We start from the raw sequence: 72,089 nt of genomic DNA on the forward strand, positions 1-72,089 counted from the left end.
ATTTAAAGCCAGAGTTTCCAGTCAGGTTTCCCTGAGTGGTATTACTTGAGCAATAAACCCCAATCACTCGTTGAAATCAAACCTCCTGGGCCAATCTGGTTGGAGTTCCTTAACTCACTAGACCACCAGGCATCTACTTGGTTATATGGTTACCACCTCATGTAGGAGACAGTTTCATAGGCTGCAAGAAGACATTTGACTCTCCCTTAGTGGAGAGCTATCTGAAGGTAGCATTGCATCAAGTGAATGGATGGTGGACATCACCACCTAACACCTGCTGTATTATATATGCAGATATATATATATATATATATATATATATATATATATATATATGAAATCTTGCCCCAGTATTTCAGGTGGAGGTAGCAGACATGCAACAAGGTCTGTGGGATAATATGCAGCAATAAGCACACACTTCCAATCATATTTTGGCCTGTATGTTATTACAATAGAATGTGTGCTTCTTTTTTTTTCTCATACGGTCAGTCCTTAAGCCTAGGTTATGTACTGATGTAATTGTATCTTAAGTGGTGCAGTGTTAAGCAAGACATGCTTTTGATTCATGATGGAGGGGTTAATATCACAAAGAAACATTCATTTCAGACCTTAAAGCAACATAAGAACAAGAGCAGCTTGAAATGACGAACAGATATTACCATAATTCATTAGAAGCCTATTAATGAAACAGTTTGTTGTGAAGCAGCTTTAGAATCACAAGCAAATTTAAATAAAGAATAAATGTTAATTCATCAACGTCTTCATAGTGAATCGATATTAAGGGGAAACAGCTTTAAATGAGGAGTAACTATATGGTAGTTCTTTTTATCCATTGTGCAGGACTGCCGAACCAGGGTGTACACCAGAGTCACAGCAAAACTGGAGGGAGTACAAAGAGTCCTGCCACACCCCCTCCCTCCCCTACTCCCCAGGACGACCCTCACCACCACTCCAACACTCTCGTCACCATCACCATCTCAAACATTGACAGGCACTGCCCAGAGTTCTACAGTAAATATGATGGGGTGAGGCTTAAATACACCTCTTGTTTTGTTGCCTTAGACACGTTTTCAATGGTATAAGTGTGATGTTACTACATAGAATCATCTTAAGGTATGCTTTAGCAAATAACAATAAAAACAGAACATGATTAAGCCATTGTTTAACTTATGGTGGTGTAAATAGGATGATCTTGCTGTAACCCATTGTTCATCTGGGGTCCCTTCATCTGAATAACTCAGACTAGCAGCAGTGAGAATGAACATGCCTAAGTAACAGGGGATAAATACAAAGTGGTAACATTTTTTCACATAATACTCCCTTCAAGATATAGGAGCCCAAGACTAGGCCACGGTAGTTGAGTATATTTAAAGGTAGATGACCAGACTATTTCTGCTGCTGACATTTCCAGTTCCACTGCTGGTATTTCTACTCCCACTGCTAATATTTCCACTCCTACTCCTGGTATTTCTACTCCCACTGCTAACATTTCCACTCCTACTCCTGGTATTTCTACTCCCACTGCTGGCATTTCTGCTCCCACTGCTGGTATTTCTACTCCAGCTGCATTCATTTCTACTCCCACTGCTGTATTTCTACTCCTGCTGTTGGTATTTCTGCTCCCACTGCTGGTATTTCTACTCCCAGTGCTGGCATTTCATAATCAAGCAACCTTTAGTTGAACTTGTGCAAGGCTGTCACTCTGATTATTAGAAAAAAGAACAAAACAAGGAGATGGACCCTTTTCAGCTTGGCAGTTGACAGAATGGCTATATTCCACTGGTGTTTTTCAAGTGTATTCAAAAAGAAAAATAATTAAATGTGGATGCAGTATTTTGCCGATGAGATGAAGCTGAGAAATTTGAAAATCTTACAAAACATCAACTGTACCATAGCCAACACAAGTACAGGGATTGTGGAAGAGGGAACAGCATCATTTTTATATATGTTTAAGTGATGGGTCAACAAGGCTGACACATTCAAAATATGAAACAGTGCCTTTCAGCAAACACCTCATTGCTTCCTTTGTGATGAATACGTTAATGGATGAAAAATTTAGCTTTGATTTTTTTTTTTTTTTTTAAATATCTCTGAAGGCTGCTGAAATTAATGGGTAATTAAATTGAGCTCCAGTATGTTGTTTTGGCTGAGAGAGAGAGTAATCAGACTGAGCTTTATAACACTTTTGGTTGAGGTAGAGAAGGAGAGAGAGAGGGAGAGAGTAATCAGATTGAGCTTTATAGCATTGTTTTGGTTGAGAGAGAGAGATAGAAAGAGAGAGAGAGACTGCAATGATTTATAGTAATGGTAAAATGTAGTGACAATCAGAGTGATCATAGCTTACTCAGTGCTTTGCTTTTGTGTTCAGACCCACCGCTTCATTGACGTGGACTTCAACAGCTTGAACACCGTTGTTAACGTTCCTTGGTGGGTGATGGTATTGGATTTCTTTAGCACTGAAGACCATGATGACCTCGACACCTCACCATCACCACAACACTCAGCCAGCACCACACTCAGCCCTCCCAGTCACTGTAGTAAAGGTTTGTGTCTGCTCTTATACATATTTCACATTAACTTGGTATAAAATTGCCATCTTCCAGTCTCTCTTGTAAAGGTCTGTGTCTGCTTTCATACTTTCTTCATATTAACTTGCCATCTCCCAGTCTGTCATAAATTGCCATCTCCCAGTCTGTCATAAATTGCCATCTCCCAGTCTGTCATAAATTGCCATCTCCCAGTCTGTCATAAATTGCCATCTCCCAGTCTGTCATAAATTGCCATCTCCCAGTCTGTCATAAATTGCCATCTCCCAGTCTGTCATAAATTGCCATCTCCCAGTGTCCTTAGTATAGGAGGTTTGTGTTGGCTCTTATACTTTTTTCACATTAACTTGGCCTAACATTGCCATCTCCCCATCTTGAATGTAGATTTGTAGCAATAGATTAATACTAGTATATGTTGCTAAACCCTTTGTACTCTAACTTGCCCTAAATTTGCCATCTCTCCTTTGTGAGTTCTGAGCTTTAGTAATAGAAAAACACTAGAATATGATGCTTGTCACAAAGCAGTGCTATGAAAGGATATGGAGTTGGAGTTGTGGTATTATCATTTTCTGACCCTGAGCCATGTGAAATAAGCTGTAAATTGACAAATATCTGGGCCAGGTTAAGGTAAAAAGAGTATAGTCACAAAGAGGTGCTGTTGAAAGGATATAGTCATAGTACTGTAATCCCTCGATTATCTGACGTAGTAGAGCCAAAGGCATGTCCGAATTTGGACGAAATCTGGATTCATTCATCATCTAATCCAGTGTTGCCCGAGGAGGAGCATGGGATCCTGGGGCTAGGCAATTCGGTCCTGACATTTGAGATGAAAGTGACCAGCCTCACTAATCCCTAAGTTGCATTACGTGAGCAATAACTCCCAATGACCCCTTGGATGACTCAGGGACTTGATTGGTGAGTGAGTGAGTGTATGACTCATTTCACTGTGCACACTGTTGACTTGTTCTTCTGTCATGTTTTTTCTTGCTCTGGGGATGATGATGATGATTGTTATGATTATTTTACTGGGGTTAAAGGTTATTGTTGTTGTTGTTTATTGTTATTGTTGTTGTCGTCATCATCCCAGGCTCACCTGGATGCGAACCTGTTGAGCTGTGGTCCACCATTCTCAGGTCTTCAGAGGATAGCAAAGATATTGAATAATGTTTGTATAATTAAACAGTAAGGCTGCCTAGTTAAATCATTGTCACCTTAGTAAGGTGTCCTTTCCAGCACAGGTGTCAAAGGATTAGTAATATAGTAATCATCTCTTGTGAAGTTAGAGTTAGGATTCCATGGGTTTGAATGGTGAGTGAAAAAGTGATTGACCGATTTAACTGGACTTCCTGTTGATCAATTCTCCTGCTATCATATTTAATCTTTCCATAATTTTTGGACATCGAGGGTAGGGTTGTGAGAGTCAGACTAAAGAAGATCTGAGATGAAGTCATAGAGTGTGGCTTCAGGGATAAGGGACTGAGTAGGGAGGCTGTCAAAGATTGAGCATCATGGAAAACTACCGTCAGGTGACCAATGTCATCTCATGCAAGAAGGTTCGAGTCTTTATAAACGATATGAGCCACACATTACAAACCCCTCCCTATCCTTAGATGTGAAAAGGCCAAGGTAATGCTGATACTGAATCTCTTATTACAGGTGTAGAAGAAGTAAACACAATAGTGGAGGTGCAGGTGCGATCACTGAGCCTGACTCTGAATCACACGTGGCAGGAGTTGGCATGTGCAAGGGTGTCCCAGGTGTTGGTACGCTCGGTGGGGTCGGGGGGCAACCTGACCCTCACTGGACGCCTGGGATCACTGACGCTCACCGACACCACGCCACATGGCCACCTCTACTCAGAGAAGTTTTTGACGGCTGGATCAGAGGCTATGACATTCCAAGTTTTCAAGTGAGTAGTGGACTGTTAAGATATATGATTTGCATTGTTTTCATTTTGAAGTTTCTGATCTGTTAACATCAGTTTTACACTTAAGGTTGTTCCTAATTCACAGCACAGTAGACCCTGGCTATAATGGACCTTGGTGTAGAGGATATCAGATTTAACGGACACTACGAAGATTGCCAAACTTCCATCAGCCATAATGAACTCTGCCCACTAACCCACGGATTGCGCAGTTACCTTTTTTTATCCCACCTCATGGTGTGCAAAAAAATTAAGGATTTTTTTTTTTTTTTTTTTTTTTTTTAAAATATAAATATCCAGGGCATCATCTGGTGTAAAAAAAAAAACATTATCTTTCTCTCTCCATCTTTGCGTAGAGCCATGCGTAAGTTTACGTATGGGAGTAGTGAAAAAATAAAAAAATAAAAATGTTTTTGTTTATCATAAACTTGAAGATAAACATCCAAGGCATCATCTGGCCTAAAGAAAAATATCTCTCTCTCTCCGTCTTTGCGTAGCACCATGCATAAGTTTGCGTGGGGGTCGAGTTGTTTACAGTGATGCATGGCCAGCACAGCCTGAGATGTGGCTCGCAACGCAGCACTATCCAGCCCGAGCTGTGGCTTGCAATCCACGGGTTGAATATAATGCAGTGGGTCACTATACATATGTTTCCAACCCTTTGTACTCAAACCTGGCCTGAAATTGCCCTCTCCCCATCATTTTTACAGAGTTCTAATAACAAGCTGCATATAATAATATTGTACTAGTTATAAGGAAGTGCTGACAGAGATGTGAAATAAGCTGCAAAAGGACAAAATTATGGACCAAGTTAGTGTAAAGTGAGTATAGTTTTCATTTTTAGTACTGTAGCTACTAGAATATGCTCTTGTGCTCATTTATTTTCAAACATGTGCTTGAAATCCCACCTCAGGGGGGCGGGGACTCAGATATAATGAGCTATCAGCTTTATTGGATCAGGCTTCCCCCCAGTTAGCCCCGTTATAGCGAGAGTCTACGGTACAATATAATTTTGAAACTAAGATTTTGCTTTTATCCTTTTTGGGGGACCAGAAATATTTGTCATTGGGATCGTAATGGTTTGACTACATATATCCTAGACATACACTGAGGACTGTTTATAGGTAAGTGAATCAGTGCGATGTATATAAAAAAAAAAAAGAGAGAGAGAGGGAAAGAAGGTGATAAGGGTGGGATTACAAGCTTGGTAACCACAAGATCATAATTCATAGCCAGGGAACTCACCCATAAGCACAGTATACACAGTCCAAGTCCAGGGTGAGATTCTCATGTTGTTACAGATTTGATTATTGTAAGTGTTTTTAAGAGGATAGTGGTAGGTGGGGACGCTTACCATCCACTCACTAGATGTAGTGCTGCTCTCGGGTGCCTGCCCTTTCCTCTCTTCTTTCCTTCCTTCCTCTTCTTTCTTTCTTTCCTTCATTCTTTCTTGTTCCTTCTGTCTGCGGGTGACTCTACATTGAGTGACAAGCCAAATGATTTCCTGTACACCAGGAAACCATTTTCTATGCGGGGTGGTAACTATATAACCAAATTATGGCATGTGATGGTTTAGTAGGTAATGGGCCAGTGCACTGAATGGTCCTGCCATCTGGTGGGAGTCTGTGAACTTCTCCCAGAAATATGTTTTGTGGGTGTCAAAGATAAATTTTCCAATGCACTTTCATGTAGTTTCCTCAAATCACAAAATTTTTCAAATGCCTTGGACATTCATGCTATTGGTGTGTAAGTGGCATTAGAAGAAAAAAAAATCTTAAAACAGGAATCATCATGTCCATGGAATTAACTTGGTTCATTTAACATCCCATATAATTGGTATAAGACTATAACATGGCAAATATATGGGGAAATGCTTTCATGCACAATTTTGCCGTATTTTGAAATTCGCTGCTGGAGCAATGTATGACATGTTTTCCTGGTTGCTCTTCAGTCAACACCCACATGGCGTCTCCCACAGCCTACAACTTTTGGCATTCATCTTTGGTGGAAACCTGGCCCATCCTTTCACTTGTTTCATGAATGGGTGCTGGTCTGCCTTGAAAGTTGAATTTGATTTGCAGTCAGCCACGGTGCAAAGTTCATCATTTTGCTAACTCTTCTTGTTGTCAGTGCCACACAACCAAGTCATCCCATTACTGACGCACCTCACCAGTCTCTTGTTTGTGTACAATCTTACATGTGCCAGAGCCAAGTACCGAATGGAAATGTCGTGTGGCGAATTTATCCATATCTTTCATCATTGTTTTTTAAGAAATGGAATTCTTAATACCCATATTCAAATTATTTACTCTCTTTATACATGCATGAAGGCAATATTTCCACATAAACCCTCTTTAATACATCCCTAGAAATCACCTGATAGACAGGAGTAGAACATACGTTTGAATACTATTTTTTCCCAACCCATCTTCTTTATAAGGCCATGAATATTGTAGAACCTTTAGTTTTGTTGGTGTAAACCTGATGTTCAATGTAATAACACTCAATTTTAGATGGCTTTGGGTAGAATAACATCAAATATTGGTAGCAGTAACCCACACACCTGCAACAGGTGCATCTGGGAGAAGTTCACAGACTCCCACCAGATGTCAGGACCACTCAGTGCACTGGCCCATTAAAGCGCTCCAGTCGGCTTGAGCCAGTGCAGGTTTATATCCAAGGGGTGGTTGGGGTTTATTGCTTTTGTAATGCCACTCAGGGATGAATGAGACTGGTCATTCTCATCTTTAATGTCAGGAACAACTTGCCTAGCTGTGGACTTTTATGCCCCTCATGGGGCCACACTGGATTAGATGATGAATGAATGGATGAATGTTTTTAACCCTTTAACCGCGGGTATTGTTTTGGTCTGACTGTCCTCTCCCGCGGGGGTTTCAGCCAAATGTAAACAAACCTTTAAACCTTAATAACTCTGCACAGAATAAAGCTAGAGAAAAAAATAAGGTACCATTAGAAAGTACAAACCTTCAGCTTTCCATTGATGTAGCTTTCATGACTTCGTTGACTTTCACAGGACGGGGAGAGCCGTTAGAAGTGAGTGGTGTGAAATAACTATTTTACGCCCCACACACCAGTACCAAATGCCAACCACTCTCTCATAATAGTAATATAAACATATATGAACACTGTACATACGATAAACACCCACTCTGTGTTCACTGAGGTAGGTAAAAGGCACTTCCCTGCGGCTGCACCCGTTCTTCACTGCGGCTGCGTCTCACTTCACTGCGGCGGCACCCGCTCACTGACGTTTCAGGCGATCTTTTCATTCTTTCTAACTTCTAATATTATTTTACATATAATATGGGCAATGTACATTATATTTACAATGCACTTATTACTATATTGCGTCACTGGCGCATCACAGAATTACATAAGTGCCGCAGAATTCCACAAGTGCCGCAGATTCTCTTATCACAATATCACTTATTATACTGGCCAATATTTCCTTTATTTTCTAGGCAAAATATCCCTTATTACTACATTATCCATTATACAATTATTGGCAAAGCACGTCACTGTCTCATCACTATATATCACTGTCACTTTCAGTATTTACTCAGAGAGTGGTACTCGGCAAAGCACGGAGTTACACATAGAGCGACTTGGCATTCAAGGCACTGGTGTGTGCTCATTTTTCTCGTCGTAGGCGTTCGTGTGGTGGTTGAACATACTCTGCAGCGGCCCTGTGACAACCTGCCGCCTGCTTTAGGAGGCAATTTCACAAGCTGGTGCCGGCTCATGTAATTGCGGCACTCAAGACGGTCAGGTTGTGTGTCAGAGTGTCGCCTCGGGATCAATGCCGTCACCTGACCAAATCGTGCAAGTAGCTGCTGCACGACAGTCTTGGAAAACTGTCTCAGTGATGGTTGCCTTATGCCCCCGACTTGTGTCTTGTAAAGAATGAAGGCATTGAGCATGCACATATCGAGCATGTGCAGGCAAGCCTTCCTGTACCATCGGGTGTTTCTCCTGAGACAGTCGATTTCGCCAATCATCATATCAGACTTATCAACGAGTCTCATATTTACATTATAATCAATGACGGCATCAGGCTTCATGATTGGCTCTCCCGTCCTGTAGCTGACCTTCCCAGTTCTCTTCAATTCCCCCTTGTGGATGGTGCTGATCATATTGACGACCTTCTTGTCATGCCACCTGATCGCAAGAAGCTTGTCTGACTTCTTCAGGTGAACATCTCCCCTGGATGATGATGATGCTTCGGGGAAACTAGGCCACTCTTTCCTATAGCTCCGTACAGTGCCAACAGTGCCAATGCCGTGTTCAGCAAGGTATTTGGAGAGTTTCGGTGCTGTGTAATAATTGTCTGTGTACAGCACATGATTACCACCAAAATACCTCTCCATCAGCACTTTTACAACGGAGCCAGAGAAGCCAAGGGGGTCTTTCCTGTTCACATCCATTGTGCTAGCTGAGTAAATGACAAAATCCAGTATATACCCCATCTCACAGTCACACAGCACAAAGAACTTTATCCCAAAGCGGTGGCGTTTGCTGGGGATGTACTGCATGTATTTGAGACGTCCTCTGAACAATACCAGGGACTCGTCTATGACTACTTTCTGCATAGGCCTGAAAAATCGCATAAATCGATCCCTAATCCTGTTGAGAAAATCCCTCACTTTCCACAAAGGGTCAGTTTGGGACGGGTTGTCATTGTCAGCGAAGTGCAGGTATCCAAGCAGCTGTCGGAACCGATCCCGTGACATATACTTCCCGAATATGGGGATAGTAGTTATGTCATCCACGAGCCAGTACTCCTCCAACTCATGTCTCTTTATATGGGGCATCAAAAACATGAGTGCAAAAAAAACATACAGCTCTCTGATCTCGACAGGTAACCACGACACTTGCTTTGGTGAGCCAATAGGTCCCAGCCCTTGTGCTGCACACTGAGTTGCATACCTATTGGTCTCATCGCTGACATACTGCACAATTTCATCATCAAGGAAGGCCAGGAAGTAATCAACAAACTCATCACCTGCGTTGCATGGGAAGGCAGGCTGTATTCCAGCATTTGTCATATCAAACGGTGGATTGTGTGGCTGGAAATCTCCACCGTCAGACCAAACAAATGCATCCACTTGCCCTGTGCGTGGTTCAGTGGCAGGGGCAGGTTGCATTCCACTCGTTTCCCCGTGAGAAGGAGCTGATGTAGAGGCAATGGGTGAGGCAGGAGGTGAGGCAGGAGGCAAGCGGGAGGTGGGTGAGGCAGGAGGCAACGGGGAGGGGGGTGAGTGCGGGGGCAGTGAGTGGGGGGGTGGCGCGGGGGGCAGGCGGGGGGGTTTCTGACCTGGTGCGTGGTGAAACTTGACCCTTTCTACCCCACTTATCACCTCGCTTATCGCCTCGCTTATCGCCCAGCTTTGCTCTCCAACTGCCACGCATCCCCTTTGTTCTAGGCCTGCCTGCACGGCCTGCACGGCCTGCCTTCCCTCGCTTTGCAGGCTTTGGTAATTCGTACTCCTCAGATGATGTAGACTGAGGAGAGGGCACGACAGATGATGATGATGATGATGTGAGGGCAATTGGGCTAGGGGAACGGGAAATTGATGGGAAATGCGTACTAGGGCCTGGTGTGGGAGACGTGAGCCTGCGCTTCACTCCCTTCCCACGTGCAATACCAGATTTGCCCATAGGAGCCTTTCCTTTCCCAGAGTAAGTTGGGGGTGGTGGGGGGTAATCAACACGATCACTTTCATCACTGTCACTATCAATGGAAAATGGTTCACCACCAATCACTGCCAAATCATCACTGCTTGCTGTGAGTGTGTCACTTTCACTGCCACAATCAAGAGTAGTACTTACAGTTTTGTCCAGCTCAGTTCTAATTTCAGGAGTGCTCAACCCCTTCTGCCTCGCCGTCGGCAGTTCCTTTACCGGTGTAGAGGTAGAGGGAACACTAGCACTACTCATTGTAGAGGAGGAAGCGAGCGACGATGAGTCGGGACGGAGCGCCATTATCACGCACAGAGCTGGACAGATACTGACTGACGCGGGTCAGGGCAGGGGTGGGGGGGGGCCCCTCGGGGTTGGAGAAGGGAGGTGTGGGATGGCTGGCGTGAAAGAACTCGACAGCTACTCTTGCGTGAGAATATTTGCGCGCCGGGAAAACACGCGGTGTTCAAAATATTCACGATCATTCCAGAATGCCACCCGCGGTTTGGTCCAGTTTTGTCGCCGTCATTCTGGAATGACACCCGCGGTTAAAGGGTTAATGTCAGGAACAACTTGCCTAGCTGTGGACTTTTATGCCCCTCATGGGGCCACACTGGATTAGATGATGAATGAATGGATGAATGTTTTTAAGAGGAATGAAGTCATGAAGTGTTTGGTGAGGCTGAATGGTCAGAGAATGGAGAATGTGAGCAGTCTAAGTAGTGTGATGAGCAGTGATGGGGGTTTAAGTTGAAGTTTAAGAAGAGTACAACTGGAAAGGAAGGTTGAAGGTAAGTAGAGGATAGTGAAAAGGAATTGAGAGATAAGTATGGAAATAAGAAAGTTGTTGCGCAGTTGTGAAGTGAAGTTTGGACTTAGCAGGAAGGACACAAGTCAAGAGTGAGGGGAGTAGAAACTATCTATCTGAGAGGAGTGTGTGGAGTTTCGTGGAGAAACAGGCAAACATTTGAGGAAGTTGGGGTGTGTTGTGGTGTTCAGACGGGTGTGCTGGAAAGTTATGAAAAATACCCTGAGATGGTTTTATCATTTTGTAGAAACTGAGAGTAAAAGATTGACTAGGAGAGTGTATGTGCATGAAATGAAGGGGAATGGAGAGGGGGGGAGGATAGACCAAAGATGAGGTTGTTGGATGGGATAGAGGTATATGAATGAAGGCGGAGAGAAGGCAGCCTGATAGTAGAGGACAAGGTGAGGTGGAGGCTAGTTTTTTGTGGACACCTTCCATGGGATTGAGACATCTGGCCACAGATAGAGAGAAGTATTAATTACACATCTGACAATTGCATTTACCAACAGTTTCCAACAACTTTTTAAAGAAGAAGTTGGGTGGTGAAGTTATGTGGTTCTGCTGTCTGTCCATCCATTATCCAGTCCAGCATTGCCCCGTCAAGAGCATTAGGACCTGGTGCTAGGCAGTGTAGTCTAGACATTTAAGATGACAAGGATCAGTTGCTTGTCCCTTAGCATCATTACATGACCCACAAACCCCAACCACCCCTCAGAAATACTCTTTTGGACCACATGTGGTTGGTGCATCATAACTTGCTACACCATCTGTGATGTAAAAATTATATGTGGCCACCAGTACTAGTATATTATACCAGTACACATCTCCAAGGCTTACCCTTAATATCCCTGTGTCCATAAGAGAACTGTTCCATAAAGGAGTTCTGTGGCATGTCAGTAGACAGACATCATTTGCACTTTGGTTAATTCCATTATAGGGATTGCATAATAGCATTAATGGTTTGAGGCATTAAAAGAAGGAACTTCAGTCTGTGGTAGACAGTTGAAGCCATGAGTTGCGTTGTAAACCCACCATCAAGAGAAGTCTTCATAAATTCCATAAATCTGATGACATATTATTTAGTTTATTCATGCTGTCTTTAGATGATTTATTCAGCTTAGGAGAGCACTCTTGTATTGAAAGGGATTACTAATGCCATTAGGTGACCAAGGCCAATGCATGCAAGCATGTTGGAGCCTTTAAAAACAAAAGGAATAGCTAACCTCTGAAATGTGAAAAGTCTCCCAAAAAATGAATACAGTTGTCTGACAGAAGCAAGGAAAAAAAGACAAAATCATCATGATATTCAAGGGGTTAAGCTGAGTAAATGTTAAGAAATGTTACCCAACAAAAGATAATGATTTTGTCTGTATTGTTGTGTACTAATATGAGGTGGTTTTGTCAGGTATGGGCACGATGACCCTGGAATGCTGCGAGAGTGTGACATGCGTGTGAAGCTGAAGATGTCGTCAGTGATGTACGTCCACACCCAGCGCTTCTCCTTGGCTCTAACACAGCTGGTGCAACAGTTCACGCAGCTCAGAGACATTGTGTCATGCTGGAGGGCAACAACGGCTGGAATTAAGGTCAGTTGTGATATGCAGACAAAGTTGTTTTTATTGTATACTGTTGTTCAGTAATGTAGCCCATGAATCTGTGTAATAGTTATGCTGTACTTTTTTAGGTATTTTAGGTATTTGCTGTATTGAGACGGTGAGTGTGGCAGTGATTGTAGCATATGCACTGTGTGAGGACTGGAGTGAGAGAGAGAAAGACAGGTTTTGGGATGAGCTGGATGAAGTAGTGGGAGAAATGTCCAGGAGCTATAAAATGATCTTAATGGGGGATATGAATGGAAGAGTAGGCACTGGTCTTGAGGATGACATAATGGGTTATTATGGAGTACCAGAAAATAATAATAGGAAGCAACTAAAGGATATGTGTCAGGCGAGGAGGTTGTTCACTTGTAACTCGTACTTAAAACACAAAGATGCACATAAATATACATGGTATAGGGGGAACGGGGATCGTGTTGAAAGAAGCCTGATTGATTACGTGCTCGTAGAGAGGTCAGTGATGGGAATGGTTGCTAATACAAGGGCCATGAGAGGACAATGTGGAGGTCTGTCATATGATGTGATTGTGATATGCAAGATCAAGCTGAGAGGAGTGAGGTGGATCGGGAGAGAGAGGAGCAGTCAGGGAGAAAGACTGAAAATTGAGAAGCTGAGGATCAAAGAAATGGCAGATGATTACAGGACCAAAGTAGAGGACGAGTTAGAATCAGTGAATTGGAATGAATAGATTTGGACAGCCTGTGGAATGCACATAGGGATTGCTTAGTTAGGAATCCTAAAGCAGTGTGTGGTGTGGCAAGAGTAACAACAAAGAAGAAAGGTACTGCTTGGTGTGATGAGGAGGTTAAGAGAGCAGTGGAGGAAAAGAAGTGGTTAAAGTGGTTACAGGATAGGGGTTCAGTTGAAATAAGAACTGAATATATTGAGAGCAAGAAGCACGTAAAGAGACTAGTGAAGAGGAAAAAGAAGGAGGTAAATGATTATATAGGAAGAAAAATGAATGCGAACTACTCTGAAAATAGGACGTCATTCTAGAAAGAGGTGCGAAAATGTAGAAGTAAAAGCGGAAAGAAATGTGATGGTGTGAAGGATGTACAGTAGGTGGTAAATTATTAACCCATGGGGATGAAGTAAGGACCAGATGGAAGAAATATTTTGAAGCCTGATGAATGGTAGTAAAGAGAACAGAGCGTCTGTAAACATGATTGGTTTTGTGGGTGTGCAGAGGAGGAATGCAGTGCCAGGAGACGTGACACTCACACAGGGGAAGAGCACTGTGAAGCGGCTGAAAAATGGGAAAGCAGCTGGGGTTGATGAGGTGTGTGCAGAGATGTGTAAGTGTAGTGGAGAGAGTGGATTGAAATGCTAGTTGGAGATATGTAAGAAGTTATGGATGAGTGAAACTGTGCCTGCAGAGTGGAGAAAGACTGTGATTGTACCCCTGTACAGACATAAAAGTGAGTGAAGTGAGTGCAAGAATTATCATGGCTACGGCCACCCTTTGCGGGATTAGGGCGTCGGTCTATAGATAGATAGATAGATAGATAATTGTATTGAGTGTGGTAGGGAAGGTATATGGGAGAATTGTTATAGAGAAAGTAAGAGATATCATAAGTCCTAGTGAGTGATGAACAGGGTGTCTTTAAGAGTGGCAGAGGATGTGTGGATCAAATATTTGAAGTGAGACAGATAGCAGAGATGATTTGTGAGAAGGACCATAAGGTGTTTATGGCATTCATGGATCTGGAAAAAGCATATGACAGAGTGGACAGAGAAGGATTGTGGAAAGTTTGCGCATGTATGGGGTAGATGGTAAGCTGCTAGGTGCCGTCAAGAGTTTTAATGATGGTAGTGAAGCATGTGTAAAGGGTAATGGGCATCTACGTGAATGGTTCACGATCAGTGTGGGCGTGCGACAAGGTTGTGTGATATCCCCATGGTTATCCAATATATATATATGGATGGGGTGATGAGAGAAGTAAAAACATGAGTAATGGCAAGAGGGATGGCGTTGGTAATGAATGGTGATGGATGGAATATCTCAAATTTGTTGTATGCTGATGATGCAGTACTGCTTGCAAGTACTGGACAAGAACTTGGTAGGCTAGTGAAGTGTTTTGCTGATGTGTGTGAGCATCATGCCTTGGGAGTAAATGTAGAAAAGAGTAAAGTGATGGTTATTGAGAGAGAAGATGACTCCCAGTGTGATGTTACAGTGAATGGAGAGAGACTGGAATTGGTGAGAGAGTTCAAATACCTTGGTACGTTGATAGAGAAGAGAGAAAAATATGCAAAAGAAGTTGAAAATAGAGTGACACAAGGAAGAAAAGTAGCTGGTGCTATGAAGGCCTTGATAAGAAACAGAGGCTTGAATGTTGCAGCTGCACGAGGCTTACATGAGAGAGTGTAAGTCCAACTTTAACATATGGATGTGAGACTATGGTGTGGCATGAAAATGAAAAGTCAGGAGTAAGAGCAGTGGAGATGGGACTGTTGAGGAATGTATGTAGAGTACAGAGGGTGGATAGGATATGAAATACTGTAATGTGATTTGTGAAAGATGTGGAGTGAGGAAGTCAGTGGACACCAGAATCAAAGCGAGTGTACTGAGATGGTATGGTTGTGTGGAGAGAATGGATAACAATAGAGTGGTGAAAAAGGTATATCTGAGTGAATTTGAAGGAGGGAGGAGGCAAGGTAGGCCAAGGAGAAGATGGAGAGATATTGTGGATGAGTGTGTGAGGAAGAGAGGTTTGGAAGTCAGTGAGGCTACGGAACTGACAAGAGATCGAGCTGGCTGGTTGAATGTTGTGAGAAGTGCATGATCAGGGATTTTGGCACCCCTTTTTAACATGGCAGCATCCGGATTGACTCAATCGGATACGTTTATGTGAAGCTACAGATCGTGGTGAATATTTTTGGCGTATCCGATAGAGCCAGGATTCCAGGGGCTTGAATGATGAGTGAATGGAAGAGTGGCCCATTGGATTGGGCAAATTTAGGCTGTCTGGACAATGCTACTCCTCACCCTGCGCAAGGATGGGAAAGGGGGCCTGGATGATGATGATGATACTGTATTATAGAGTAGTGTGAAGTTGTTTTTATTGTATGCTGTTGTTCAATAATGTAGCCCATGATTCTGTATAATAGTTATGCTGTACTTATTTAAGAACAGTATTTGCTATATTATAGTGTAGTGCAGACAAAGTTGTTTTTATTGTATGCTGTTGTTCAATAATATAGCCCATGAATCCTGTCGTGGGCATTAACATGTTAATCGTTAATTCGTCATGAACGAAGCAAATGTTTTTGTTAACGAGTTAAATCGTTAATTTGTTTTTTAACTTAACGGATTAGCGGTAACTTCTGCTAACATTTCCGTTGATCCGTTAATCCGTTAATTATGTCCTAAAACAGGTCACTTTAGGTCAGAAACGCTTTGAATTGGCATTTAAATTGTCAAATTCATAGTGCCAAAGTTAGTGGTGAGTGATACTGTGATTCAGAAATCGATACGAATTTTGTGTGAGTGTGTGTGTGTGTGTGAGATCTAAGTTCATATAAGTTATGTGAACTTAGATCTGAAGTTGTGAACCATCTGTTATATGATATAACAGATGGTTCACAACTTCACACAGGTTTCATAACGGCATACTTCGACCATGTTGCTGGAGAAAAAAAAAATAGCAGGTCATAAAATGGTGAAAAATTCCCATAATGAATATTTCAACTAGTCATATCACTCACTATCTGAAAATTATATGCATACCATGGATGTACTGACACTGTACTCATTTATACTCGATACTTGAACATGGTATTGATACTGCTGGGTTTAAGCATGATGTTGATAGTATCGACTCTAAGCCAACAGAATTTTGGAGTTTGAACTGTGGAGGGATCATACTCATAGATTCAGTTTCATAGTGGTGGCGTCTCAGTCCAGTACATCTCAGTAGTCTGTAGTCGGCCAGGACAGAATGGATAGGCAGGAAAGTGAGGAAACTATTGTGGCTGGTGATGGTTTCATATGTAAAACTAGTGGATTAACAGATTAACAGTTAACTTCCATTAATTTTTGGTAGAATTAATCCAAATTAACTGATTAACTGTAACGAAGCTAATTATCTGATAAACGGATTAACGATTAACGAAGCTAACGTTTTTCATTAACTTGCCCACCACTGCTTGAATCTGTATAGTAGTTATGCTGTACTTTTATAGGTATTTCCTGTATTATAGAGTAGCAATGCCTGACACTGAAGTCTGAAAGCAACATTACCATCCCAACCAGTCTTCCTGCTTAAAGGACAGAATCAGGTAAAGAACCATAAACAAAGTGCACTTAATTAAAGCTGTTGTACAGATTGTCAAGTGAGACTGGCTACACATGCATACACAAATATGTGGTGGAGCTGAAAATTGTCACTACCTGACTGATGGGTACATTGGTGTGTGACCCATTGCATTGAGCAGTGTGTTGTCATCTTTCTGTGCTTTCCCACTGCTATTTCTAGATCCTGAACACTGCATATGTACCTAGGAAGTAGGATTTGGATGAAGGTGATGCTTATGAAACTTTGATCCTCTGTCACTGTTATTTACCATTAGAAAATTCTCAAAAGAAAGCACAGCATTGATGATAGCGATGAGTAAATTGCAGTCATACTGATCCTGATTTGTAGTACTGTATATATATGGTAGGTGGTGGCGACCATCATCCACTCACTTGATGTAGTGCTGCCTACTTCTTCCTTAGCCTTTATCATTCTATTTTTGTGCCTCTCCTCCTCTCTTCCTATTTCTCACCATCATCCACTCACTGGATGTAGTGCTGCCTACTTCTTCCTTAGCCTTTATCATTCTTTTTCTGTTCCTGTCCTCCTCTCTTCCTATTTCTCGCATCTTTCCTGTCACTTCTTATTGCTTTTCTTTCCTTTACAGGTGGCTTTACATTGAGTGACAAGCCAAATGGTTTCCTGTAAGCCAAGAAACCATTTACAACGCTGGGTGGTAACCATATAACCAAACCATACGTGCTCCTTACGTGTCAACAAATAGGTTGGTGGAGGGTTAGTGCCCCTCCCCATAAAACAAATAACTCAAAGTCAAATGGCCACCCCTTAAGGGATTATGGTGTCTGGCAATAGATAGATAGAACAGAGCCAGTCCTTATTATATACCTGCTTTGGTTCATCATGCAGCTTTAGACTTGGCTAATGTAATCAAAAACCATTATGGGCAGAAAGCTAGCATACATCCTGGTAGGGTTCACAGGTAATTCTCCTTACATGTACTGTAGTGCTATTGAACTGGCAGTATTTCATTGGTAAGTTGGTGATGGTGATGGGTATGCTGATGCAGTTTATTTACATTTTGTGTGTGTATTTTTTAGGTGTCAGACTTCAGCCGTGGATTACGTGTATCGTTGGACATTAGTGCTGGATCTCCAGTCATTTTCCTTCCCATGTCCTCCTGCTCATGCGACCTGCTGGTGGCTGAGCTGGGCAGCCTCACAATCACAAACAAATTCCTCTTGGCTGGTTCACAGGGTACCATTAGCCAGGTGAGTTGCTGCTTCACGGTTGATGATGAGAATGAGTAAAAAAGGACCTTATTGAATCATATAATCTTTACCTTAACCATGAACAGAAAAGTCATGTTCATTTTTTAAAATTGTTATTCAAGAGCAACTTCCTGACACAGAAAACACCTTGCCTGGCCAAGCAGATGGCAAGTTATCACTCATGTTTTTTTTTTTGTTTTTTTTAAGCCACAGCTGATGCCACTCATCAGTTTTTTTTTTAAAGCCACAGCTGATGCCACTTGAGGTTTAAAAAATTGTGTGAAGTCATCCCAGTTGATGTAGAATGCAGTCAGCTGAAGTCTGTAACCCATTGACAGTATGAAGCATAATGTTGGATCATTTGGTTTGATAGGTGGAGCCAAGAGCAAGAGATTTTATTGTTGAATGAATGGATGTGTGGCTTGTTTCAGTTTGCAGTCTCTTTACCATATAGTGTTCTACTTCTGTGCTGTTATTTTCCTATCCATTTATCCAACCAGTTTTGTAAGTGGGAAGTATGGTTAAGATGATGATGATAAATATTGCAGACTGGTTTTGAAAGATGATGATGATGATAATGAGTGTTTTTGTTGTTGTTGTCAGGTTCAGAGACAAAACACGGAGGATAGACTGATGCTGCCTCGATCACATCCCAGGTAATGTCTGTCTTAATTTAGTCCTTTAGCCAGAAAAAAATAAAGTATTTTAGGTTGGATTGTAACAGTAAATGAGTAAAGAGCATGCTGTCCTCAGCCTCATTATAACTCAAGGTTTTTTTCTGTATCTCGTGTGTTTACAAGCTGAAGTGTACAGAGATGACGGTGATTAGATGGACGTGTAGTGAGCTGAATGCGAGGCATGGGAGGAGGCTAGGTTTACGATTGAAGAATTGAGAGGAAGTTTGGGACTGGAGTGTATTGATGCTGTGATGAGGAGGGGTAGAGTGAGATGGTTTGGGCATGTTGAGAGGCTGGAGGATGACAGTTGGGTGCGAAAGGCGAGAAGTGTGAATGTCGTTGGAAGGGTTGTGAGAGGCAAACTGAAAATGACCTGGGACGAGGTCATAGAGGGTAACCCCAGGGATAAGGGACTGAACAGGGAAGCTGCTATAGATTGAGCAGCATGGAGAGCCACCACAAGTTTAACAACCGTGCAGCATGTTGTAGCCTTTATAAACAATACGACATGACAGTATGATCAGCTGTGTTGGTACACATAAAACACACTTGAAATCTGCCATTTTATGATGGAGGGGAGCAGGGTGATATGGAGGCAGTTTGTTTGTAGCCACGCCCTCCTTGATTAATACATCCTGTTATAAATAGATGAGATGGTTCTTACTCATTGTGTGCATTAACACCCGATAATGCAGTACACTAACAGTTGTGGAGGGTTGATGGGTTGGAGCATGGAAAGAGGATGCAGGGATGTGGGAGGGAACCAAGTGTATTTTGGGGGAAGCAAACAAAACCAAAGTGCCTTGAGCTTTGTCCAGTCCCTTCATTGACAGGTTTATATAATTAGTCTCAAATTCCATGACATCTTTAAATTTTATTCCTACTCTCCCCAGATCAATTCATTGAGCTTTGGAAAGACTTTTCTAACTAGATGGTTTAGTGGGTGATGTGATGTCTGCCCAGGTTTAAGTAAAAAACACTCTGGTTAAAATGATGTCATGATGTCATCATATTGAAGGATTAAGGGCATTCTTTGCTGTTGTTTTTTAGTGTTTTCTTGTTTGTAAGAAAAAATTATGATAATACAGATCTTGAATTTGGGTCTCTTTTATCTTTTGTTTTTTTGGGTTACATTTTTTTCTTTTCCCAGTCTGTGCAATGTCTATCCCACAGGCATTTTTGAAATGCATCTAAAAAAGAGACTACAGTATGTACGTGCCTGGATGGTTTGCCTGTGAGATGGAGTTGAGAGCTTTGAAGGCTTGAATGATAATCAAAGTGGTTGTATGGAGGGACATATGGTAAAGCTTTGACACTTCTTTTTAAAACTGATAACTGACTGATAGACTCTATCTGAAGAGTGTATGTGAAGCACATCTTTTAAGAAAAAAAAACTTTCCCCAGTAGCTCAATGCAGATGGTAAGACATGTGAAGCAGAGACATGATCCTGGGATTTGTATGGTATTTCTGGCTCCTTTCACAAGGCATGTAGGTGATACATCTCCCTCTTATGTGCTTTCTTTTGTCTTGTTTTCTGGACCCTTCTTCACTCCATCTTTTGGTGGGAGAAGGTCAGGATAATGACAGTGATGATGATGACTGTTGAATGAATGAATGTGTAGTCTGTTTCATTGGTTGGTAACTCTCCAAGTGCTATTTCCAGTTCCTTGCCACTCTACTTATATTTAAGTTGGGAGGTAAAGTTTAGACAGTGATGCTGATATCTTTTTCCAGAACTTAAAATAACAAAACAGTACAACTCTAGTTAAATTACATGAAACAAGCACATGCTAAACACCAGGTGGTGTACAGGTGTCCAGTACCAGTCAAGGTGCAGATTTTGTTAATTTAAACCTCCAACAGGTGCCAGGAGGCTTTTTTTTTTTTTTTTTTTTTTTTTTACAGTAATACAATTCCACCAGAAGTTGAGGGTGTTTGCCTTGGCTTATGTTACACTATATTTTGAGAACTATGGTGTCTAACATCAAGCTTCTACATCTCACGGATGTTAGTGTGAGACAGGATTATTTCCTTTCTCTGTAACTTTAATATCAGTAACAGTATAGATAATTCCCTGCAATACTGCATTGTAATATTTTGTACCTTCATAGGTCTCAGGATGCCAGGTCACGATCACACAGCCAAAACCGTGATGTTGGATCCAGTCCATACCTGAGTGACTCTGATGCTGAATCTGACCCAAGGAAAGTGTCAGATGAAGCTAAACCTCACAAGTGTTTGTTGGATGTGATGAATATAAACTTAGTCAATATGGATATTTACACAAGTGCCAGAGAAACAGGATAAGGTAGACTGGAGAGAGAAAGGACACAGGGGAGGAAGAGGGAGGGAAGGAAAGAGTGATGTTGAAAGGAAAGGCCAGAAGGACTCAGGAAGTGTGGGAAAGAAATACGATGAAAGAAGTAAAAGAAAACAGAGTTGGATGAGCTCAGAAGGTGAGAAGAATGGTGGTGTGGAGTGGCTGTTTGGCGCATTCCGGGTGGTGCAACAAGGCCCATCGCTCCTGCAGGATAAGTGTGCTCTCAGGCTGCAGGTGGAGAGGAACCTTGACGTAGCAATGAGTCATGCAGGTCAGTTTACCTTCTGTATTGGGTTTCAGTGGAGAGCATTTATACCCCTTTTACTTTGACTTGGCCTAAAATTTCCATCCCCATCTTGAATGCTGAATTGTAGGAATAGATTAACACAAAAAAATTATTCCAGTCACAAAGAACTGCTGTGGAAAGAATGCAGAGCTGTAGCATTATCTTTCTATCATTTAGCTAAATGAAATAGCCTAGAAAAAGACAAAAATTTGGGCCAAGTTTGGGTGAAAAGGGCATAATCTCTTGCCTTAAATGTCTGGACTATGCAGGCTAGCCTCGGACCTCTATACATGCCTTCCATGTGGGACAATAAAAGATTGGGTAAGAGTTAGATCAGGTATGTTATGGTGTGAAATTTTGAAAAGATAAGAGAGTTGGTAGACAGATTATTTGTGTTTTATAGTGTGGAATTTTTAAAAGAAAAGAGTTGAAAGATAGGTTATTTGTGTTTAACAGTATGGAATTTTAAAAAAGCAAAGAGGATTGACATGGTATAAAAAGGCATAGTTGAATGATGCATGAGGTTGCACATAGCAGCCAGTGAAATGGCTTTACCCTACTAGCATTTGTCAGCTGCTTCCAAGAGTAGAGACGATGTTACTGTGTTGCATACTCATACATGCAATGTGGTCATGTAACTTGTTAATGCCTGGTACCAGTAAAGTCTGAATGCATAACGTTGTAGGTTAAATGACATTGGAGCTCCTCACCCCTTATGAATATGGGGAACAGGATTTGGATGATGATGATCATGATCATGATCTTGAGCAGGAGGAGGAGGAGGAATGAGGAATGGTGATGCTATTTATGTCAGTAATGTTGTTGATGATGCTAATGCTAAAATTTGGTTCATATTTTTGTTTTAGTCCCGGATCTGAGTGTGCATGGAACCGTCACCAAGGTACATGCCAGCATCACCACAGCAGATTACCGGCTGATCCGCGGTTTACTGGCCTTTAACCTTGGGGAGCCACTACCACCAGCTTACCTCTACCAGCCTCATTCTCAGCACACACAACAGGTCAGTGCCTCACTTCATACTGTATTTTTTTAAGTGATCATTGGACATTGTCTCCTCTGTGTATAAGGGTGGACATAAAGGAAGGGCTACATGTGCTAAAATAGACTTTGCAGATGTATAAGTGGCTACATATCACCCTGGGACGGCATCAGTGTGTAACAGAGGTTTAGCATTTGATACATTTGACAATGCTGACACAATCATATGTTTGTTGGTGGCACTGACGTGAATCAGTACCTGCTGAGATGACTAAATAATTGATGCATGAATGTCTGAAATTGTAACTAGACCTCTGACTCTCACAGACACTGTACCAAGTTCATGTGTGGCCACCTGCACATTTGAAGTAAGTAAAAGAAATTTTGTTTTCTGGATGATATGATTCATGTTTGAGGGACTGAAACTAACTTCATTGCTAAGGTTAGGAGTGGACTGTAAGTAATTTAGGGAACTAGTACTTCTTTTGACATTACAGGGAATTTTCCGAGAATGTTGTTATGCTGTGTATGTGTGAAGTGTAATGTTCGGTGTTAGTGAAACTCAGGTAGTAAAGGAGATGATTTATGCAAGTTTGAGTGTACAGGCATCATGATTTGTGTGTGTGTGTGTGTGTGTGTGTGTGTGTGTAGGCCCTAATTATGCTTTTTTTTTTTTCAGCTCAGACTTTGGTTAGTTTCTCATTTTGTCATGATTATTGGACCCTACCTAAGGTGGAAAAAGAGGTCTGGTTGATGATGTTTTTTCTTTCCCACAGTCTTCACCGTTGGGCATCTCTGTGTGGACGAGCTTCACTCTCATCCTCAATCTGGACAACGTGACTCTTGAACTGAATAGCTTACAAAGGGATGGTGGTGAGGGTGAGGATACAGGCTCAGTGGACACAGCTGCCTCAAACCCACTGGCTTGTGTCAACTTCATCAGCTCTAGACTGACCTTTGAAAGCTTCTCTGATGAGTCCAAAGATGTGGATTTGGTCTCACAGGAAATACTTATCAGTGACACCAGGTTCAAAGGTAAATTATCTTCTGCTTTAAGCAGTCTCTCAGCATTGAGTACAGTACATTAGTTTAGAATTAGTTATATTTAATATCAGAAATGGTTGATAGATAGGTATTGCAGAATATATCAGATGAACACCCAACATTTCTTCACCTTAGACACTTACATCTCTCTAGTAAACTGAAGTTTTTATTTATTTATTCTTATTATATTTTTTAGCATTATATATATACAGTAATCCCTCCACTATCCGATGTAATAGAGCCAAAGGCATGGCCGGGAGGTGGGTTTGTCCGGAAAGTGGGCCCCTGCCTGCTGGACTGGTATTTATGGACCCTAACCCAGCCTAACTTTGAAAGCCACCTAAATAACTCCCTACCGGACAAGCATAACACCTACTTAAACCTATTTAAGACCCTATTCACGCCAATAATGGATATAAAGCATGAAATAAATGAAAAGGAACCAGAGAATGAGGAATTATAAGTGAGTATGGAAAATATTTAGCAGTGAACAGGGTACTTACAGAACGTCGGTGGCCGCCTCCTCTAAGGCTGTGGCAGTGGTGAAATTGCTCTTGAAGCACATACAGTAATCCAGTGTTGTTTTACACTTAATTCTTCGCACTGTGAGTTATAATTGTTTAACACTGTACATTCTGTTCTTAATTGCGCCACGCCAGTTTCAACCACCAGTTTGCACTCCACACTTAATCCTTTGCACTCTAAATTCTAATTTCTTAACACTGCACACCACTGTAAATTCCCATGTGGTCTAGGGGTCTGGGGGTAGGGGGGTTTCAAGAATACTCCCCCAGTATCCCTGCTTGTCGTACGAGGCGACTAAAAGGGTTGGTGGTGGGTTAGTGCCCCACCCCGTAAAAAGAACTAACTAAAAAAGCAAATAAAGCGCCTCGGACCCGGACGGACCATACGTTGACGACTAAGGAACGGACAAAGGACATTCTGAGGGTAGGAACGTGGAATGTGAGAGGAGTGAATGATGAAGTGAAAGAGAGAGAGATTGTCCAGGTGCTTGAGGATGCAAAAGTGGATATATGTGGATTGACTGAAACTAAATGGAAAGGTGAAAGGATGAGAGAATGGGAATACGGTGTAGGTATATGTGCGGGAGTCAGTGAGAATGAGAGGGCAAGAGAGGGAGTATGTCTGATGATAAGCAAGAAGTGGAAGGAGAATATAAGAGAGTATGGAACAGTGGGTGCAAGGATTGTATGGGTGAGGATGAAAGTAGGTATACAAGCATGGGCAATTGTATGTGTGTATGCTCCAATAGAGGATCGAGTGGCAAGAGTGAAAGATGAGTTTTGGGCGAGAGTAGAAGCATGTATGGACAAGTTTGAGAGGAGCGAGAGAGTGCTGTTGATTGGAGACATGAATGGCAAAGTTGGGAATGTACGAGTGGATGGAGTGGTTGGTCAGTGGGGTGTGCCAGCTGAAGTAGATGGGAATGGTAGTGCTTTGGTGGACATCTGTGCTGGTAAGGGGTTGGCAATAGCCAACACCTACTTTAAATCATAAGATGATCCACCGGTATACATGGAGAGTAATGAGGAGGATGGATGGTGAACTTGTTGAACGAAAGGCAATGATAGACTATGTGTGTGTGGATGAGCGAATGAGAAGACAAGTGTTGGATGCAAGGGTGTGGAGAGGCTGGTGGAATGGAGTCTCGGACCATCACTTAGTGATGGCCAAGGTAGAGCTGCAAAGAAAGTGGTTGAGGAGACGAAGGGGAAGACAGGAGGAAGCAGCTCCTGTGAGAAGAGTGGAGAAATTGCAAGATAGTGAGAAAAGGACAGAGTATAAGAGCATAGTGGAAGAAAGATTGGGAAGGTATGAGCTAGAGCAGATGGAAAGGGTGGAAGACGTATGTAAGATACAGTATTCAAGGAAGAGATAAGCGCAGCGTGTGAGGCGGTTTGTGGAGTGAGGAGGAGATGCAAGGGTGTGCAAGGGACAGCATGGTGGAATGATGAGGTGAAACGAGCTGTGGAACAAAAGAAGAAGGCATATGTTGAATGGTTGGCGAGTAGAGGTAGGGGAGAAGATGAGAGAGAGAAGAGAGAGGTATATGTGAGCAGGAGAAGGGAGGTTAAGAGACTGGTGAAGGAGAGTAAGAAGAAAGTGGATGAAGAGTTTGGGAGGAATCTGAGTGTGAAATGGAGGGAGAGTAAGAAATTGTTTTGGAAGGAGGTAAAGAAAGTAAGGCAGTGTGAAAGGGGAAATAGTAGGGGAGTGAAAGATAGAAATAATAGATTGTTGGTGGAGAAGAGAGAGAAATTGAGGAGATGGAAGGAGCACTTTGAGGATTTGTTGAATGTAGAGAGTGAGAGCAGTGTGAGTATAAGTGGTTGGGGAATGGCTGGGAGAAGAAGAGATGAGAGGAGGGAGGAAGAGATCAGGAGGGCGGAAGTAGTGGAAGCGATGAAGAAGATTAAGCTGGGAAAAGCCCCAGGAATTGATGGAGTGTGTGGTGAAATGCTTAGGTATGGGGGTGAGATTGTTGTGGAGTGGATATGGAAGTTGTGTAGATTGGCTTGGGAAGAGGGAAGGGTTCCAGAAGACTGGAAATCAGGTATAATTGTTCCTCTGTACAAAGGAAAAAGGGAGAGAGAAGTATGTGGTAACCATAGGGGTATTTGCCTTCTTAATGTGACTGGTAAAATATATGGTAGAATACTCATTGATAGGGTTAGGCATATGACAGAGGAGCTAGTTGGAGAAGAACAAGGGGGATTTAGGAAGGGAAAAGGGTGTGTAGATCAGATATTTGTTCTAAGATGTTTAGTGGAGAAGTATCTAGAGAAGGGAAGGAAAGTGTATGCTGCCTTCATGGACTTGGAGAAAGCTTATGACAGAATAGATAGGCAAGGTATGTGGAAGGTATTAAGAGTATATGGAGTGGAGGGGAAATTGTTGAGTGCTGTGAAGAGTATGTACGAGGGAGCTAGGGCTACGGTGTAAGTGGATGGTGAGCTGAGTGAGTTCTTTGATCTCAGTGTGGGACTGAAACAGGGGTGTGTGATGTCTCCATGGCTGTTTAATATATATATGGACGGGGTTGTAAAGGAGGTGCAAGGTAGGGCAGTGGATGTGGGGGTGGCCCTAATGAATGAGGGTGAGATTTGGAATTTGGGACAGTGTGTAGGAGGAGGAAGCTGAAAGTTAATGTAAACAAAAGTAAAGTTATGGTGTTTGAGAGGAATGAAGTCACAGAGTGTGCAGTGAGGTTGGATGGTGAGGATATGGAGAATGTGAGTGCATTCAAGTACTTGGGTAGTGTGATGAGTAAGGATGGAACTTTGGGGGATGAAGTACGTGAAAGGGTACAGCAGGGAAGGAAGGTTGTTGGCACATTGAAAGCAGTGATGAGAAATAGGGAGGTGAGTATGGAAGTTAAGAAGTACTGCATGATGGTATTGTGATCCCTACCCTGACGTATGGAAGCGAGGCGTGGACCTTGCAAGAGGGGAACAAGTCAAGAGTGAGAGCAGTGGAAATGAGTTACTTGAGAGGAGTATGTGGAGTGACGTGGAGGGACAGGTTGACGAATGAAGAAGTGAAGGAACGTTGTGGGGTAGATGTGGATGTTGTTGAAAAGATTAGGAGAAATACACTGAGGTGGTTTGGACATGTGGAGAGGATGGAGAATGAAAGACTGACTAAGAGGGTGTATGTAGGTGAGGTGGAGGGAGGGGTAGACCGAGGATGAGGTGGAGGGATGGAGTTGAGAGGTATATGAGGGAGGGGTGGGTGAGTTGGGGGGAGGGGAGTCAAATGGTGGGTGACAGAGTGACTTGGAGGCGTTTTGTCTGCGGCCACCCTTTGCGGGATTAGGGCGTCGGGCTATAGATAGATAGATAGATTATTCACAAAAACAAGCATGTGTGGCATCCATTACGATGAAATAAAACTGATCGATACAGAGAACTGTAGGTACCTGACTTAATACCTTAGGGATGCACCTTACAAATGGGGTAAATACCGTGGTTTAACGTATGCATAAGTGTCGTAGTATTTACCCCTTTTGTCAGGTGCATCACTAAGGTATAAAGTCAGGTACCTATTGTTCTTTGTATCAATCAGTAGAGGAGTTTGGAAGGGTGTGTGAAAGGAGGAAATTGAAAGTAAATGAGAACAAGAGTAAAGTGATGAAGTGTATGAGGTTGGTAGATGGTAGGGGGATGAATATAGTTTTGAATGGCGAGTTGCTTGAGGAGGTAGAGTGTTTTAAATATCTAGGGTCACATGTTGCTGTGGATGGAAGAATAGATGCAGAAGTGAAGTTTAGAATAAATGAAGTAGGAAAGGTGCTGGGAGGAATGAAAAAAGTGTTTAGATGTCGTTCACTTAGAATGGATGTAAAAAGAAGGCTGTATGAGGGTGTTGTGGTACTGACTGCGTTATATGGGGCTGAAACATGGAATATGGGTATAGCAGAGAGGAAAAGTTTGAATGTAATGGAGATGAGGTGTCTGAGGAGTATGTGTGGAGTGATGCGTATGGATCGAGTGCGAAATGATGAAGTGCGAAGGAGAACTGGAGTTGTTCGGGAGATGGCTGGTAGAGTTGAGCAGAGGGTGTTGCGATGGTTTGGGCATATGGAGAGAATGGATAATAAGCGATTGGTGAAAAAGATAACTGGATCTGATGTGAGAGGTGTAAGGCTGAGAGGAAGACCACGAATAGGATGGATGGACAGTGTGAAGAGAGTGCTGGATGTGAGAGGGATGTCTCTTGAGCAAGGAAGAGTGGCTGTGTGTGACAGAAATAAATGGAGAGAAATTGTGAATGAATAAGTGATGATGCAGCCCTGAGGGGATATTCTCCCGCATTTGGACTGATCAGCTTTCAGGTCAGGTGTGGGTAAGGGGATGGGTCTGTGATGATGTGGCTGGGGTAAACCAGCTCTGCTGTTGGGCCCTGCTGCGGATGTCACTGATTGCATTGCGCAATTGACCCTTGTGCGGTGTGGTGCGGTGAGGATCTGTCCGTTCTCCCCTTTGGGGCTAATATGCGAATGAGTGTGTTTGAATGGATGAGTAAATGGGGAGTGTGTCGTCCTGTCTCGGCTACCTCCCTTTCCTTGGGGGAAGCAGCCTAGGTATATAGATAGATAGATCAATCAGTTTTAATTCAGGTCATCCTTTGTTCTATGTGCCACACCCTGCTGTGAGTGTGCACGAAAGACCTCTGCCCTTTACGTTTCTGTATCACTCTGTCTGATGATGTAATATATGAAAGTACTCACCGTCTCTCCTTTCATTTCTCCTGTGTTTATTTTGCATACATGTCTTCACGGTGAAGTGAAGTTTCTGCATATGTTTATATATATATGTATGTATATATGAACTTGTATATTTATACTGTATATAATTTTAGCAATTCTTAAGCTAATGTGTGTATCATAACTAAAATGGTGCCAGAAATAATGCTTACTACATCAATTATAATGCTGTCTGTACCAGCATTTTTCTGTTTTAATAATGTAATGTTTGTTTGTGTTTGGTAGACTTTGCCGCCAACAAGCGGTCCAACGTATTCACAGACATCCTGCAGCCAACCCCTATAAAGAGTGCTAAGAACAAGAGCCACTTACAGGCAGAAGTTCATTACAGGTACGTCACTGTCAGTTCATGTGTTATGGTGAGTATTTGACAGTGTATTTTTATCCTAACCCAGTATCACATCTTTACAGAGGGATGGGAGGAATGACAGTTTATATTAATCCTAACCCAGTATCACATCATGACAAAGAATGGAAAGAATCCAGACATTTTTGTCATCGTTGTTGTCGTCCAGCATCATCAATCATCATCATCATCATCATCATCATCATCATCATCATCCATCATCATCATCATCATCATAATCCATCATTCATCATCACTGGGAGGAGCTTAACCCTTCCATGGCCATGCCTTTGGAAATTGATGCACCCCCCTGGTCAGCACCAGGACCATTTTTTCAAGTTTCATAAATCAAATTTTTTCCTTTACCAACATGAAGGGAATCATATGGTGCACCTGCCAGTGTAATTTTTAGCTTCCTAAACCCCTCCTGTGATTCATAATGAATCGTGGAAAAAATCACAAAATGACTGTGGACATGCTGGTGAAAACTTAATAGTTGCACTGAATGAAGAAATATCTATCTATCTATCTATAGCCCGACGCCCTAATCCCGCAAAGGGTGGCCACAGACAAAACGCCTCCAAGTCACTCTGTCACCCACCATTTGACTCCCCTCCCCCAACTCACCCCCCCTCCCTCATATACCTCTCAACTCCATCCCTCCACCTCATCCTCGGTCTACCCCTCCCTCTCCCTCCCTCCACCTCACCTACATACACCCTCTTAGTCAGTCTTTCATTCTCCATTCTCTCCACATGTCCAAACCACCTCACTGCATGAAGAAATATACATATTTAAAAAAAAAAAGTTCACTGTTGCTGAAATTGTTGGGAATCACAAAAAATATGTCATGTGAACAAAATCAGTACATAATATAGAAGTTTTATTTTTAAAAAAAAATACAGTACTGTATGAATTTTTAAAATATTTTCGGTGTATATTGTGTTTATGCAAGTATGGCATTGGATTTGTATGGTCCCCAGTCTGACAGACCTGTCATACAGAGAGAGACTGGAAAAACTGGATTTGCCTTCGTTAGAGGAAAGGAGAAAGAGGGGAGACATGATTGCGGTGTTCAGGACCATGGTGGGAGTAGATAAAATTGACAAAGAAGATCTGTTTGTATGGGATAAGAGAGCAACAAGAGGACATGGAATGAAATTGAAAAAGTCAAGCTGCTTGAAGGATATCAAGAAATATAGCTTTCCTTACAGAAGTACAGACTTATGGAATAGCCTGGACAAAGAGATCGTCCAGTCTAAAAACTTAAACGAGTTTAAAGTTAAATTCGACTTATTGAGAAACAGCGATGGAAACCCACGAGCATAGTACATTCCATGTATATCACAATTAGGTATATTCTTAAATATTTGGAACGACTTAGACAAAGAGGTGGTGCATGAGAAAAACATTCATGTGTGTAAAGGTAGACTTGATAAATGTGGATATGGAGACAGGACAACACGAGCATTGCTCAATTCCTGTATACTACAAATAGGTAAATACACACACACACACACTCTCTCTCTCTCTCTCTCTCTCTCTCAGGAGAGGAAGGAGATGGGAGGGGCTGGAGGAAAGAGGGGGATAATCCTTCTAAGGTCACCTGCATTCTACGTTTGACCCAGACTTGGGAAGGAAAATACAGGTTTCTCTCCGCCAGTTTATATGGAACAGACTATAGTACTGTAGTAGTAGTAGTAATAGTAGTAGTAGTGGCTTCTGTAGCCCCAGGGTAATCTGGAAAGTGAACTCAGAGGTCAGCAGGCAGAAGTTACTCTTCTTCTGCAGTCAACTAACCTCACGTAGAGGAACAAGGAAGGACGTAAGGGACATTGGTATAATCAAGCAGTGGAGCTGCATGGTTTTATCAGTGCCATCACATGAAGGCACTACCAGCACCATCAAAGGGATGATGGAGAATGATGCCTTTATGTGGTGGGTGACACTGATAGGATTGGGTATTGGAACTACCTGGTTATACAGATGTCCCTCACCTCCCTTTCTTTCCCCTGAAGAAAGGATGGTGGGCTGCAGGATAGGGGCAACTCCAGCCTGCTGTTCACTGGGTTCACATTCACATGAACCTAGGGCTGCAAAGCTACTACTGTACTACCATTAAAGGAGTTCATGTGCTGGAATATGTATTTACCTGCAATAAAAAATTAATACCACTATGCCACACTTATTTTTTCTCTCAATTTCAGGTGAGACGAGGGAAAATTAGAGCCAACAAGAAGAAAAATTTATCAAAACTGAAGAAAGCAGCTAAAAGACTGCAGGATGATAGAATAGCAGCATTTAAAATTATATTTAATGGTAGGTAAATTTACATGGTGTGTTATTACATTCTGTGTTTTGATTGATTGCATTAATAATAATAATAATAATAATAATAATGATAATAATTAGTGGTAGGTGGTGGCGACCATCATCCACTCACTTGGTGTAGTGCTGCCTACTTCTTCCTTAGCCTTTATCATTCTTTTTCTGTGCCTGCCCTCTTCTCTTCCTATTTCTCCCATCTTTCCTGTCACTTCTTATTGCTTTTCTTTCCTTTACAGTTGGCTTTACATTGAGTGACAAGCCAAATGGTTTCCTGTAAGCCAAGAACCATTTACTACGCTGGGTGGTAACCATATAACCAAACCATATGCGCTCCCAATGTGTCAGCAAGTGGGTTGGTAAAGGGTTAGTGCCCCTCCCTGTAAAACAAATAAGTCAAATGGGCACCTCTTACGGGATTATGGCGTCTGGCAATAGATTGATGAATAGATAGATAATAATCATCATCATCATCATCCGGGCCAGCAAGTTCAGTCCTTTCACGCCTGACAATCTCCATCTGCTCTCCCTGACACGCCGTACACATAAAATCAGCATTATCTTGCAGTCTACCTCTGATACCACTACATCTCTTGTGCACCCATTTATCACAAACACCGCACAAGATGGAATTACTTCCCACGCCCTTGTGGCAAACTGTAAATGGCCACTCTCCCTCGTCTTTGACAGTACCGCCACCAACCCTAGATATCATCACTTTTGTTTTATCTGCATTTACCCTTAAACCCTTGTGCCCCATACCATCTCTCCACTTCCTAAACCATTCCTCCGCCTCCCTTTCGTTCTCTGCAATCAACACCAAATCATCAGCATACAACATCTCCCATGGGAGTCCGTTTCTAAAGTCACATGAGAGGGCTTCAAGTACCATGATAAACAACATGGGACTCAAAACTGACCCCTGATGCACACCAACATTCACGGAAAACTCATCACTGAAATCTCCATTCACTCTTACCTGGGTGCGAGCACCCACATACATAGCCATAACCAGCCTAACCAGCCACTCCTCCAAGCCAAGCTTTCTCAATGCCCACTTCACCACCTCTCTAGGGACTCTGTCAAAGACCTTTTCCAAATCAACAAAAACAAAAATAAAGATCCCTTATCCTACCAATATATTTTTCCTGAAGCTGTCGAACAATGAATATGGCATCAGTGGTCTCCCTACCTGGCATAAACCCAAACTGCATCTCATCAATATTCATTCTTTCTCTAATCATACCTTCTAAAACTCTCTCCATTAGCTTCATTATCTGATCTAAAAGCATTATACTGTACCTCTTTAATTTCCTCTTTCCAGGGCATCACCCTTCCCTTTATACACATTTACAATTATACTCCAGCCAATCATATGGGACAACACACTCACAAATAATCATATTTATCAGGTCAGTGACTAACCTCACCCCTATATCTCCTAAGGGCTTCAACATTTCGGCAGTCAACCCAGACACACTTGCTGCCTTCCCCACCATCATCCTGCTATTTCCTCACTCACAGTAGCAACATTATTCATAGGCCAAGGGTCAAACACTGGATCTGCTGGCTCAAACCTTCCCTGTCCCAGTCAAACTCCCCATTCAACAACCGGCTATAATGCTCTCTCCATGCATCTTTACTATCCTCACTGTTCACCACTACCCTTCCTTCATCATTCTTCACACACTGCTCACCTATAATATCCCGATTATCCCTCTCCATCTGATTTGCCACCTTAAATGTCATATTTTTCCTTTCCCCATGATTTAGGTTATCAAGTAAAGTCTCTGTGACTGACTTCGCCCTGTATACCTCTCTTCTAGCCCTATGCTTGGCAGTCAAGTATTCCTCCTTGCTACCACCCTTCTTCCATTCCAGGAAAAACCTTCTTTTCTCCTTAACTGCAGCTTCTACACCCTCATCCCACCACCAGGTTACTTTATATTTTGATGGTCCTCTTGTCCATCTGCATGTTACCTTAGTAACTGTCAAGAGATTGTTCTTGATATAAACCTACATTGGCTTAATCTGGCAGGAGTGCCTTAGTTACCCACTAAACCACCAGGTACCATAGTTTGGTTATGTGGTTATCACCCAGCATAATAAATGGTTTCCTGATGTACAGGAGACCATTTGCCATGTCAGTCAGTGGAGAGTCACCTGTAGACAGAAGGAAGAAGAAAGAAGGAAAGAAAGAAAGAAAGAAGAGGAAGGAAGAGAGGAGAGGACAGTCACCTGAGAGCAGCACTACGTCGAGTGAGTGGATGGTGAGCGCCCCCACCTACCACTAATAGATGTTAATTCATCAGCAGCAGAATAATGAAACAGCTTTTAAAGTGAAACAGCTCTAACCTATTAAAGTAGAGTGATATTTTCTATTTTATTCTCTCATGATACAGTTTTATTCAGCATAAGAGAGACTTTGAAGTAGAGAGGTTAGAAATACCCTCCATCAACCCCATCACCATAGAAAGTCTTCCAAAGGAAAATGAAATAATCTGGTAGTTATGAAAATACAGTTGATTAATACATCGTTGGATTCATGCTATTAATTTAGGCCAAATTGTAACTCCCATTTTTTTGACAGGCAGAGGTTTGTGTGTGGGCTGAAGCAGACAACCAAGTTAATGGGCAAGATGTCATGCATCATTATGGCACCAAATATACAGAAGTGCTATGAACCAGGTAACAACATATTTGCATGTTTGTTTTAACCCGGCTCAGATCCTAACCTCTTTCAGCTCAGTTGATGGCCAAATGTAGTTGGATGAGAGTCAGTTTGACAAGCAACCAAGGAGATTCCTACCTCATAATGAAGGCTTACAGAATTTCATATGCCCTTGACTTGGTATTCAAGGTGTGGAAGTGGCCCAGCTTTGTCAGCTGAAAATTAACCAACAATAGTGTGTCAGCTGTTATTATATTACTGTATCCCTTTTCTATGTGCTTAATTGAGTGAAGTAAGCGGTGATTGATTATTTGTTATTTCATGTCATTGTTTGGTCCAATAAATTTTGGGTTAAGAATGAATGTGTGAGAATGTTGTACAGTATGGTACAGTACAGTACAGGTACTGTAAGTAGTGTTATAAACAGTAATGTAGTAGTAACCACAACCCTAGGCGTATCTGAATGTGAACCCAGTGGATTACAGGCCAGAGATGCCATCTTCTTGTAGCTCACCATTCTCCTTTTAGAGGAGAGGGAGGGAGTTGAGGGAAGTATGTATAACTGGGCAGGGGAGCAGCTCGGTTATATCAGTGCATCCAAATGTAGGTGTCCTTTTCTGGCTCCATCGTTTTGGTTAATTTTTGAAGGCTCTATGCATCGGTCTTGGTCACCTAATGGCGGCTCTCCATGCTGCTCCATCTGTGGCAGCTTCCCTATTCAGTCCCTCATCCCTGAGGTCACACTGAATGACATCGTCCCAGGTGTTTTTCGGTCTACCTCTCGCAACCCTACCCCTAACATTAACACTTCTCACTTTCAGCACCCATTTATCATCATTCATCCCCTCCACATGCCCAAACTATCTCAGTCTGCCTCTCCTCATCACAGCACCAATACAGTCCAGTCCCAACCTACTCCTCAACTCTTCCATCATAAACCTAGCTCCCCCAGGCCTCACACTCGGGGATGCACTGCACATCCACCTAATCATTGTCATTTCTGTACATTTGAGCTTGCGAATATCCTCTTCCTTTACTGCCAGGTCTCACTACCATACAGCATTACACTCCTAACAAAAGCTGTATACAGAGATCCTTTACCACAGAGGGAGAACCCTCTCAATGTCAGGAGAGGCAACAGCTCCCTGAACTTCTTCCAACCACTCCTTGCTCTAGCCACAGAGCTAGCTCCAGCCCTGCCACAAGCACATAACATGTCTCCCAAATAACAAAACTCTTCCACACACTCAAGAGATCCACCAGCAAGTTCAGTCCTTTCACGCCTGTCAATCTCCACCTGCTCTCTCTGACACACCGCACACATGAAATCAGCGTTATCTCGCAGTCTACCTCTAATACCACTACATCTCTTATGCACCCAATTATTACAGACACTGCACAAGATGGAATTACTTCCTATGCCCTTGTGGCAAATCGCACATAGGCATTCTCCTTCTTCTTTGACAGTACTGCCCCTAGCCCTGGATACCTTTTCTTCATTTACTCCTAAGCCCTTGTGCCCCATGCCATCTCTCCACTTCCTAAATAATGTAAAATGTACTCAATACAGTACTGGTATTTGTCCCTCAGCATTGTTTTAAGTGTGTTTAATGATGGAAAGGGTCGATTATGCGAGTTTAGGCAGGTCTGGGAACGTATCCCCATTGACTACATGTTAAAACAGGTTCACCATACAATGGATTGCTATACGATGGGGTTTTCAGGAACGGAACCCCATCGTATAATGAGGGTTTACTGCATGAAAAAATATAATGGAAATTGGCTGTTTGGGTTTGGTAAAGTGTACTGTATTGTAAATGAGTTTTTATTCCTGTAGAACAGTAATGCCACTCAGGGATGTGTGAGGCTGGTCACTCTCATCTTAAATGTCAGGACCAACTTGCCTAGCCCCAGGGTCCTATGCTTCTCATAGGGCAAAGTAGGACTGGATGATGAATGAATGAATGAGAACAGTAATGATTGGATGAGAATGAATGAATGAATGAAAGAACAGTAATGAGAAGCTACACAGTCTGTTGCATAACACAAGCACAGTGGCTGCCCTGGATGCTGGTACCTTCAGCTGGATGTGGGTCTTCCAGTCTGCCTGCACGTTTTTCGTTAAAGTGTGTGTATGTGTGTGTGTGTTCTTACCTGATTGTATATTTACAGGAATGAGTCAGGCTCATACTATTCTGTGTATTAAACCATTTTTATCATACATATCCATAAATTTGTGAATAGTTTTGGCACACGCAATTTCATTCAGTAGTGCATTCCACTGATCAATTGCCCTATTTGGGAAACTAAATTTCCTTGCATCTTTATCACCTCTGTTTTTACATACATGTAGTTTTTTGCAGTGTCCTCTTGCTGATGCTTCCCCATAGGTTATATATTCATTTATGTCTATTTTCTCTTTCCCTGAGATGCATTTATATAGCATGATCATGTCTCGTCTTTACCTTCTCTCCTGTAGTGTTGGTAGATTCAGTTTTTCTAGTCTTTCTTCATAGCTTAGATCCCTTAAGCTTGGTACCCATCTTGTGGTTGCCCTTTTTACTTTTCCAGTCTTATCTATGTGTTTTTTGAGATGAGGACTCCAGACTACCGATGCATATTTCAGGGTTGGTCTGATGAATGATGTTATTATCTTTCTCAGTGTGTCTTCATTTATATATGTGAATGCTGTTCTCATATTAGTAACCAGTGTATACATGTTATGTAGCTTCTCACTGATGTTATCATCTGGAGATAGTTTGTTACTGATAATCACTCCTAGGTCCTTCTCCCTTTCTGATATGTGTAGGGTTGACCTTCCTAACTTATAATCCCAATCTAATCTTTTCTCACTTTTGCCACACTTAATTACATGACACTTGTCCACATTAAATTCCATATGCCATTTATTGCTCCACTGTGTGTGTGGGGGGGGGGGGAGAAGAAACCAGAGGCCAGCGACTCTCTATGTTGTAGGAATGGCTCTGTTCCATTGGCTGAAATCTATGTAGTATTAACTCAGCATTTTCCACCTACAGAAGTTCAGGCCCCTGGATCTGCAGCCCAAGAAGACCCATGCCATCTGATGCAGCCTGACGGTGGCAGATGAAGCGCCTCACACCTAAGATATCAAGAGGCAAATTTCCCACCCTGCAGAGATGCCGTCAAGGCATAAATAAACGGCATGAATGTTTATTTTTTATCCCCCAATGAACTGTATTTTATTCCCCCTGAAGAGTTAGATGATTGCAATTGTGTATGTATGTTAGATAACTGCAACTGTGTGAGAATGTTAGATGTCTGAGCAATTGTGTGAAAATGTCAGTTGACTGCAGTTGTGTAAGAATGGTGAGGAATGTTTAATTATGTGTGTCTCTTGTAATTTTTTATCCCACAGTGAAAAATAAATTGTCCAACGTAAAACATGTTTTAGTACCCACAGTCATACCGCAAGCGGCTTTTGCAGACTTAACACATCTCTGTGATTCATTCTCATTGCATCTCGGCATCCTTTTGTATGCACCTAATAATGAATACAGTGATGTAGGAGAATACTGAGTAGCAAAAAGGAAGCTAAATCACTAACAAAAAGGAGCTTCAGTGTCTACCATACAACTTATAATGTGGCCTAATGTAGGTTGTGCCATCCACTCGTGCAATAGTTTTCTTTGCTATTTACATCATACGCTTATTGATTAGTCACTTACAGGAGCAGCCTAGCATGGACTAACCTACCTTAAGTTTTCCCTTCATATGCTTTTTGTTTTCCAATTTCTTGCAGTTATCCTTTCATGTTTTTTGTTTATGTTTTGTTCAGCCAGTCTTCTGCAGTTAAACTTGCATGTTCATAGTTACGTTCTTTGTTCTTCCAGGTTTTTGTCGCTACACTTTCATGTTCTTTATGTGCTGTGTTCTGTCAGTGTCATATTGTGTGTTTATGTGCATTTTTCTGCCTATCTTATACTGTTGTGTTCTTTATGTGTCTGTGTTTTTGTCTGCCAGCCTTCTTCAGTTATCCTCAGCTATGTTCTTCTCTTGACTCAGTGCTTAGCCAGAGTTTTAAATCATGGCATACACTCTAGTCAGTTAAGGCAGCTCCCTAACACCTCTTCCCAAGCATTTCAATTTTTCTCTTCCTCCTCTTTCTCTTCCAAGTCCTCCTCTTCCTGTTCTTCTTCTTTTTCTTCCAGTTCCTCTTCTCTTTCGTCTTCCTCATTTCCTTCTTCTTTTCTTTCATATCTCCTTTTTCCTCTTCCTCTTTCTGTACCTCCCTTTCCTCTTCTCTCTTGTCATCATGTTCTTCCTCTTGTCCTTTCTTTTCTTCTCCCTCTTCTTGTTCCTCTTTCCCTTTCCCCTCTTCTTTCTCCTCCTCTTCCTCCTTTTTCAGTTCATCCTTTTCTTTTTCCTTTTCCACTTTTCCTCCTCCTCTTCTCTTGTTCTTCCTGTTCCTTCTCATCCTTTTTTCCCTCTTCCTCTTCCCTTCTTCCTATACCTCTTCCTCTTCTTCCTCATTCTTTCTCCTCTTCCTCTTTCTCTTGTCCTTACCCATCCTTCCTCCTCTGCCTCTTCATCTTTCTCCTCTTCCTCCTCTTCTTCTTTCTCCTCTTCCTCTTCTTCCTCCTTCCTCTTCTTTCTTTTTTCATTTTCTATTTTCGTCTTTCTACTTTCTTCTGTTTTATTCTTTCTCCTTTCTTTCTTCCATTTCCTCTTTCTCCTTTCTTCTATTTTCTCATTTTTCTTCTTTCCCCCTTCGTCTTTCTTTTCTCTTCTTTGTCTCATTTCTTCGTTCTTTCTCCTTTCTTCCAATTCTTTCTTCCATTTCCTTTTTCTCCTTTCTTCCATGACTTTTTCTCCTACTTTCTCATTATTTTCTTCATTTCTTCCATTTCTTTCTTTCTCCTTTCATCTTTATTTCATTTCTTCTTTCTTTTATTTTCTTGTTTCTTCTTTCTTTGTCATTTCTTCTTCCTCCTCTCTTCTTTCATTCCCTTTTCTTCTTTCTCTTGCATTTCTTCTTTCATGATTAAAGTACAAAGTTTAGTATGAATGAATTTAACTCCGAGGGGTAGGATTATGCACCGACGTTCGTGGCTATTGTGGCATAGCCTCCTGCTAAGTAGTAGAGGCATTGCAACACCTCTTCCATGACAATTTAGTTCCTACATTAATCCTGCAGAACATCTTGCATATTACTGATCAACAACCACCACATCCAAACCACTTCTACCTTCTTCATTCCCTACCACTGCCATCTACAACTACACACACACACACACACACACATACACAAAACATTCCTTTTACACAACCACCACATCCCAAACCACTTCTACCTTCTTCATTCCCTACCACTGTCATCTACAGTACAGGGATGTGTGCTTAGTACTACTCTTTTTATCCCTGCAGTAAATGATATCGTTTCATCTCTCCCGGATGGTGTTCGTGCTTCATTATACGTTGATGATTTTGCTATAAATTATATGCAGCTGGAGCGGATGTCCAGGCCTTACAAGCCCTACTTCAATCAGCTATAGATGCCGCTGCAGGGTGGGCCACGGATCATGGCTTTAAATTCTCTCCCCCACGAAATCCTGTGCTATAACTTTTACTAGCCGTTATTCAATCCCTCAACCCCCTCTTACACTATATGGTACTCCCCTGCCATATCGATTATCAGCCCCTTTCCTTTGCCATATCTTTGATTCTCGACTGACTTGGTCCCCGCATCTCAGTTCCTTTAAGACCTCTGCTTCCCTCAGACTTCGATTATTACAAACTCTCAGCCATATGTCCTGGGGTGCAGACCGTACATCTCTGCTCCGGCTCCATACAGTCTTAGTTTTGTCGAAGATTGATTATGGCTGTCAAGTTTATGCATCTGCCTCATCTGCCTCCCTTCGGCGCCTAGATTCTGTTTACCATCATGGGTTACGTCTGGCGTTGGGTGCTTTTCGCTCCACTCCGGTTACAAGCCTACTGTATATGTCGAGTCGGGTATGTCCACTCTATCCTCCAGACGTGACAAGTTGACTCTCCGTTACCACATTCACCTTCTTCTGCAGGTTTCCCTTCCTCTGTTACGCACTTCACCCCTCCTTTTCCGCCCTCGTTAGCTTCATCTTTTCCTTGTAGGGTCTCCCATTTATTTGCCTCCCTTTTTTTGCCTGCTATTTCAGTTCTTCCTCTGGGAGATTCTATGTTCTCGCCTTGGCTTCTTCCTCGACCTGCTGTCTGTGATGTCCTGCTCTCTTGTCCAAAGTCCTGTTCCACCCCACAGGAACTCTATCATCTTTTTATGGACCATATGCATTGTCACTCCTCAGCGACCCCAGTGTACACAGACGGCTCTAAGTCTTGTGTGGGCTCGGGTTTTTTTGCTCTTTTCCCAGACCATACCTATCAGATCCGCCTTCCACCAGTCGCCAGTATTTTCACTGCTGAACTGCTGGCCATTTTACTGGCCCTTCATGTTATATACTGATCAAGGTTACACACTTTTGTTATTTTCACAGATTCACTTAGTGCACTACAGTCTACATAGTATTCAGTCTCTCCCGGCCAGCAACCCGCTAGTGCTGAAGATACAGGAATGGTTGTTCCACATTAACACCAGACTGAAGTCTGTCTCCTTCTGTTGGGTCCCAAGCCATTCTGTGATACCGGATACTGAGAGAGTTGACTGCCTGGCACGTACAGCTGTCACCTCTCGCTCTGTCACACCTCATCCTATCCCAGCAACTGATTATTTCCCGATTGTTACCCGTCTCCTTGGCCAGCGGTGACAAGCAGAATGGACGTCTACAACTGATAACAAATTCCGCGCCATCAAACGTACTGTCACTCCCTGGCAGTCGTCCTCCCATCGCAACAGGCGTTGGGAAACAGCCCTAGCCCGTCTGCGCCTTGGCCACACGCGGATCACACATGGCTTTCTAATGTCAGGAGGCACTCCTCCGATCTGTCAATGTTTTCAGGCGCTACTCACGGTCCACCATCTTTTGCTTGACTGCCCTTCGTTCCACGTCGTGCGCAGACGGACTCTCCCGTTCCTTTACTCCCTTGGACGTCCCCCTACCTTAGCCGATCTTCTTGGTGAATCCCCTGTGTTTTCCATCACACACCTCATGCGCTTCCTATCCCAAACCCGTATCTTGCCTCACATTTAGTGTCTACCCCGCCTTCCCCTCTACCTTTATTCCACCATAGCATACCCGTCATTTTTATGCAGCGGTTTTAGTGCCATATACTCCTCTTGGGCTTGGTGCCAGTCCTTATTACTTACTTACTGTCATCTACAACTACACACACACACACACACACACACACACACACACACACACACACACACAAGATTCCTTTTACACAACCACCACATCCAACGCCACTTCTACCTTCTTCATTCCCTACCACTGTCATCTACAACTACACACACACACACACACACACACACACACACACACACACACACACACGCACAAAATTCCTTTTACACAACCACCACATCCAACGTCACTTCTACCTTCTTCATTCCCTACCACTGTCATCTACAACTACACACACACACACACACACACACACACACACATACACACACACACACACACACGCACAAAATTCCTTTTACACAACCACCACATCCAACGTCACTTCTACCTTCTTCATTCCCTACCACTGTCATCTACAACTACACACACACACACACACACACACACACACACACACACACACACACACATCATTTCCTGTGATGTAGTTTAGTGCTGCTGCCCTAGGTCACGCTGGTGCTCCACCTTCCGTTGGTCGTTCCGAGGTGTGATAATAGGACAGCGGCGGCTGGTCCACCACTGTGTGCAGGAACTCGCTCACGTGTTTCTTGAATGTTTCCAGGCTGCCCGAATATTCTCCCAATCCTCGTGGTATACAGTTGAACAGTCGGGGGCCCTGTACTGCTATAGCTGGGAGTATGGAGGGTGAGAGACTAACTAGGAGAGTGTATGTGAATGAGGTGGAGGGTGGAGAGGGAGGCGGAGACCGAGGAGGAGATGGTGGAATGGAGGAGAGCGGTAGGATAGGCCTATAAGAGAGAGCGGGGGATGTAACTTGGAAGTATGGAGGGTGAGAGACTAACTAGGAGTGTATGTGAGTGAGATGGAGGGGGGAGAGGGAGGGGGAGACCAAAGAAGAGATGGAGGGATGGAGTAGAGAGGTACATAAACGGGGGGGGTGTAAGATGGGGGAGGGTAGCGACATGGCAGGGGACAGGGTGACATGGAGACGATTTGTATGTGGCCACTCCTTACGCAAATGAAGGCGTCTGACTATAGATGGATATATAGATAGGAATAATACTAAAGGTAAACATTAATCAGCATAATAAAAACAAGTATTTTATCTCGACCTAGAGAAGCTTCGAATCCCGTCAGTCACCCTCTAACCGTGAGAGGGGAAGGACGCTCGAGCCGTGTGTCTATTCTCAGTGTTGATAGTGTTTCAACAGCTTGCCCATCTTGCCGAGATGAACAAAGGTGAGGCAGGATATTGTTCATCAGTTCTTTGATACTGCCTCTTCTTTCAGTTGAACCATCTATCAATCTACGGTATTGCCACACGCCTTAATTACGTAAGGGGTGGCCACAACCTAATCGCCTCCTTGTCGATCTGTCCCCCACCAGTTCACTGCCCTGCTCCGAGCTCACACCGCCCTCTCTCATATACCTCTCCACTCTATCGGAGAGCGACGAACCATGGAAGTGTGTGGACGTCCAGATCCCGTTCCTGCTGCAACCTCTCCTGCTGTTGCTCACGACCCGTTGAGGGGGGCAGACAGCAGGCCTCGGCCTTCTACGACCCAGATGAAGATCAGAGGTGCTGTGGTTTGGTTTAACGTTCGGGCGGGGTACGGTTTTATCAAACGCCACGATGCTGGTGTTGATATTTTCGTGCACCGTCAGGCGATTGCTAAACCAAATCCACGGCATCTCCAGCGCTCTCTAGGCGACGGCGAGACGGTGGAGTTTGTCCTCTTTGGAACGCCCAAGGGTCCTGAGGCTAGGGACGTCACCGGACCGGCAGGGGCTGCCGTGCAGGGCTCTGCCTACGCACGGCGGCGTCCCACGGTTTGACGGCACCAGCCCAGGGATCAGGGGAGGTAAGCACCGTCGTCGAGATGTGCATCGCGACGGTGAAGGCTTTTTGTGGGGGTGATAAGGGGGCTTTGCGTGTTCTCCTTCCAAAGATCTTCAAGGAGAATGGGCTGCCCAACCTTATCATCCCCGAGTGCTTCGTCCGTGATGTACATACAGTCCCTCGCCGACGGGAGAGCCAGGCTCGTAAGCCTCGTTCAGCTATTCCTCGCCAGACTCCGAGGAAGAGGCTTAGGCTAGAGGCCCCCCTCAACCGAAGGACGACCTCTCAAGTTGACGACCCGGCCCCGGCCCCGGCTAACGATACGGCTACGACCACGGCGGAAGTACACCAGCAGCCAGCAATGTCTGAGGAGGAGCGAGACTCGTCTGCCACCGCCTCCATGGCCGAGGAAGCGTCGACCGGCTCCTCGGCCGAGGAGGAAGTCGGGGAGTCCACTACTCCTCAGACAGAGGAGGGCACCCCATCTCGCCCTCCTATTATTGACCTTAAGGATCGGCTAGACGTAGCCTCCTATAGACACCTTCTGCCTCTCAGCGCTCACACCCGATCGTACCAGCTCGGAGCAACAACATATACCACCCTCTACGATCTGCTCCGGGCTGACGATCGGGGGAGAACATAAGACCTGTGCTGATTGTCAGGGGGGAGGAGGTGCGTCTAGCCGATCTTAGACCATTTCATCACATGCTCCCACCTCGGCCGGCCCCCTAGATCGGCGGTGTGCGCGGTGAGAGAGTGACCAGTACTTTCATCATAAAACTCGGCTGGCCTAATACCCCGAGTAGAGGGTGATGGCCATTAAGCCAAAAACAAACAAAACAAACAAAAACCACTCTATCCTTCCATCTCAATCCTTGGCCTCGCCCTCCGTCTCCGCCCCTCCACCTCACATACACTCTTCTCGTCAGTCTCACTCTCTCCATCCTCTCCACATGGCCAAACCACCTTAATGTGTTTCTCCTAACCAATCTTTATTCGTGTGAAAAGTGATGTGGAAATAAGTTATCTGAGAGGAATGTGGAGCTACGTGGAGAGACAGACGGGCTGACAGGGTTGCCGCTCCGTGCAAATCGTCTGCTGATGTGGAAAAACAAATAAGCGACGAACCTGCACGTGGGAAATATTACACGCTACTCATTTACAGAGCCGAGGAGAGGAGGGGGGTGGGTGTCAGCTGGGGATAATGCCATAGCCCGCACCCTCCAAGATAGTGTTAAGGTGGGAAGGAGAGGCAGAGAGGGAGGGAAGGAGAGGCAGAGAGGGTGGAAAGGAGAGGCAGAGAGGGTGGAAAGGAGAGGCAGAGAGGGAGAGAAGGAGAGGCAGAGAGGGTGGGAAGGAGAGGGAGAGAGGGAGGGAGAGGGGGGGAGAGATTGAGAAGGAGGGATGAGGGAGGGAGGGAGGGATGTGAGGCAGGAGGGAGGAGAGAGAAGAGGGAGGGAGTACAAAGAAATACAAAGAACAGCAAACGGCAACAGACCCTATGATCCTTTCGAGGCTTTTTGTTACAGAGTAGACTATGACTACGAGATCTAATTCTACATGCTGATGGATAAGAATAGTAAAGCAAGAAGGAGGAAACTACAACATAGCGTAGTTCACTGTGTAATGACAATGGATTCTAAAGTAAATATATAGAAACAAGTAGGAATAGTTCTATGTAAACAGTAAAACAAAGCTGTGCATAACATTTACCGTACGGAGTTGTGTATTACTGTATCTTTAAGCCATATTGGACATGTGGAGAGAATGGAGAATGAAAGACTGACTAAGAGGGTGTATGTAGGTGAAGTGGAGGGAGGGAGAGGGAGGGGGGAGACCGAGGATGAGGTGGAGGGATGGAGTTGAGAGGTAAATGAAGGAGGGGGGAGTGAGATGAGAGGAGGGAAGTCAAATGGTGGGTGACAGAGCGACTTGGAGGCGTTTGGTCTGCGGCCACTCTTTGCTGGATTAAGGCGTCTGGCAATAGATAGATAGATAGATAGGGATGTGAAGAACCGCTCACCCTCCATCTTCTCATGTAACAACTTCCTATAGACTAATCAATCCATCAGAAATGCATCTACATAAACAAACACATACTAAATAGTTTTCCTCGCTGTCTTTACATATACTATAATTTCCTTGTATTTATTATCGTTGTTTTATAGAGGGAGGGGAAGGTGGTATATCTCACTAGGATCCTTTGGGCAGTCCTTCATTTATGCAACAGGTCAACTCTGGAACTGTCTCCCTCTGCCTGTATTTCCTACTTCCTATGATCTCCAGTCTTTCACACGCAGTGTGTCCAGGCATCTCGAAATGAACGGATCTTGAATTTGGCTCTCCTTTGTATTGTTTTTTTTTTTTTCTTTGAAGGAACGGTTTTCCGGCTCCTGGCCTTTGGTTCATTCTTCCTTGCATAAAAAAAGAAATGAGAGGAGCATGTGGAGTTACATGGAGAGACAGACTGACAAATGAGGAAGTGTAGGAGCGTTGTGGTGTGGATGTGGATGTGATAGGAAGCGTTAGGAGAAACACACTGAGGTGGTTTGGCCATGTGGAGAGGATGGAGAGTGAGAGACTGACGAGGAGAGTGTATGTGAGTGAGGTGGAGAGGGTGAGAGGGAGGGGGAGGCCAAGGATGAGATGAGGGGATGGAGTGGAGAGGTATATGGGAGAGGGGGATGTGAGCTGGGAGCAGGGCAGTGAAATGGCGGGGGACAGGGCGACATGGAGGCGATTTGTTTATGGCCATTCCTTGCAGGATTGAGGCGTCAGGTAATAGATAGATAGATAGACAGTTATTCGTCCTATCTATCGATCGCCAGTCTCCAGAATCCCGTATCTATCCATCTATCTGTCTATCTATCGCCAGACGCCATAATCCTGTACCTATCCATCTACCGCCAGACGCCATAATCTCATATCTATCCATCTTTCTATCTATCTATCGCCAGACGCCATAATTCATTACCTATCAGTCTATCGCCAGACGCCATAATCCCGTATCTATCCATCTATCTATCTATGTATTTATCACCAGACGCCAAAATCCCCTATCTATCCATCTGTCTATCTATCGCCAGACGCCATAATCCCATATCTATCTATATATCTATCTATCGCCAGACGGTATAATCCCTCATCTATCTATATATTTATCTATCTATATATCGCCAGACGCCATAATTCCGTATTTATCTATCTATCTATCGCCAGACGCCATAATCCGGCAAGGGGTGGCCGTTTGTCTTTGAGTTAGTTGTTTTACGGGGAGGGGCACTAACCCTACGCCATCCCACTTGTTGGCACTTAAGGAACACGTATGGGTTGGTTATATGGTTACCACCCAGCGTTGTGAATGGTTTCCTGGCTTACAGGAAACCATTAGGCTTGTCACTCAATGTAAAGCCACCTGAAAAGGAAAGAGGAGTAACAAAAAGTGACAGGAAAGATGGGAGAAATAGGAAGAGAGGAGGACAGACACAGAAAAAGAATGATAAAGGTGAAGGAAGAAGTAGGCAGCACTACATCAAGTGAGTGGATGCTGGTGAGAAATAGAAAGAGAGGAGAGCAGACACAGAAAAAGAATGATAGAGGTAAAGGAAGAAGTAGGCAGTACTACATCAAGTGAGTGGATGATGGTCGCCACCTTGGAATCATATCCATTAATCCTTGAAGTAGTCGGCCACCTCCGATATTTTGCTCAGTTGCCGCTGTGTTGGTCTCTTCATTACCGTATGTGTTGTGTCTTTGGCCTTCTCATGTTTACATTGAGTGCGGTAGGTTCCTCGTGCTCCATCACCTGTATGGCTTTGCTGAGTGATATGTCTTGGTGGTGTGGGGTAGCCAGATAATGCCACTCATCATATCATCAGTCAGACCTTGCCCCGGTGTTCTTTTGGCCCCTTGCACTGGTACCCTAAGTGCACCAGTGAAGGGTGTTGCCAGGACTGACGTGTGCACGGGTGCTTAGCGTCACCCGCGTTGGATGGCTGCCACAGACGCTGCCCCTCACTGACACTATGTTTATTATCATATCCTCTCAGTGGCAACACTTCCACAACGGCTGGAGTGTCGTACCATGAGCTCTGACCCCCTGTTGTGGTGGTAGGTGAACCTCTAGGTCACCCCAGTCCTCTGTGATCAACCCAGTCACCTCCAGCCCCGTGTGTGCATTGCCTTACATGGCCGTGCACAGTAAACACCTCGAGTTTTGGAGTGATCTCCTGACTGAATAGCTACATCAGACTGGTAGTGTTTGGTGAGAACTAAATAACTTTTACTGTTGTGTGGCATCTACAGTACAAGTGCCATGTCCAGGCCAGTTGTACGGTACTATCATCGCTTCGTTTTTCGTCTCGTTTCGTTTATAAACGCTCCAACCTGTTTGCATGCATTGCCTTAGTCACCTACTGGCGGCTCTCCATGATGCTCGATCTCTGGCAGCCTCCCTATTCAGTCCCTTATCCATGAGGTCGCACCCAATGACTTCGCCCCGTTTTTTTTTTTTTTCGGTCTGCTTCTCGCATCCCTAACTCTAATGTTCACATTTCTCACTTTCTGCACCCAACTGTCATCCCCCATCCTCTCCACATGCCCAAACCATCTCAATCTACCCTTCTTCATCACATCAGTACACTCCAGTCCCATCCATTCTCCCAAACCATCTCAATCTATCCCTCCTCATCACCACACCAATACACTCCACTCCCATCCTTCCTACCAAACCATCTCAATCTACCCCTCCTCATCACACCACCAGTACACTCCAGTCCAATCCTACCTCTCAACTCTTCCGTCACAAACTTAGCCCCCCCTCCTCCCCCAGGCCTCACACTCAGGGATTCACTGCACATCCACCTAATCATTGTCATTTCTGTACGTTTGAGTCTGTGAATATCCTCTCTCTTTACTGCCCAGGTCTCACTACCATACAGCATTACACTCCTAACACATGCCACATACAAAGACCCCTTGGCACGTAGGGAGAGACCTCTCAGTGTCAGGAGAGGCAACAGCTTCCTGAACTTCTTCCAACCACTGCTCACTCTAGCCACAGAGCTGCTCCAGCCCCACCTCCAGCACATAACATGTGTCCCAGATAACAAAACTCTTCCACACACTCAAAAGACTTACCAGAAAGTTCAGTCCTTTCACGCCTCACAATCTCCACATAATAATAATGATAATAATAATCATAATCATCATTATCATCATCATTATCATCATCATCATCATCATCATCATCCAGACCTCCTTTACCACCCTACGGCAGGGTGAGAAGTAGCAACGTTCAGACAACCTAAGTTTGCCCATTTCAATGGACCACGCTTCCATTCACTCATTAGTCAAGCCCCCGGAATCCTGGCTCCATCAGATAAACCAAAAAAACTTTCACCACGTTCTGTAGCTTCTCATATACCTATCTGATACAGTCAATTAGAACGCTGTCACGTTAAAATGGGGTGCCAAATTCCTGGTTATGCACTTCTCACAACATTCATCCAGCCAGGCTCACCGGCTTCCATACCTCTCATCCCAGCACACTCATCCACCATATCTCTCCACCTTCTCCTTGGCCTACCTCTCCTCCTCCCTCCTTCAAATTAGCTCAGATATACCTTTTCCACCACTCTATTGTTATCCATTCTCTCCACATGACCATACCATCTCAGTACACTCTCTTCGATTCTGGTGTCCACCGACTTCCTCACTCCACATCTTCCGCGAATCGTTATTTCGTATCCTATCCACTCTCTGTACTCCACATACATTCCTCAGCAGTCCCATCTCCACTGCTCTCATTCTTGACTTTTCATTTTCATGCCACACCATGCATCATCAGCATACAACAAATTTGAGATATTCCATCCATCACCATTCATTACCAACGCCATCCTTGTCCCCATTACTCGTGTTTTCACTTCTCTCATCACCCCATCCATTTATATGTTGAACAACCATGGGGACATCACACACACACACACACACACACACACACACACACACACACACACACACACACACACACACAGGTGAATGGACTCAGTGATGCTCGGAAAAAGATTAATGCACGCAAGCATTTACGTATGTGGACATGTAATTTCTCTCTCTCTCTCTCTCTCTATGACGCACCCCCCCCCCCACACACACAGAGACCTGCACATAGCTGCACTTCCACACAGCCACACCTTACAATGTATCCAAAGTCACATGCAGTACAATTTGGCATAGAAGACCCCGGTTGTGATATGATTACCCCAATGAATCCTACAACATACTTTTTTATTTTATTCTTACTGTCTCAAGACGATTTTATATAATACTAAAGATCTGTGGCAGTGAAGGTTAACTAAGATATTATTCCTTTCGCAGGGGTGACGAACGGCCAGTAACAGGAGCAGCCAACAGAGAGCTATGTGGCATTTCTTTACTGCAGTGTGTCACCATATCCCGCCCCACACCACCACACATCCCCGCCAGTCCCTCTCTACTCACCGTCTTCGAAACGACCTAACATTGTCTTTCCAAAGCCACGAAGTGTAGATGTTGATACAAATAAACGTAAAATACAATTATGTCTGAGTTTCTCTCCTCATCAGAGCATGTCATCAAATAAATAACTGGTATCTTGTGTAATTACCTTTTTTTAATATTAACTAACAGGAAACTCCCAGCCCAAAAGCAGTCAAGATAGAGGGTTCTCAGCCTCTACATCACTTCAAAATCTCTCTACCTATAATCTCGTGGCCAGTGACATGCAAGATTTTTGCATAATACTCTGTACGTAGAGCGAATAACTTGCTAGTTTATGGAATACAGGAGTCTGCCACAACTCTCCATCTGGGGAAAAGAATGGTTAAAGGAAAAAACGTAGACAGAGGCGAATGGGAGAAGGCTGTGGTATTAGACTAATGGGGGTACTGTTGATATTTTCTCTGCCTTTTTTTCTCATATACAGAGTGAAACTAAAGCTTTATTAAGCCTCAGATACGCACATCATTGTTAACTGACGTGATCTGGTACGAGTATGGCTGAAAACAAAATATGTAATCAGAAAAGCGGCCAGAAAAAAAAAAAAAAATCGTTGCTTCTGCTACTAGTGGATGTTATTACAGTCAACCGAGAAAGCCCGATGAAGCTATGTGTTTGGCCAGGTTTATATATCTATCTATCAGTCTGTCTGCCTGCCTGACCGCCTGCCTGTCTGCCTTTTCTGCCTCCCTGCCTGCCTGCCTGTCTGTTAGCAAGATTATAAGGAAAAGTCAGCAGATTATCTTATTTCTTTATTTAGCTTTTGAATTTACCATTCTGTACAAACTCATACGAACTTGGGAACGTTGTCGCTGGAATCCAAGCAGGAAGAGTCAGCGGACAGTGACTAATTTTTCGCAGTTGCCCATCCATTTTACTGCTTTCTCTGAATACGGCCACCCCGACTCAATCTGTTGCGTTACAAAAGGTGCGCGAGGAAGTCAAGCGAGCAGATCATCTCTGTCATTAGACTTTGAGTTAGGTTAGGATGTAGTTTTTTTTTTTTTCATAGCATTCAGTAAAAGCTCAGGGGTACAAGACAAGGATAAAGGTTCAGTCAGTCGTCATGTCCGAGTGAGAGGCTCATCAATTTCGAAGCATTGTGATGAACAAGCAATAAACAGAACGTCAGAAGCAGACTCCGTGGAGAGAGTGCATGACTCCGTGGAGAGAGTGCATCAGTAGGCTACATAACGTCTACGCGATTATTTTATTTTCTGTTATCATACTTCAGAACCACAGGTGTTTAGTGATAAACTGAACGGGTGTTTCAACCGACTGTGTGGCGCGAGTGTTGTTGGCGTCACTTCATAAGCTGGTGATTAGATTTTGCTGGATTATCCCGCCATTGTCCTGCCTGTGAACTGTCGCCTTGTTCCCACTGCACCCACCAAAGGTATGCTGTTTGACTTTATTAATTCTGTACCCATTTTACTCAAACTTGGCCTAAAATTTTCCTCTCTCCAACTTGAATACTGAGTTGTAGCAATAGATTAATACTAGAATATGTAAGTCACAAAAAAGTGCCATTGAAGAGGAGCCGTAGCGCTGCCCTTTTCTGTCAATGGCCCATGTGAAGTAAGCGGCAAAAGGACGAAAATCTGGGTCAAGTTACCCTGAAAAAAAGTAGTATAATGCAGGATACTATGATATTCTAGGAAGTTGTCGACAGTTGAGAGTTGTTTGTGGTTTGCAATAGCGAGACAGGCAGAAAGACACACAGACAGAAGACAGACAGACGCATGGCAAGGAGACAGGAAAGGGGAGAAGAAGCGTGGCGTTATTTTGAGAGAAGTTGACATCATAGCACATTAAAATATATTTGTGCCGCAACTTTAATAGCATGTCTTCTTATGTATTACCAAGGTTCTTTGACGAGTAGTGAGCTTACACACACACACACACACACACACACTGTAAAAACATCAAACTATACAACCCCCACCCCGCCTCCACTCACAACACATTCACCTACACACACACACACACACACACACACACACACACACACACACACACACACACACACACACACACACACACACACACACACACACACACACACACACATAAATACACGCACACACAGGCACACGTTCACAAACACAGAACCACATCAGCATCCCATCACATCCCCAGATACACAGCCATAGCTCTGCACAGCCTCGCCTCCAAGGACACACGCCATCCCTCCACACAAACACCCACTCCTCTATGTATCCAAACCTCCACACGTAGCCCTACCTTCACCTACGTAACCCCAACCTCACCTTCACACACGTAGTTCCACCTGAACACACGTAGTCCCACCTCCACTCATTCGTACACTATGACATCTTGACAAATGTCGATTCATCTACATATACATATCCATAACCCGACACACAAAGTTTTTTTTTTTCAATATACATAGCCATACCTTCTTATATATAGAGCTATCCCTGGACACATAAGGCCACACCGTCCCACACAGTACTGCTCTTACACACATGCATATCCACCTTAGACAAAGGTGTCGTGCTTCCCTTACTTGCTTTACTCTTTGTCTATTCTTCTCCTATGGAAGACTAAGTTCCGTTATGTTAAGTCCAAATCAGGTTAGTCAGATTTAATCAAGTTTCATTAGGTAGCGCTGGATAGGTACAAGTAGGGAGCCAGACATAACAACACATCAAGTAATCACAAGTCCATTTAAGGCCGGCGCTATGTGGGAGCGTCTCGTTCCTTATTAAGAGGAAGGGATTCTAGGGTTACTCAAAATTAATTTTCTTTTCTCCGTTTATATACAAACTATGTACAATTTTTACACTAAGTCAAAAGCAACAACTTATTTACTTTTGCTCTCGATGTCTGTTGATTTTCCATGGCCTCTTGACTTTCCTCAATGTACCTTAAACATCTTCTAAAGGTACGATTAGCCTTAATGGCCATCTCATTTTTATAGTTATCCAGATCATAGCAGATCGGTTCCTTTTCCACGACATCATACGGGACACCAGGGTCCCTTAGGAACATGAGGTAGAATGGGGATTCCTTTAACACTCTGTGATACGCTGTGTTATATGCCCATGTGGCAAAGCACAACATTGAATCCCATATTTGTGGATTAGCCTCTACTAAACTCCTTAGGTATTTCATTATCGTGGCATTGACTCTCTCAATCACCCCATTGGCAGACGGGTGATACGCTGTTGTTGTTGTCTTTTTGGTCTTTAGCAACTCAGCTATTCCTTTAAGAGTTGCATTAACAAACTCTGTTCTTTGGTCTGTGACCATCCAGAGTGGTGCTCCATGAACACACACGACATTTTTAACGAATGCTCTGGCAACCTCATCAGCAGTCTTCGTGCGAAGCGGGACGGCTATCAAATATCGTGTCATCACATCTATTACTGCCATAATATATTTATATCTCTCTTCACTTGGATTTATAGAGCCGATCAGGTCCATATGAATTCTCTCAAAAGGTACTCCTACTCTAGGGTATCGCTGCAACGGCGCCGGGGCGTCCCCCGACGGCTTGAAGCGGTTGCAAGTAAGGCACGCCTTGCAATAATTCTCAACATCTGTATTCATCCGTGGCCACCAACTAAATCGCTTTAGTCTTTCTAAAGTTACTTTGATTCCCCCATGACCTACAGTCGGTAATTTTTGAGCTACACGGCTGGATTAAGCATGTGGGAGGCCCGGGGCCAGCTTGGAAGGGAGGCCCCCTTTCCAACTCCCCCAATGGCATACACCACAGACTGGTAACCTAAATCCTAATATATAAATAGGACACTTTTAGTTAGGAAATACTGAACGGGGACTATTCATCCAATGCTGTAATATGTAATGCATAAACACGAAATGAAATGAACACAAGTTGCTCTGGTGGGAGGCCCCCTCTTGGTGGGTGGCCCAGGGCCCCCCCCCCCTTAATCCGGCGGTGATGAGCTATCTCTAAAGCATTCTGTTTGCATTCATCAGGAGTTACAACTTGCATTTGGCTCTCATCATAGTCATTTGTAGCGAAGTGATAGAGTAATCCATCCTCAACCATGAACTCACTAGTACTAACTCCTAGTGCTCTATGTGCATCTTTAATTTCTTCTCTAGTCACTTCTACTTCTCCATCTCGTACACATTGAAGATACTGTTCCTTCATTCTTTTATACAGTGGATGCGCAACCTGTCTGGGTCTCACTACCAACTCTCTCCATCTTATTATATCTCTTTCTTTATCTTCATCGATCCTGGATATCTGATAATCAATCCTCTTTCTCGCACTCACTATCATCATCATCATCCTTGGTTCTCTCTCTTATCTTTGGTTTTGTACCCGTAACTGCGAGAACTCTGTCTACCGATAACACTTGGCCTCGAAGTCTAGATAAGGTATCCGCTACAACATTATCCTTGCCGGGTATATAGGTTATCTTAATGTTATACTCGGCAACCAAAAGTTGCCACCTAGCAATTCTTCCACTAGGGCTGGTTGCGTTCAGCAGCCAGGTCTATGATCCACACGAACTCCACCTCGTAACCCAATATTAAGCTCCTGTTTACCTGGAGACCATATACTATAGCCAAAACATCTCTCTCTATAGTGCTATATTTCACCTCAGCAGAGTTTAACCGTCTGCTAAAGTAGGTGATAGGCCGTAAATGACCTGCGTCGTCTTCCTGCTGTAATACTCCTCCTATAGCAGAAGAAGAAGCGTCTGTAGTCAGCACAAATTTCTTTATGAAGTCTGGAAACTGCAAAGTCACTCCTTCGAGCAACTCTTGTTTCAGTGTTTGAAACGCAGTCTCTGCTTCAACACTCCATTGTATCGGGGTGTTATCTCTCTTTTTATTCTTTCTACCACCTGTCAATTTAATGAGTGGTCCAGCCTTCTCAGCGTAACCCTGAATATACATTCGGTAGTAATTAGTCATTCCGAGGAAGGACTGCAATTCACAGACGGTTTTGGGAGTGGCTATATCACGAATAGCATTCACCCTTTGGGGTTGTGGTTTTATTCCTTTGGCACTAACAGCATGTCCCAAATAGTCCACTTCTGATTTTAAAAAATGACACATGGACAACCTTAGAGAAAGATTGATATCACTCCATCTTCCCAGCACTATATCTAAATTCCTTAAATGTTCCTCCCAAGTCTCTCCCTGAATGATTATGTCATCCAGGTACACATGTGTGATGGAGCCCGTAAGCCCAATTAACACATCGTTAATCACTCACTGAAACGCAGCCGGTGCTTCTTTAAGTGCAAAGGGAAGCACATTGTACTCCCAGTGACCTTCAGGAGAGGAAAAGGCTGTCTTTTCCTTACAATCCTCTGATAATGGTATCTGATGGTACCCCTGACGTAGGTCCAAACAGCTGAAATAACGACTCACACACACACACACACATTATACGTGTACATAGAACAGGCGAAACTTGGAATTTGACATCCGTAGACTTTCAGGCAGCAAACTTTCTTATATAGTGAATTTATAGCCGATCGAAAGTTAGGTTAGGTCACTTTGGGCAGGGTTTGGTCTGATTAGGTAATTTTTGGTTGGGTTGGCTTCAGTTCGACTAGATATAGACGGATTAGGTTAGATTACTTTAGAATACGTCGGTTTTGATAGGTTTTGAGTTGGGTTTTATTTGGTTAGGTTAGGCTGGGTTAGATTAGGTTGGATTAGGTCATTTTAGGCTTGACTGGGTTGGGTTAGGTCGGGTATGATATGGTTAAGTGAGACTGGGTAGGATTAGGTAGGGTTAGATGAGGTTAGGCTGCGTCAGAATTGGTTAGGTTAGGTATAGGGAGGTTACGTGAGATTGTGAGGTTAAATACAATTAGACTGGGTTAGGTGAGGTTAAGCTAGATTACGTTGGGTTGATTTAAGTTGGATTAGGTCATTCGAGGTTAGGCAGAGTTCAATTCGAGCAAATATTGATAATTTAGGTGAGACTGGGCTAAATTAAATCGGTTTAGATGTGATCAGGTTGGTTTGGGTTAGGTGAAGTTGAAATAGGACAGATATTGGTGGGATTAGTGAGATTAGTACAGATTAGATATGGTTAGGAGGGATTTCACTAGCACCGGCCACCGTAACATTGGCCTCGTCTGGTCAACCTCAGTTTTCCTTTCACTTTTCCCTGAATATTTCTTTCCTCGACTCAGTATATGGACCAGGTTAATGTCTCTCACATTGGCAAGCCTTAAGTCTTACAAGGTTAGGCACGCAACACAGAAGCACAAATGGTGATGGGTGTCTGTAGTGAGAGTGATACGTAAATGTGTTATAATGATTCATCCCGTCAGTCTGCAATATGAACCGACAAGGTGATCACATATGCAAGTATGTCCGTGAGCAAAAAGCCTTCAACACCTATCTGCCATTTGAGGGAATGGAAGGGTGCCACATGAACTAGTTTCTTGTGATAGCAATATGAAACACACAAGAGAAAGGTATCAGAAGGAACGAAACTCTCATTTGACAAAAGTGAGAAATACGGAAAGTAGGACGCAAGGCTGGCAGAGAATTTTTACTCCACATGAAAATACTTAATATCAGGATTCTCTTTAAATGGCCGCCTTGGTTTGAGTTACCCTAAAAACATATCACGAGACAAAAACGCTTTCACTGAGCGACCGTGGATCTCCAGCGGAAAGTATATTGATGGTTAAATAGTAGTGATATGTACGTTGGTCTGCTGTAACATCACATATTAGTTCTGTAGTGTGTTTTTATGAGCAAAGTGCAAACACCAGTAGATTACATGACCTCCCCCCCTTTCCTTGCGCGCGCACCCCCCGAATTCCTCGTCCAGCAGCGGTGGCAGCAACATCTCCTCTCTTCATCATGGCCTCGTCTACTACTGCTCCAGCCTACGACCCGTTGAGGGTCATAGCAGAACTGAGCCTGAAGGAGGAGTGCAGACCATCACCATTACCGGCACCGTGAAGTGGTACAGCATCAGGGCGAAATACGGGTTCATCCGGCGCCAGGATACTGGCGTCGATGTATTTGTGCATCGCTCAGCGATCGCTGCAACCTCTTCTCGGCGCCCCTCGCTCTCATTACGCCAGGGCGAGACAGTGGAGTTCCACATTCACCAGACACCGAAGGGTCCCGAGGCTAGAGACGTCACTGGACCGGGAGGTGCAGCTGTGCAAGACTTTGCCAATGCACGGCGGCGCCCCACGGCCCAGGGGCGCCGGCCTGGGGATCCCCGATGTCCTGAGGATGTGGATACCATTGCCGCCATGTGCATCGCGACGGCGAAGGCTTTCTGTGGCGATGACAAGGCAGCTATGCTCGTTCTACTCCCCGAAATCTTCGAGAAGAACTGGCTGCCACGCCTTGTCATCCCTCAGAGCTTCGCTCGTGATGCTCGGCCACCCCCTCGTCTGGAGCGTCACACCACCTCGCTGCAGCCTCCTAGACCCCGCACAACACCGCGGAAAAAGCTGCAGCTTGACGCTCCTCTTAACAGAGCGACTGCCTCCTCCTGCACTACCTCTGCCCCGCCCATGGACACCGACACCGCCGACGATCACCGCCCGCCGTCAGCAGCTGAGGGAAGGGTCGCCTCTCCTGTCCTTTCCATCCTACAGGAAGAAAGCGACCACACCTCCCCCTCACCACCTGATGCTGTCGTGAACCTCCAGGCCACCGAGGAGGCTTGTACCTCTCCCTCCCCACCACCGACATCGAACAAGAAGAGGAAGAGGAAGAAACAGCCTAAACCACCGCCACCTGCCGAGATAGGTCCCGAAGGCACTACTCCACACGCTTCTGAACCTGACCTCAGCTATAACGACACCCTCAGCAAGGCAGAAATTTCCAACATCGTAAAGTCGGCCTTTAATCCCGACATTCTCCTAGGAAGTCTAAAACAGACAGACGTATCCTTATTTTCCAAACTAACCAGCCCCAGCAGTTCCTCGTAGAGGCTGCTCCACTGACATCTCTGATAACTCTGGCGGGCTCTCCACCCTTAGCCCGGGTCCATTTTCATAATAAAATAGACGAATCTCAACAACAACAACGCACCCCCTCCCCCCTACACACATCTACACGCAAGCTAATCAGTTTCCACATCTTAAAGTTGTACAAACCTACCTACGTGCAAGATATACAAGGAAAGTTATTACGAAAATGGTTATGGTCATCATCTTGCTCGTTCATTGGCGAGTTTCCTTAATTGGCCTCTGTGTGTGGTTTATGGCTTCTCTCTAGACTTGAAGGACTTGTATCTCAGTACTTGAAGCTTACTGATTCCTTGTTTTTTATACTGTGATAATTATAGGTCTTTCACAATAACCTGGCCCATTATTTTCGTCCTTCATACATATTTCTCCTGGTCCAATTTCTCGTCCTTCATACATACATCTGGCACCCATTTCTGTATTACCTTCACCTTCACTTGGTAGATTTTTGTCCTGTATACCTACTTCTCCCCTTGGGGCTAAGATGCGAATGAATGTGTTTGAATGGATGAGTAAATGGGGAGTGTGTCGTCCTGTCTTGGCTACCTCCCTTTCCTTGGGGGAAGCAGCCTAGGTATATAGATAGATACATAGATAGATACCTACTTCGACCATCCATTTCTACTGTACATTCACTTTAAGCTGGTCCAAATTTACGTCTTCCATACAAACTTCACTTATCAATCATTCAGTCAGTCAGTCAATCAATCTAACTGTCTACCTGTCTATCACCAGATGCCTTAATCCCGTCAGGGGTGACCACAAATGAATCACCTCCATGTCACCCTTTCCTCCTCCATATGGCGACCTTCTCTGCAACTCACGCCCCCTTTTCTCACCTCAACCCTTCCTCTCTAACTTCACTCCCCTCCACAGTTTCTCGTATTGAAATAGATAATTTTCTGACCTGAAGTTTCCTTGTCTTGCTTCACTCCTATCCAAAGGCCTCTCGTATTGAAATAGTAATCCTCTCATCACGGCTGGATTAAGCATGTGGGAGGCCCGGGGCCCGCTTGGAAGGGAGGCCCCCTTTCCAACTCCCCCAGTGGCATACACCACAGACTGGTAACCTAAATCCTAATATATAAATAGGACACTTTTAGTTAGGAAATACTGAACGGGGACTATTCATCCAATGCTGTAATATGTAATGCATAAACACGAAATGAAATGAACACAAGTTGCTCTGGTGGGAGGCCCCCTCTTGGTGGGTGGCCCAGGGCCCGGGCCCCTTGGGCTCCCCTCTTAATCCGGCGGTGCCTCTCATCTCAAGCCCTCTCCTACATCTCTCGTCTCCAAAGTCTCTCATATTAAAGGCGATACACTTTCTTAGTATTCTGGTCCACCTCGGTCTCTTCAATTGGTCTCGGGTCCTCAAGGCACAATCAAAAGCTGTAGGTGTTTCGTCTGGGCAATAAAACGATTTCTTTGAGACTTCCCTTCCAGTTTATTGGCTGTAAAATCTACCGTTCTTGAGTTTTCAGTGATACAATACATTTTGTGTTCTGGCATGACATATAAGTCAATTGTGCATCTTTTTTTTTTCTTTTGAGAGAGAGAGAGAGAGAGAGTGGGTGAGTGAGTGTGTGCGTGCGTGCGTCCTTTACAGCAGCATTTTGTAAGTAGAAAATGGAAAACTTTGACCAGTTCCCTTTCGCTACCTCAGTCCATGTAATAAGGTGCTGGAATTTCCTATCAGCAAAAGGCATGGTATCACTTTTCTCTCATGTCATCTCAGTTTATATTTATATTTTTATATTTTCCTTTTCCCTACTTTCATTTATTCTTTCCCCCATTTATATCCTCCACACTCCTACCTTCATTCATTCTTTTCCTCATTGTAATTTCCCTTATCAGGCAAATCACTTAGGATCCTCGCAAGCCTGTACTTAGAGCCGATAGCATCAGTGGTTATAATCATTCCAAGCAGGAAAATTGTACACTTGAAATACACAGCCTCTTCGACTTAAGGTCCTCCTCATTATAAAGGGTGAGGCATAAGTCTGTAGGCATATGGAAAGGACACATCTGAGGTTATCCTGTGTGTGTGTGTGTGTGTGTGTGTGTGTGTGTTCGTTATCGTGTTCGTGTTCTTGAGGCAGTTCTGCTTTATCACCAAACTAGCTCCCGTAACATCACTAACCAACACCGATGACTGGCACCTCAAATCACTACCTCCCTCGACCAGTGCCCAGTTATCAAGCCTCTTCCCCTGTATGTTGCTGAGAGGAGACTTGGGTGATATTTTTATAGCCTCATGACTGACTTGAGATGGCACAGTACTCGTTACCAACAGTGTATCAGGCGCCTTGGTCATAATTCTTAGTCCTTTCGAAGAGATTACATTTAAACGATTCAGTTTAGGTTTAGGATGGACTAACTTGCCTACCTGCTTACCTGCCTGTGTGCCTGCCTGTCTGCCTACCTAATTACCTACCCATTTACCTGCGTTCCTGCGTAACTGCCTTCGTGCCTGCCTGTTCGTCTACCTACCTGCCTGCCTACACACACACACACACACACACACACACACACACACACACAAAGGCTAGGGAGACATGTTTAAGGCTATTTAGTGATGAGATGAACCCCGTGATAAAACTAACAAGGTTTTGTTTGGTGTGTCCTGCCCTCTGTTTCTCCAACCCACAAACCTGTTTATTTATTTCCACATTAAGACAAACCCCCCATTTACCATATAATTATCGAAGTTCCTATTTATTCTCTTAGTTATTATTTATCTTCCATCTTAATTATCCATAGACTACCCCAAAGCTGTCTCATAATTACCATACTAATCAGATCCACCTCTTTCTCAGACACTCTTTCTCAGTGTAATTATTTATCCCAAAACCAATTTATTCTCCAGCTCAGCTAAACCCACCTTTATGTGTTAGTTTTATGTTTTTCCTTTTTAATATTAACTTGCCTTATTGTGAAACGTTTGGTGGTTGTATAAGTGAAGACAAAGGATTAAGTAAGCGGTCCTAAACTCTGGTTGAGACAGAGAACGTTGATAAGGCAAAAGAATGATTATAAATGTATGTCGACCCAGCATCCTAGCCGTCAATTCTCCAAGTCTAGAGAGAGGGCCGAGGGAGCGCAGTGGTGAATGGAGTCAGTGTGGACCGCGAGTGAGCTAAGAGAGGACGGACGCCCCTGTCACTCCCTCCAGGGACAGAGTGTCGCGGCTGTGTTAGTGGTTCGGTTCCTTACTCTCCTGCAGAAGTCTCACCTCGAAGCCTCCTTCCCTTCGTTCACAAGTCTCAAAAGCCTCCTTGCACGGTTGGATTAAGCATGTGGGAGGCCCGGGGCCCGCGTGGAAGGGAGGCCCCCTTTCCAACTCCCCCAGTGGCATACACCACAGACTGGTAACCTAAATCCTAATATATAAATAGCCCTTGTTACGGTATATTTCCCTGGTGTGCTTGTAAGTGTGGCGTCGCCTTTTGTTCCATATTACAGGTTGCAGTGTAGACTTCGGAGCTCCCTTTTCTCAGCGATTTATTGCGTGGATTGCACCTCGGCCTCTTACTGGATGTTATTAGGAAAGTTGTTGTTTGTTTCTCGCTTTTTTCAGCTGGAATAATCCCTTCAGTAGGAGAGGCTTTATGTTAGAAAATAAAGCAGCGTAAAAAACGTAAATTCTGGTTAAAGAGGATCATGACCATTGTATTGTAATTGGGAACGCGAAGGGGAAGTCAAGTACTGTCCTATGATTTGACGGTAATTAAAGGGACACCTGTAATTAAAGGTGATTAGCCCACATCCCTCACTGCAGGTACGGAAAGGTGAGACGTGTCCTATCCTCATCAGGTATTTCAAAAATTGTCGTAACCAATAGGGAGCTTGTCTTTACATTTACGCTTTCAATTTTAATACTGAATCCTGGCTGCAGCATCCAGGTGACGTCCTGTTTATTCTTGTTGTTACCAGACGATTTTATTCAGCATAGGAAAGGTCTGTCGTACTGGAGGGGTCATCTCTTCCTGTTCTATAAGTCTGTCCTGTGTTGAATAAAACTGGAAGAAAATATTAAGGAATGAAGAAGGCATCCCCAGGGTCAGAGAGTTGATCAAGCAGACCTAAGTGTGTGTGTGTGTGTGTGTGTGTGTGTGTGTGTGTGTGTGTGTATCTTTTTCTCGCACCCCCCCACCAACCTAGAGGAGCATGCTACCCTGATCAAGGAGGCATTCCGTTCAGCAGCCTCACAGGCCATCCCAACCACCACCGCCCCAAAAGGATACCACAAAGATCACTGGTACTACAGTAGCAGGGTTAAAGAATTAAACAGAAGATTAAACAAGGCCAAAAATACATAGAACAAACCCGACCCCAGAAAGCCGCAGTTATTTACAATCGGTCATTCGACACACCATCGAAGAAAAGAACTCCCTCAAGGAACAAAGCTGGCTAGAGTGGTGCCGAAAACTAGAAGCCAAATCCAATATGAGTAATATCTGGAAAAAACTCAAGTCCGTATCCAACCCCCGTCCTCCCCGCCCTCCAACCCATCCCGATCCTCAGGGCGAAGCAGATAGACTAGCTGCAAATTTCGCCGACAGAACGTCCCCCACTCAACTCCCGCCATTAACAAGGCAGACACAAACTGAATTACACCCAATTAGAACACGACAAATAACAGCAAATATAAACTCCCCCTCCCCCTCTGATCAATATTTTACGCTCGATGAACTCAACCGCTCCCTCAAAACTAGCACGGATACAGCCCCTGGACCTGACGGTATAACGTACTCTATGTTAAGCCACACCGGACCCACCGCCAGAACAGCCCTCCTAGACCTATTCAACCACTCGTGGCGGCTGGGAAAATTACCATCTCTATGGAAAACAGCCATAATCCACCCTATCCCAAAACCCCTAGACCCAGGAACTTATAGACCTATCTCCCTGCTTAACTGCATAGGAAAAACCGCTGAGAGATTAACCAAATCCCGCCTCGACTGGGCCACCCCTCCCCTCCACAGACACCTTTTTGCTTTTCCAAAAGGCCAAGGCACAGCAGAATGCCTCTCCTCATTCATATCAGAGCTCCGCGGAGGTAGGGGACTAGCAATATTCATAGACCTGGAAAAAGCCTTCGAGCTGGCATGCCCTGAAGCCATCCTTGCCACCCTTGCTAGCAAGGGCGTCAAAGGTCGTCTCCTGCGCTGGCTGGAGGACTTTTTCTCAGGTCGGAAGGCAGCAGTTAGGTTCCAAGGCCACCTCTCTGAGGCACTCCAACACACCAACGGTACACCACAAGGTAGTATAATTAGCCCAACCCTTTTTAATACTCTAGTGGAATGTCTCCTTCATCTAGACCTGGGCATAGGAACCCGCCTTCTCTGCTATGCAGACGACATTACCCTCGTCACATACGGAGGAAATTATACACAGAAGGCCCAAAAAGCACTAGATGTCCTTTTTAAAAAATGCAGGGAGTTAGGACTTAAAATCAACCCCCGAAAAACCAAAGCCCTCCCCATTAGAATTCCCACCCCATCAAAACAGCTTCTCCTAGGACACTCTCCTATAGAATACGTTAATACACACAGATATCTCGGAATTCATTTTGACAGAAATCTCTCCTTTGACAGACATGTACCTTAGAGACACCACCAAGCTACGTCTCAACGCCCTCTGGTCACTGTCAAAAAAAGGCGAGGGGGCCTCCTATAAAGTACTCCTCATGTTTTACGTTCAAGCCATACGGTCTATTATCGATTACTCAGCCCCAATCCTCCCTACAATCAACCCTAAACTTAGTAACAAACTGGAAGTCATACAGAACGAAGCTCTAAGAATTATGACGGGCTCTCCAATGTGGACCCGATTATGTAACCTCAGACTTGAATGTAATTTAGTCCCTAAATCTAAGAATTAAGGCAAGAGGCGCTATTCTAGCCGCTAAATTAGCAAGAAAAAACTCCACCCTCCCCCTACTACCAAGACTAACGGCAGCAGCCAACCTACATCCTGACATCCTAACAAACAGCTGGTCACATAGCGTCGCCAAAGCCATTCACGAATTTAATATAATACCTATTATAAACCTCCCCCCAGACAAACAGAGCGACGCGTACCACCCTCCCCCACCATGGAGTCCCCCCCCATTCAAACTTATCAAAGCAACATCCTCCCCTAAAGCAACAACGCCTACCCAACAACTACGACAAGAAAGCCTCAGGCGGATAGAATTCCTCACCATCCCAAATTCCGTCACTTACTACACCGACGGCTCTGTAAATGAAGGAAGAGCGGGGGCGGCAGTAGCGAGCCACGATCACTCGTATGGGCTACGAGTGTCTGACGGAGCCTCCACTCTGCAGACAGAATTAGTAGCCATCCTCACTGCCATGGACGATGCTCTCGAAATAAACCCTACAGCAAATATCATCATCCACACAGACTCAGTCCCGTCAGATAACATCCGCCTCATCACCGACATCTTGACCACGGCACATGAAATAAAAAACGCAGGGGGAACACTCACTCTACACTGGATACCCAGTCACGTAGGCATCTCAGGGAACGAAACCGCCGACAAACTCGCCAAAGAAGCCACTGAATCCCCGCACATTCAAGTAGACATTCCTCCCAGTCTCAGACAAATTAAAAACTCAGTCAAAATGCGAGCAGCAACATTAAATAAGAAAGAACACGAGAACCAAGTCAATGAAGGCTCCCCCTCGGCATTATGGTACGCAAATGCGACACGATACAAGCCCATCCCTGCCGTCACCAACATCAACGGCAGAACCCTCCAAAGACTCAGACGACTCAGGCTAGGTTATAAGAATCTAACTCAAATCCAAAATAATGTCGAACCCTCCACATGTGAACAATGTAACACCGACACCACCCTCCCACTACTCCATTACATTCTAAAATGCCCAGCCAACAATAAACTAAAAAGACCAGCCAACCCGCCAAACCCAGACATTCCGCACGGAAATATTACACCGCACCTAATAACATCCCTCAGACAGGCGGCCACGACCGTCATTGCCGCCACGGCCCCCTCCATCCCGTCAGGTACCGTTACCCACCACCCTCCGCCAACCTGTCACTAATCACCTATCCCGTTAATCCCCTCTCACTCTCTCAACCACTCGTGCGTTTGTGCCTGCATGCCGGGGTGTTTCCCCATCTCTGCATGCAGACATAGGATGCGCGAGTGAACAATATATTAAAAAAAAAAAAAAAAAAACGCCTTACAGGACCGCACAGCGGTCTCTGCCCCATACCCCATGTCCTCAAACCCAGCTAAATACAGATGCACACCGACTGGGCTAAAATAAGGCCCGGCCCCCTCTATATAGGAGGGGAAACCGTTGAACGAACGAACGCTGCCATGGACTCACCTAGGTATTCCACTGAGGCAAACATCATACCCTTATACTTAGTGGAGGGAACATATCGCGGTCAGGGGGTTCATCTGTCCATCCTCGAGTTTGGCATCAGTTGGGATTCGGAATAATCTTTTTAGTCGCGTATTCTCGTCAGGTAACTAAGCTCCCTAACACCTTTTCCTTACCGGTTTATTTTTCCTTGAATCTCATTAATAATTCCTTGCATGTTATTTTTGCCTTCCATGATGGTGTTTAAAAGATATACGCAATATACAGGAGAGTAGTAAGGCACACTATGGAAAATAATTCGCTATGGATAAGGTGTCAGGGAGCCACCTTAACCTACGAGAATACAGGCCTTAATCCCATCAGTCTGAGCATTATTTCCTTCACTACTGCAGACAGAGTGGCACAATAAAGAAGATATGAAACGTTGTGGTGGCGCTGTGGATGTGCTGGTGTCTTTAGAGAGAATGGAGAATGCGAGACTGACTAGGAGAGTATGTGAGTAGTGTGAAGGTGGAGGGGGTGTGGGAGAAACCGAGGATGAGATGGAGGGGTCGGGTGGAGAGGTAGATGAGTGAGGAGGGTGTAAACTGGAGAGAAGGAAGCGGGATGGCAAAGGATAGAATGACCTGGAGACGATAGATTTGTAGCCACCCTTTCCTAGATTCAGGTATCTTACTATAATACTCGAAGACAAATTAGAAGAGGCCTGGTCTAAGCTGAATGAAAACGTGTGGGTGATGAGAAGATACCGATGCCGAGAAACGTTTGTATATAGAAAGGATTAATGGGGGCCTTCTAACAAATTTACAGATACCGAATAACGTTTGCATATAGATGGGATTAATAGAGACTTTCTGGTCGATATACCGACACTGAAAAACGCTTGCATATAGAAGGGGTTAATGGAGACTTTCTAACCACGTATTCAGCGTAGGTCAGACGGGTTCACCTGACAGCACCCCTCCACCTCGCTCTCTTCTGCCCAGCGAGAATAAAACGGAAAAGACGTGATCCTATCGTATCTGGGAGTCCGGGGAGGTGCCAGATTCAGTCACGTTGTTACTACACGTGCGAATTTCCCGCTACTGAGTGAAATCTTCCCGGGTTAATGCCTTGAATCCCGGTGATGTCCATTCTTTTTTTTAAATTTATTCTTGTTATTATAATCTGTTTATTTTCATCTGACGGAACCAGACCACTCCCACAAAGAGAATGCTAAGTCGTGGTTGCGTGAAATTCAGTGGGCCTCAGTTAAGAGATAGAAATGAGTCTCCTTGGTTACTAGTCAAATCTGCTCTCCAGCACGAATGTATAAAAAAATACCCCGCCGAATTGAAAGGGTTAAATTTGTTATCAAGGAAAAGGAAAAAAAAAATTGATAAGAGATAGTTTTCCACCGTTTAGCCGCTGTTCCTTCTTCCATGCTTAAAAAAATAAAAAAAATTGTCCCTCGGCTGAATAAAATCGTCTGGCGTTGGTCATAGAAACTGGTTAATTCCTTCAGTCCGATGACACAGTTTTATTTTAATTCTGTTTGTCTATTTCTGTCTCTCTGTCTGCCTCTGTCTCTGTCTGTCTGTCTGTCTCTCTCTCTTAAGACGATTTTAAACTTGGAAAAGACCCTTAGTGGCGAAGGGGTTAATGAAGGCTAGATATAACCCCTCCAGTTCGACAAATCCCCTTTAAGCTGGATAAAATCGTCTGGAGATTGCACGAATAAGATTACAGTACTCGTAGTGAAAGGGTTGTGTACCACATTAGCCACACCGCACACCCTCAATCCTCGAATTCTAGGACAGTGAATGAAACGAGCACTCCTCTTGCATAGCTTGGCCTGGCCAGTCGTCACTATACCCGAGACTTCCAGCGACTCTGCTCGTGCCTGCGACCCGTTGAGGGAGGCACCAAACAGCAGATCCGTGCCGCCAGGAGCCACTTCCATCCAGGGAACCGTGAATTGGTTCAACTTGAGATCGTGTTACGGTTTCATCAAACGCCGGGACACTGGCGCTGATGTTTTCGTGCACGTTTCTGGGATCGTTGCACCAAATCCACGGCATTTCCAGCGCTCACTTGCCGAGGGAGAGACGGTGGAGTTTCGTGCTGTACAGGCTTCCAAGGGTCCCGAGGCTAAGGACGTCACTGGGCCGGGTGGTGTTGCTGTGCAGGGCTCTGCCCGTGCACGGCGGCGTCACCCTACCCAGAGACGCCAGCCAAAGGGTCCTGGAAGTGCTGGCAACACAAACACACTCGTTGCGATGTGTATCGCGACGGCTGAGGCTTTTAGTGGGGGTAGCAAGGCGGTTCTGGCTGTTCTCCTTCCTCAGATCTTTGAGGAAAAATGCCTTCCACGCCTTGCTATTCCCCGAAGCTTCACCCGCGATCCTCGTCTCCCCCCTCGTCAGGAGCGTCAGGCCCGGCGACAGCAGCCACCACCACCTCGCACGACACCGCGAAAACGGCTGTGTTTGGATGCCCCTCTCAACCGGACGACTGGCGCCACCACCATTGAACCTTCGATCACCGACCCGGAACCGTCACAGGCCATGGATATTGAGCATGGGGAGACTGTCGTGGAGGTCCACCTCCCTTCGTCAGGAGCTGAGGAGGAGCGTGTCTCGTCCCCCGTCCCTCTAGTACATCTGGACGCAGCGGAGCCCTCCTCCGTGCCCTCTCCATCTGCTCCTGACGAAGTGGAGGAGCCTCTTCCACCTTCACCACCGCCTGCCGCCATCGCTCTCTCTTCTTCTCCCCCTCCACCTAAGGAGAAGAGGAAGAAACAAAAGAAGAAAGGGGGAAAGACCAAGAGTGACCCCTCCTCCGTTGCTCGCCGGATCGAGGCCCTCCTTCCACCACTCTCAGGGACTCGTGATCTCGATGCCCGCACGGATGCGGACCTGGAAGAGCTACTCTTCTGCCTCACGGATCCGATCAACGACGAAGATACACTGCCTCTCGTCTACCAGACTTTGTATCAGAAGATCCGTGAGGCATACATCTCCAACTCCCTCTCTCCATCTGAGGAAGCCGCCATCCGTGAGGACATCGGGTTTGATCCACCACGTGCTGCCCTCGTCAACTATATCGCCACCAGACTGCTCTCGTAACTGCTGAGCCACGCCTGATCTTGTCCTGCCTTGCTGCTTCGTCTTGCAGTTTTTGTCACCGCTATGCTCTCGTTTGAGAGCTACTTTATGCCACTTCTCTGACGGGCTCAATGTTTGCCCGTGTCCTCACCATGTTGTGAGGCAAATATCACAACAACAACAACAATGAAACGAGGTACACTTAAGAGACATGAAAGTTCTGCCTGGTATTCTGCTGCTCACACTTAACACTTAGAGAGAGAGAGAGAGAGAGAGAGAGAGAGGGGGGGGTGCGGGGGAAATCCGTCACTTTCCTGTATTGTATCAGAGGGAATGATTAGGGGGAGAAGCATACGAAGCCTCTCCCAGCTTAGGAATATTAGGCAACAGAGGGAAGTAAAAAGTAGAAGAGATGAGGTGAAATATTGGGTGAAGTTTTTGTGTCTGGCTGTATAGTACTGTTACACAACTACACTTTCACACACACACACACACACACACACACACACACACACACACACACACACACACACCTCAACCCCAGTGCCCTTTTATGCTCAGTGACCCGTACTTAGGCTATGGTGTCATGTGTTTACTTCTTTCCAGAGCTGAAAATATTGTCTGAGTATTAACCCTCTTATTCCCTGACATTTTATTATTCTAGCTATTTCCAGACGATTTTATTTAGTTAAGAGGGTCTGCTTGAAGTGGCAGGTCTTGATATAACCCTTAAGAAAGCCACGACATGCCATGACCGGCACAACAGCTGAGCAGAGAAAAAATAATGATGCTCTGTTCTTGTCTAGCGGAAAAGCTTTGGGTGTTTTTCGGCTATACTTGGCTCTATGGGGAGAGAGAGAGAGAGAGAGAGAGAGAGAGAGAGAGAGAGAGAGAGAGTTCAATAGCTGGAAAGGAGACAATGCTTTGGTGTTCCTCAAAGCAGGGCAATTTTACAAACCATACTGGGCAAGAGTTTTACTTAGTGATACCAAGTTTTAGCTGAAGTATTGTGTTCTCACTCGATTCGCCCACTTAAGAAAAGTATCCTATCCTTGTGTGTGTGTGTGTGTGTGTGTGTGTGTGTGTGTGTGTAAGAGAGAGAGAGAGAGAGAGAGAGAGAGAGAGAGAGAGAGAGAGAGAGAGTACGAGGATGCAGACAGAAATAGGAACAAAACACATCCAATCACTTAAACCTCAGACAGAGTACCAAGTGGAAGGGACTCAAGTTTTAGGCCACATTACAAAACACACACCAAAGCAATGTACAGGAAAAAGCACCACTGGGCCAGAAAAACAATATACGAAAAACAGTAGGGCCTTAAAAACAAAAGACAACAAGGAGGGCAGCAGATCAGGCTGTGTTGATTGTCTTGATTGTCTCCTCTATCTGACAGAGCGTTCGACACTACGGGAGTCATTTCTGGTCATTGTCTTTTGTTTTGACTGTAACAGTGGGCGAAAACAATAGAAAAAACAACAGAGGATTATAAACAGGAGGCAGGAAGGAGGGCGGGAGGGAGGGCTGTTATGTACTGCCTCTTCCATTCAACACAACACTAGCAGTTGGACCTGATTATCTACGGGAGGATTCTCTCTCTCTCTCTCTCTCTCTCTCTCTCTCTCTCTCGTTTTTTGTCTGTACTACATTAGAAGGACGCATCGTGCCGATTGTGTTCCCAATTTTTTAACACGCGAGAGAGAGAGAGAGAGAGAGAGAGAGAGAGAGAGAGAGAGAGAGAGAGAGAGAGAAAGTGTAAATTTTTCCCTGTAGTACACATCTCAGACACTCCTAAATAAACACACACACAAACACACAAACTTATGTACACAGAACAGGCAAAACTTGGAATTTGACATCCGTAGACTTTCAGGCAGCGATCTTTTTTCTTAGCGAATATATAGCCGATCGAAAGTTAGGTTAGGTCACTTTGGGCAGGGTTTGGTATGATTAGGTAATTTTTGGTTGGGTTGGCTTCAGTTCGACTAGATATAGACGGATTAGGTTAGATTGCTTTAGAATACGTCGGTTTTGATAGGTTTTTTTTTGGTTGGGTTAGGCTGGGTTAGGTTCGGTTAGATTAGGTCATTTTAGGCTTGACTGGGTTGGGTTAGGTCGGGTATGGTATGGTTAAGTGAGACTGGGTAAGATTAGGTAGGGTTAGGCTGCGTCAGAATTGGTTAGGTTAGGTATGAGGAGGTTAGGGGAAATTGTGAGGTTAAATACAATTAGACTGGGTTAGGTGAGGTTAATTTAGATTAGGTTGGGTTAATTTAGGTTGGATTAGGTCATTCGAGGTTTGGCAGGGTTCAGTTCAAGCAAATATTGATAATTTAGGTGAGACTGGGCTAAATTAAATCGGTTTAGATGTGATTAGGTTGATTTGAGTTGGTGAAGGTGAAATAGGTTAGATATGGGTAAGATTAGTGAGATTAGTACAGATTAGATATGGTTAAGAGGGATCCGTGCACCATAGCATTGTCCTCCTCTGGTCATCCTCCATTTTCCTTGCACTTTTCTCTATATATCTCAATCTCTTTTTTCGACTCCTCTTTCCTTGTAGCCTCACTTCATCGTCTCGTTTCCGATTCCCATATTCCAGTCAAGTTTCATATCCTTTTCCTTTTCCCTTTACGTATTTTCATATTTTCATCATTTTTCTTTTCTCGTCTATGCATTATTTATATTAAACTTCAGTTCCTAACGGTCCTTTCTTTCCCTTTCTCGTCCAGCCAGCCTTGTCGTCCCTCTGTTTTTATACTCACAGTTATACAAACGTTCCTGACTTTCTTCCCTCTCCCCCGAGAAGAGAATGGTGGACTGCTCGAGAAGCGCTACGTAAGCCTGTAATCCATCAGGAGCTGAGGAGGAGCGTGTCTCGTCCCCTGTCCCTCTAGTACACCTGGACGCGCGGATCCCTCCTCTTTGCCCCCTCCATCTGCTCCTGACGAAGTGGAGGAGCCTCTTCCACCTTCACCACCGCCTGCCGCCATCGCTCTCTCTTCTTCTCCCCCTCCACCTAAGGAGAAGAGCAAGAAACAAAAGGAGAAAGTGGGAAAGACCAAGAGCGACCCCTCCTCCGTTGCTCGCCGGATCGAGGCCCTCCTTCCACCACTCTCAGGGACTCGTGATCTCGATGCCCGCACGGATGCGGACCTGGAAGAGCTACTCTTCTGCCTCACGGATCCGATCAACGACGCTGATACACTGCCTCTCGTCTATCAGACTTTGTATCAGAAGATCCGTGAGGCATACATTTCCAACTCCCTCTCTCCATCTGAGGAAGCCGCCATCCGTGAGGGCATCGAGTTAGATCCAGCACGTGCTGCCCTCGTCAACTACATCGCCACCAGACTGCTCTCTTAACTGCTGAGCCACGCCTGATCCTGTCCTGCCTTGCTGCTTCGTCTTGCAATTTTTTGTCACCGCTATGCTCTCGTTTGAGAGCTTTTTTTTGCCATTCCTCTGACGGGCTCTCTGTTTGCCCGTGTCCTCACCTTATTGTGAGGCAAATATCACAAAAAAAAAAAAAGATCCACCTTAGATATAACCACACACACACACACACACACACACACACACACACCTGCACATAGCTGCACTTCCACATATCCACACCTCACAATGTCTCCAAAGTTACATGCAGTAGAATATGGCATAGAAGACCCTGGTTGTGATATGATTACCCTGTGAATCCTGGATCATGCGTCTTTTATTTTATTCTTACTATCTCAAGACGGTTTTATTTAATACGGTAAATCAGTGGCAGTGACGGTTAACTAAGATATTAATCCATGCGCGGGGGTGACGAACGGCCAGTAACAGGAGTAGCCAACAGAGAGCTATGTGGCATTTCTTTACCGCAGTGTGTCACCATATCCCGCCCCACACCACCACACATCCCCGCCAGTCCCTCTCTACTCACCAGTCT

At 44.3% G+C, this 72,089-nt stretch overlaps 1 pseudogene; it reads left to right on the forward strand.

Moving 5' to 3' along the window:
- The first annotated feature begins 42,821 nt into the window (after positions 1-42,821).
- LOC145390038 (Y-box-binding protein 1 pseudogene) lies at positions 42,822-43,199 on the forward strand (annotated as a pseudogene).
- The last annotated feature ends 28,890 nt before the right edge of the window (positions 43,200-72,089 follow it).

The sequence above is a fragment of the Coenobita brevimanus genome, unplaced genomic scaffold (genome assembly GCF_032717465.1).
Source record: "Coenobita brevimanus isolate Jiangsu-jjx unplaced genomic scaffold, ASM3271746v2 jjx.HiC_scaffold_2753, whole genome shotgun sequence".
NCBI lineage: Eukaryota > Metazoa > Arthropoda > Malacostraca > Decapoda > Coenobitidae > Coenobita > Coenobita brevimanus.